The 60,948-nt window shown below is 26.8% G+C and overlaps 3 protein-coding genes across 3 annotated transcripts; 2 read left to right on the top strand and 1 right to left on the bottom strand.

Annotated features, from left to right (window-relative positions):
• The first annotated feature begins 552 nt into the window (after positions 1–552).
• Positions 553–26,407, top strand: LOC129983789 (low-density lipoprotein receptor-related protein 6-like). Its single transcript, XM_056093418.1, has 18 exons — positions 553–727; positions 1,790–2,186; positions 4,224–4,364; positions 5,140–5,399; positions 6,684–6,815; positions 7,962–8,162; positions 8,258–8,453; positions 9,092–9,342; positions 10,159–10,299; positions 11,163–11,452; positions 11,544–11,770; positions 12,387–12,571; positions 13,193–13,396; positions 14,376–14,519; positions 15,007–15,209; positions 15,656–15,855; positions 16,284–16,481; positions 18,490–26,407. Exons 1-18 carry the CDS (start codon positions 673–675, stop codon positions 19,850–19,852), a joined length of 4,788 nt encoding a protein of 1,595 aa, XP_055949393.1. The 5' UTR covers positions 553–672; the 3' UTR covers positions 19,853–26,407.
• Positions 26,408–29,567: 3,160 nt separating this feature from the next.
• LOC129984187 (uncharacterized) lies at positions 29,568–36,372 on the top strand. Its single transcript, XM_056093999.1, has 3 exons — positions 29,568–29,700; positions 29,927–30,051; positions 34,801–36,372. The coding sequence occupies exons 2-3, from the start codon at positions 29,937–29,939 to the stop codon at positions 36,267–36,269; spliced, it is 1,584 nt and encodes a 527-aa protein (XP_055949974.1). The 5' UTR covers positions 29,568–29,700; positions 29,927–29,936; the 3' UTR covers positions 36,270–36,372.
• A 3,203-nt stretch (positions 36,373–39,575) lies between these two features.
• On the bottom strand, positions 39,576–53,723 carry LOC129984722 (protein O-glucosyltransferase 2-like). The gene is made up of 10 exons (XM_056094665.1): positions 53,272–53,723; positions 51,918–52,114; positions 50,961–51,169; positions 49,922–49,999; positions 49,648–49,820; positions 47,804–48,041; positions 45,540–45,839; positions 44,818–44,919; positions 43,439–43,483; positions 39,576–42,338 (listed from the first exon to the last, which is right to left on the bottom strand). The coding sequence occupies exons 1-9, from the start codon at positions 53,481–53,483 to the stop codon at positions 43,451–43,453; spliced, it is 1,542 nt and encodes a 513-aa protein (XP_055950640.1). The 5' UTR covers positions 53,484–53,723; the 3' UTR covers positions 39,576–42,338; positions 43,439–43,450.
• Positions 53,724–60,948: the final 7,225 nt, after the last annotated feature.

The raw sequence follows: 60,948 nt of genomic DNA, 5'->3' as shown, positions 1-60,948 counted from the left end.
TGAGATAAAAGAGAACAAAAATAAGTAAAATATTAGGTTGAATGATTTTTAATTCTTTCCTAGAGCACAATTCTGTAGTGTGAAAGTTTTATGTATTTTTGATTGGTGGAAGCTGTTGTTGAAGTCTTTTGCAATTGATGCACAAAAAGTAAAATTCGAAGAAACGGAGTGGTGGAAGTAAAACATTCAACAGAACCGAAATCTAATTACCAGCACTTCGGTCATTTTGAAAAACCTTTTGCTAATCTGCAGCTTATGAATCCAATAATAATAATAATATTCTAACAGGGTAATGATACATTATGTTCTTTAAAAACCAGTTTAAAATGATGCCACTATCTTCAAAATGCTACATTTTGTTATTGGTAATTTTATTATTTTATATAATTTTAAATATATACTGATGGAACAATTCTAGTGCGATGTTAAGACAATTAGTATTAGTCACATGATATTTATCCATTAAAAAAACATGCTTTTTTTTGCTCTTTTTTTATTTTTTGTAAACATGTGTTAGCTTTTAATCTGGCATCATGACAGGGGTAAATAAGTAGTAAAATGGTGGCTTAAATTCTTTATATCCAAACATTGTTTATAGAATTCCTCATTAATGATGCGTTTGTTTTTAGTGACGACATGTAAAAATAAAATACGGAAATTTGTTGTGAAATAATGGGTCCTCAGTACTGTTTGTTATTGTTGTTACTTTCAATTATATCAATAAATGGTAAGTGTTGATAAAGCGGCATCTAATTTTTCTTAAGGGCATTTTTAAGTTGTATGATTGCTTAGCATTTTTAAATGAAGTGTGTGATAATTTTAAGCTTTATTATATTTAATAAATTGACCATACGTTTGTAGAAAATTGCTTATGGAAGGTAACTTTACCGATCTAAGTGGTATAGATGAGATTTAATATATTTATGGAATATATATAAAGTTGTTTCTAAGTTTTCGCAGACTGCAAATATTAAGACAAGACTAGACAGCAAATATTAACATCTATCTAGGTTGGGGGGGGGCACTGATATATAATTTCAGAATACTTTTTTTTTGCAAGTCGAATTATTGTTATTATTTAATTTTTGAAACGAATTGCATAACTTGGATGTAAAAAATTGAAAAAAAAATTTAGCATACATTTGGTATATTTTCAAAAACATAAAACACGAAGATAATTGTGATATTTTTTCATTTATTTTTGAATTTAAGCAAAGCATTCAACTTTATATCTGCTGACTTCTTACACAGCTGTTCTAGAAAGCTGGCAGATGTTAGAAATTCGTATTTAATATCACAAAAGCAAATATTTTCTGAGTAATTTTATGCATGTACTTATTTATTATAAAATATTTTTATAAAGAATGGCCATAATTCATAAGAATATTTACTTGGCTTCTTAAAAAAAATAGTGACTCAATTTTATTTATTTTTAAATTGTAATATACATTATCTAGTTTTCTTATTGTGATATAGCACTATTCTTTTTGTCAATTATTTGGCTTTTAAACTGTGAAGAATCCCCAGTATCTGAAGATATACAAATGGAAATAAGAAAAATAACCAAATAAAAATGAGCAGTCAAAGAAAGAATACTGTTAGCTTAATTTTATATTTACATATACTCTATTTCTTATGCAAAATAAGATTATATGTAAATGTATTTTTTTAAAAAAATATTCTTCATAGTTTAAAATTTTTTTTTGTTATTGTTTGATTTTTTCCTTTTTTTTTTTTTAAATAAAAGTGAATTACCAGTATTTAATGACCATTCTATATCTAATTTCAGGTTTAACTCAGTTACTATTTTCAAATCGAAAGGATATACGCTTAATTGATGCCGAGCCTCGAAGGAGGAATGCTTCAAGAATTCTTATTAAAGACCTCGAAGATGTGAATTTTGTCGATTTTTATTTTGAGGAGCAGCTTATCTTCTGGGCCGATGTTGGTCTTGAAGAAATTAGGAGTATGCACATTAGTGATCCTAAAACTAATCGAAGCATCATAACAACAGGTTTGATTTCTCCAGATGGCTTAGCTGTAGATTGGATGGGTAAAAAGCTTTACTGGTCAGATTCTGAAACAAATAGAATTGAAGTCAGTAATTTAGATGGCACATATCGGAAAGTTCTATTTTGGAGAGATCTTGATCAACCTAGATCTATTGCTCTTGTTCCAACAGATGGGTAAGTTTTTATGCAATGAATATAAATATTCTACTTTAACATCTTTTTGCATCTTCAAATTCGGTTCTTTCATCTAATTCAATGGTACTTATTTCTTGTTTATTCATACATTTTCTTTAATTTTTAAAACTATAGAGATTTTATTGCATGCCAAAAGAAAAAAAAATGATTTCTGTTAGAAATGATATGTCCCCAAGTATAAAGTTATTTAGTCAAAATTATTTGCAAATTATTGAATTTTTTACCTATAAAATCATGATTACTATATGGTTGATTCCAGAATTATTTTTTTCAAGTGAAATAATAATCTATATGTAAAAAGATAAAAGTTTATACAAATCTGATGATGGAATATAGTACTTATGTCCTTAAAGCTAGAGTAAAGTCACTGTGAACTCTTTAAAGTCTAAAAATTAAAATATTTTTCGGCTCTATCCTCTTAAAATATTATCATAATAATGATATTTTTATAACATCTTAAAATTCAAACAGTTACTTTTCTAATGATGTAAACTTCATTTCCTTACTATTTTACTATATTTTTAATGCATTTTTAAAATCTGATTTAGTATACAATTTGAAGGAATATTTTTACTATTGTAGTAAGATTCTAACTAATTTCATCATTTTATCAATTGATTCAGTTGCAGGTTTTTGTCTATTTATTTTTTCTAAAAAAAAAGTCCTGTTTTTTCATTTCCACTTTTATTTTGTGATATATGCATTTTTTAATCTTCATACCTAGTAATTTAATTTAACTGATTCCATTAAATTCATATGTTTCATTCTTATCATACAGGATGAAATTTTAAATAAAGATATCCCGTATTAAAGTTTCACATCTAATAAAACCATGATATCAGGCAAACAAGCTGCTAAAAAAGAGTTTAGTGGATTCATATACACATATATTCTATTTTAAGCATAGAATTATTATAAACTTTAAAGTCTTTAATTAATTAAAAGATTATATGAATTTTAAACGTTATTTGAGATTTAATGGAGACATATTGAATATTTTTCTATTTTCCCTCCTCTGTACTTTCTGGCTGATCATTTAACATAAGTTATATGCTTAGATCATTGTAGTTACTTTCCAAAAATTTTCTATTAATTCAGTGAAAGCTAAAACAAGTAGAGAGAAATGTATTTATGCATTGTAGAATTTTTATGAAACTTAGCATTAAGTTTTTATCTTATATACTTCTGCAAGTTTGATAACTTCTGTATTTGAAAATAAGAAACTAGTTCTCTGTTGCAATAAATAACAAATTTTCCTTTCTTTCTTTTTTTTATTTAAAGCAGTTGAATTTTTTCTTCACTGTTGCAGAATTGGCTTTCTGTTTTATAAATTCAGCTTAAAGATAGTTAATTAATATTTGTCATTTCTTTTGAATACTGAAAGATAAAATATGTTTATTGCTAAAATCCAAAGACAAATCAAAATTTATATTTTAGGTGTCATTTCATCAGAATTTGAATGTGTTTGATAAAAATAATAGGCACATGAAGGTTTAAATGCAATTCTTTCAACAAAATCTAAATTCCTGTTTAACCTACATATATTATACTATATAATCATTTTTTTAAATCTATAAAGTTGTAGTTTAATGAACTGATTAGAAATATTTTTTTAACATATTGCAAGTATCTGTAGTTATTATTCTCTTTTGAATATATTTTGAGCATTCTAAAATCGCACTTTGAAACATTTGCTCTTTATCAAAATATATTTTGATTTTCCCATCCTCTTCTTATCCTTCCCATTCTGTCAAAAAAAGTCTTGTGTTCTTAATGCCTTATATTTTGTAAATTGAATATTTTTTGCAATCCAATCATTTCATTTTTCTTATAATGCAGATTAGTAGAATATTTGCTTAGTCTGTTTTTAGAATTTTATTTAATTTTATTATTATTAGGTCATATTAATTGGCTTGTTGTTTATTGTAACCTTAATATTTGTAACAAGTAACAAAAACCATATAAATTTGTTGGGAAATGTAATATTTGGTTTTTGAAACTCTCTTAACTTTTCAGTTGGATGTTTTGGACGGATTGGGGAGAGACTCCAAAGATAGAAAAGGCCAGTATGGATGGTAATCAAACCACTAGAACTGCAATTGTGACAAGTGATATTTCATGGCCCAATGGTATTGCAGTAGATTACGATACAAAAAGGTATGCTTAAAGATTTTTTGAGTACCAATTTGATATTGTTTTAGGTACAAATTTGATTGTATCTTAAATGATGAGCATATAAAAAATATACTTTCTTCCCTAACAGGTTTTTTTTTTTTTCAAATAACTATCAAAACACTTAGCAAAAAATTCTTTTATTTCTGATTAGTATTAATTCGCATTTAACTCAACATCAATAATATATTATAATGCGAAGTGAAATCTTTGTCAAATTCGTTTCTGCATTACTGACATTATTTGCTTTTTTGAAATCTGTGTAAGAAAATAAAACTGTATATTTTAATTTAATAAATCTGGCATTTTAATTCACTGCATTAATATCAATATAGTGTGAAGATTTTTATTTGATTTATCTGATCTAAATATGTTACTCTGCATTATGATAACCTATTTCATCATCCAAATGTATATTTGCTAAAATTCGTTTTAAAGTATGATAGCCTGAAAGTGGCCAAGCTGTCTTCAATTTTTATATTCATCTATTCTCTATGTATATAGTGTCTCCTATGAATTATTTAAAACTAATTTTGAATTATTTTTATTGTTTGAAATGTTTTAAATAATTGTATATATCTTATATGTTAAAACACTTCTTTCTCATATGGATTTAATAGTTACATGATCTGAAAAAATCTATAAAGTTTTCATTTTTAAATTTTTACTGAATTAGTTAATTTTTCTTTTTCTGTATTATTTGAATCATTTATTAATAAGCACATTACGTAATTTTTACAATTTTCTGCTTCCAAATTAGGTTATATTGGACAGATGCCAAAAAGAAATGCATCACTAGTGTAGATTTTAATGGGAAAAATCGGCAATTAATCACTAAAGATGAGATTCCTCATCCTTTTGCTTTGACTCTTCATCGAGATATGTTATTTTGGACTGATTGGTCAACAAAAGCAGTCCATGGATGCAATAAATTATCTGGATGTATGAAAAGATCAACGATAGGTGGTTATTTTACTCCTATGGGTATTCAAGTGTATAATAAAGAACGACAGCCAACAGGTAAAAAATCATTAAGGTTTCTTTTTAAATGGAATTTGTATATTAATATTTATTTACTTTTATAGTATATTATAATTATGTTGATTTTTTTATATGTTTATATAAAAATTATTATATAATTGCATCATTGTCATCTATTTATTTACATTATACTTATGTACAATATTTAGAAATAATTGAGAATTATGTAAATAGATCATGATTCTTTTTTCAATTAAAATATGAAAGAAAATGTGATTATTTTAACATCTTTGAGAGAAGCCTAAAAGTTTATATCTTTGTTTAGTGAAGTTGAAACTTTTTTTTTTTTTTTTGCTGTAATTTAATGTTTTATAAGTATCTTCATTACAGAAGTTTCAGCAGCGATAGATAATCGCGGAATTTTTAAGTAACCCACATTTAAATTGATTATATAATTGCTCAGTATTGATGTTGATTTGAAGACAACTGTAAAAATTCTAGCAATTTTACTATTGTTAAATATACAATAGTTTTATCAAATATTGGATTTTATATGACCATTTTTTTTTTTTAGTTATTGTATGTTGAATGAGGTAGATATTTATTTAAAAATGATTGTGCTTTGCATCCTATGTGCTTTGTTCTTTTAAAAGCCTTATTTAAGAATAAGTATGAATATTTATATGGATTGCCATTGTGTATATTTTAATAAACCTTCCATAAACATTATGCCTGTTAGTGTTTGAGACTTATATACATGTGTTTATATATATAGTGTTATATATAGTCATATAGTGTTTGAAACTTATATACTACAGCCACATTAAACTCTTCTATACAACATTTTGTCTATGTAATATGATAATCACACAACATTAAAATTTGAATTATTTGCAGGTTTTGAAATTGCTTAGATTAATTATGATGACATAAACTGGTGCTGCAAGTTAAAGTTGAAATTCAATATTACTGAATCAAGCATTTTACACTATATGGTAAATCTATAAATGCAAAGGCCAAATAAATATTACATATATTTTTTATTTTAAAATCATTCCCTCTCCACCTTTTGATATAACAAAGCATGAGTAGTCAAAAATGCTATTTTATCTCTTCATTTTTCTGTAATAAAGGCCATTGAATGTGCTGTTGCATTAAGATATAACCACATCGGTATACTATAGCAAGGTCAATGAGTTATGTTATTCTTGCTGGCTCACTTCTTTCAGTTATGAATTAAAATATGAAAGATGTTATAATCCAGCATTTTGCTTTTAGTTTCTCAGTGACTGAATTTAATACTACTTTTTTTTTCACATTTAGGACCTACTCCTTGTAATAAGAGCAATGGCAATTGTTCTCATCTCTGCTTATTATCAGCAAATGAACCATTTTATTCATGTGCCTGCCCTACTGGAGTGCGTTTAAAACCTGATTCATTTAATTGTGAAAATGGTTAGTGGTGTTTAAATACTTTTCTTTCAATACCACCTGTTTGCAATTTATTTTGCAAAGTAGGTACTTTATATTCTTCAATTCCTGATATATTATATTATCTGATTAATTATATTGAATGGTATATAAAAGGCAAACTTAAGATATTGTTATTTTAAGGTGTAGCAGAGCATCTTGTATAATGTTAAATTGGACATAAATGGATAGAAATATTATAAAATATTAAATATATATAAAATTTATAAAATATTAAGAAATATTATAAAATATTAAAATGTTAAATACATTAAGATTAAAATAATTGTGAATTAAATTCAGACTATAAAAATATTATTTATTTGTATTAAAATTTTAAAAAAGTAGTACGAAGACATTAAAAATTTTATAGATATATGATAAAAAAAAATTTTTAGATTTAAAGTACCAAAAATAAAAATTATTCAGATTCCTATTATTATTTTCAAAATAAAACTTTAAAAAATAAATTTTAGTATTACATCTTCTTATCTTCAAAATCTGATTAATGAAGGATATATATATACAGTTGAAAAAATTTTAAGAGTTTGAGAATGCGTTATAAATTTTTAGGCAGTCAAAAAATCAATAATGCTATGTTTTTAGTTTAGTTTTGAAAGTGAAATATAACTGTTCTATAAACTGGATATTTGGTGGTGACAGGGTTATAAAATAGAATGTGAATTTTTTTTTCTATTCATCTATATATACCCATATCAGTACATCTGAATCAACATTTTCTGGTTGAAATGTATTACTCATTATGTTAGTATTTAGTTCTAGTATCAGTTAGTTAATACTTTTTTTTATTTTTGTTCGTAATCTATATTTAAAAATTAATTACAAATTACTGATTATGTGATATTGGTAGCATCACATCACTGAAAAATCGAGTGACTAAAAAAATGAATGTTTTGTTAATACATGTAAATATAAATTAATAACAGTATGCTTTTAATACATTTAATGCTTCTTAAAAAGTTTAATTTATAGAAGTTTATTTTTAATAGTGTAATGATGTTTCTTTATTCTTATTTTTAATATGTGCAGATGAATAAGTTCTATTATTATAAATTTGATTTTGTATTAAAAAGATCTTCATAAATAATTTGTAAAATTACTTTTTATTAGGTCCTCAGGAACTTCTGCTTTTAGTCAGAAGAACGGATATACGAAGGATATCACTCGATACACCTGATTTCACAGACGTCGTTTTAGAACTGGAAAATATCAAACATGCTATTGCTGTTGATTATGATCCGGTCATGAAGCAGATATATTGGACTGATGATGAAACCAGAGCAATTAGACGAGCTCAATTAAATGGATCTGGTAAATTTAAAAAAGGCCTTTAATGCTTATTTTTTATTAATGTTATTTTCATATTTTTAAATAAAATTTTCATTAATATTTATTTATTAAATTAGGGCAAGAAAATCTTGTAACTACTGAAATTCATCATCCTGATGGCATAGCAGTTGATTGGGTTGCTCGTAATTTATATTGGACAGACACTGGTACTGATCGTATTGAAGTTGCCAGACTCAATGGGACTTCTCGAAAGATTTTAATTGCTGAAGGACTACTTGAACCTAGAGCGATAGTATTAGATCCTCCTGAAGGGTACATATTGAATTCTATCTAATGTTCTCAAATTTTATTACAATTATTTGCTGCAAACTCATTGTTTCTTTTTATGAAAATTATGATAAAGAGAGAAAAAAATATTCATTTTCTGTATAATTTCTGCTTTTCAAACATTCTGATTTCTCACCCTATTTTATTTGTCCCATTTTACACAGCAGAAAACTGGATACCAATTTTGCTCAATTTGTAACAGTCCTATGTCTGTTTTACACATTCTTGTAGAATGTACACAGTTTTCTTTAGAGTGTCTTACATTTTTCACCTTGATTTGGTCGAGTTGCTTTCCAAAACTCCGCATGTTAACCTTTTTAGTTTTTAAATTAAATATTGGTTTTATAATCATATATAAATATTAGCCATGCTTTTTAGTACTGTTCCTTACCTTACATTATTGTTACCCTTTTCATGATTCACATTTTTACACTTTCACACACTAAATTTTGTAGACATTACATGTTTTTATTTTACTATAAATTGATACAAATATTTTAATTCCACAAGTGTGACGCAGTTTAGCCAAAGATGGCTTTTGTGCCATAAAACAAACTCAAAATCACCTGATATTCTTACTGATATTTCTTAGAGTGTACATATTTGATTTATATCTATTTCAGATATATGTATTGGACAGATTGGGGTGACAGTCCAAAAATAGAGAAAGCAGCTTTAGATGGCTCTCAAAGAATTGTATTGATTAGTACAGGATTGGGTTGGCCAAATGGATTGTCTCTGGATTACCAAGAAAGGAAATTATATTGGGGTGACGCAAAAACAGACAAGATTGAAGTATCCAATCTCGATGGGACTGATCGAAGAGAACTGGTATCTGATCATTTGCCTCATATTTTTGGATTTTCTCTCCTTGGTGAGTAATAATTGGGTTAAAATGTTCATATTTTTGTTTGTCATTTCATAATATTTCAATTTATGTGTTAACTGCTTCCCTGATTATCCTGAGTTATCTCATGTTTGTATATTTTGCAATTAATTATTGTCAAGAGAAAACTTGGATCTCACAGGATTTGTCAATCGATTTGTTTAATCACATTTTTCTTCAACCTAAAGCTCAAAAAGTAAGAAAATATCTTGCTTTGATTGGAAGTTCACAAAGTTTTGTTGGAGAACTTAGTCTTTAGATTGTGGGACTTGATGGCAGGTATCTAGCCCGTCTGTGGTAGCTGAGTAAAAGAGTAATAAAAATGGTGATTGCGTATGATAAAGAATATACAATGCAAATGATTTTTCAGATAGTGACTATGAAGGCATGGACTTATAAGTTATATAATATAATAGATTAATAGTTAACTTTTTTCATCTGCCCGAGGTTATTCGGGTGAGTAAATTGATATTAAAACTATATGCTTTCACAAATGTAAAAGAAAGAAATCAACATAAAACCTGTGAATTATGTTTTGTTTTGATTCCATATATTTAAAAATGAAATAAAAATTAGATGGAGATTTCTAAAAAATTGTTCAGGGAAAAAGTTAAGTATTGTTAATGAGCTATTATATTTAACTTAACTATCATTTATATATTAAACCTGTTGCAGAATTTTATTTAAATATATTTTATTGAAAGCTAAATTTGAAATTTACATATCTTATAGTGTTATGTGCAAAATTATTTGATTCTCAATTTTTCATTATAAACTATTGAATTTGTCAACTTTTCTCTGCAGGCAATTATATTTACTGGACAGATTGGCAGCGACGCTCAATTGAACGTGTTGATAAAGTCACAGGTGTAATAAGAGATGTAATTATTGACCAATTACCTGATCTTATGGGACTGAAAGCAATCAATGTGAACACAATTCATGGTAAAATGAATTTTTGCGAAATTTTATTTAACAATTATTTTTACTTATTAATCACATTAGAAGAAAGATAAATTTTCATTTAACAGTATAAGTAATCCATGTCCTAATATTTATGCAAGAAAATCTTTTTATTTGTAGCTATTTTAAGTAAAGGATTTCAGTTTACAGCTAAATTTTTGCTTTAAGAAAAACTATCAATAATTCAAAATTTGATTAATTCAAGGGAAAGTTGAAGAGTGTAGGTATTGGACTGTTAGAAATAGGTTCTTTGTACTAAGAGATAAAATGAAACAGACTATTAGCATCATTTAACACAAAATAAATCTGATATTATTTTTTAATCTGATATTATTTTTAAAAAAATTTGATTATAGAAGATCTATATGAAATTCATTTAACTGAATGAAAGAATGATATAAATTAACTTTTTCCGTGATATAATTTAAAGAAAAAGATATTTTCAAATGACTTACCTAACATTTCCAGATGCTTACCTAGCATCTTCTGGCATGCATCTTACATGAAACTTCTGTATAAATATGTGTTGAAACATTTTACATGATGAGAATTTATAATATTTAGAAAACCTTATATACTCTCTTTCCAACGAAACTATATTTATATAGCAAAATTTGCATAGCAGTGCAATTTTTCTAAATTTAATCATTTTATATTATACTTTCATTTTCAAAAAAAATTATATTGTAGTTTATAGAAATACTGGTGCTTAATTTTAGTCTTGCTTTAAAAATATTCAAGTGATCAAATACAAAAGAATTGCTTCAAATTGTTTGAAAAACTTAAATTTCAAATATAACATTTAAAGGATATCTGAAATACTAATTATGAAATATTTACTCTAGGTACCAATCCATGTGCAATCAACAACGGAAACTGTTCTCATCTCTGTTTAAATCGACCTGGAAACAATTTTACATGTGCTTGTCCTATTGGCTTAGAATTAACTTCTGATAATGTAACATGCATAGTCCCTGAAGCATTTCTTATATTTTCTCGTAAAGAGAATATACGTCGAATTTCTCTTGAATCGTACCGTGGTGATACTATACCAATTCAAGGTGTTCAAGAAGTTACAGCTCTTGATTATGATATCAGTGATGATCGTATATATTGGACAGATGTTAGTACAAAGGTTAGTTATTTAAATTGAAACTTTATATTTCTGTGTTTAAAATAAAAATTTAGATTTTAAATTGATTTTTTTTTTTTTTTTCCTCCTTCAGACAATAAGTCGAGCATACATTAATGGAAGCTCAGTAGAATCTGTCATCATGTTTGGCCTGAATTACCCTGAAGGAATGGCTGTTGACTGGATAGCTCAAAATCTTTATTGGGCTGACTTAGGACTGAATCGCATTGAAGTGGCTCGTCTTAACGGACAGCACAGGAGAGTTATTTTGTATCATAATATGGATGATCCCAGATCTCTTGCTCTAGATCCTGCTGAAGGGTAAATAATTTATTTTGATCCAACAAAAAATACCAGTATTTTAATTTGATTGGATCTAAGTTGATCAGATATTGTGGCATTATAGTTTCTTATTTTTAGGAATTAAACAATATATATATATATAATATAAAGTTGTTCATAAAAGTGTTAATTATCTCAGAATATTTTTTAAATAATTTTAATCCTGTTATGCATGTTTTTATTTTATAAAATAGCTCAATAACACACTCTATAGTGAATAAATATATTGATACCTTTCTCAAAAGTACTTTCTGTCATTCTTATGCATTTTTCCAATTCTCCTTACAGAGAATCATATGAACACTTTTTTTTTAAATTTATATGTTTCAAAACCTTCAATTTGATCAAAAAAGGATTTTTTTTTTTTTTCTAACACTCAAATGATGTACCTACAATATTTTTGCCTGCTGGACCCTTTTTTGTGCTATATTGTAATTTAAGGTCCCTCTTTAGCAATTGACTTGGATTTTATAAAAATTTCTATCAATACCTCATGCATTTATATTTTTGTATATGTATTGTATTTGGTGAATGTATTCTGTAAAATGAATTTTTAGAGTGAATTGTCCCATATTTATATTGTGATATTTTTTAGGTATTTATATTGGACCGACTGGGGTACAAATGGTCGTATTGAGCGGGCTGCGCTAGATGGATCATACCGCAAAATTTTGATTGGAAAATTGGGAAGACCAAATTCTTTAACTATTGATTACAATGAACAAAGACTTTATTGGATTGACCTTGATACTAAACGAATCGAATCCTCTGATCTTTCAGGTAAGCATACTTGCTCTTGGCGATTGTTGGTTATTTAAATTTTTGTTTATATGGAGTTGAAATTTTTAATATAGTATTTTATGAAAATGATTTTATTTCATTTTATGAACTTCTATTTTGATATTTTTTATTTAATGCAGTGTTTTTTAATTCGAAATTAAACTTTAATTTTAAATTTTAGTAAAGAAATAAGTACATTTCTTCTTGTATGATTATGCTAACAAAATAAAATGTTTTGACATTAACAATTCTTGATTCATGTTATTTTTACCTTTTTCTTGTAATCAAATTAATTTTCCTTTTCTAGCAGGTGTCTTTCTTTTCCTTCTTTTTTTAAATTCTTTACTTTTGTTCTCGAAATGCCATCTGTCAGTGATTCAAATGACATATAAATTACCAAATTAATCTATCGGCAGAACTTGGAAGGTTATGCTCATTGGATTTACAATTACTTTTTTAAAAAAGATCAGTTTTTTTTTTTAATTAACCATATTTAATTCTTCAATCTTTATTATTTTTTATGTAAAATATTTTTAGACAGAATATTTTTTAAATGTTGTTGGAGCTTTTTAAAATTTATATTGATTAAATGTTTTTAAATAATATATAATTTTCAAATAGGAAATCAACGAATGCCACTTTTTGGAAGTTCTTTACATGAGCCCTATAGCCTGACACAATATGCAGACTATATTTACTGGGCTGACTGGACCACACATAAGATTGAAAGAGCTCATAAATTGAGTGGGGAAAACAGAACAATTATTCAAGAAAATTTGGACAGTGTAATGGATATTCAGGTTTATCATACATCTAGACAGTCAGGTAAGAATTCTTTAACTAGAAAGTAAATTATTCTTTTGTGTAGTAGCTTTTATTTGGAAGTCATTTAATATGTAGATTTTCTCCTTTTTATATAATTTTGTATTCATAAAAAGGAAGAAAATACAGAGTGAGCGATAAAAATTCATAATTTTTTACTAGGATTACTCTTTAGAGGTCCATTGAAAATAATATAGATCATTTTATTATATTGATTTCAAATATCTTTTATAGTTACCTTAAGAGCCACTTCAAAAACTGGTGGTTTCAAGTTAAGAGTTGTAAAATCTTATACATTGATTACTTCTTTCAGACATTTCAAGTTTTATGAGCAAACATTTTTAAAAGTCCACTTGATTTAAAAAATTTCATTTGAATTTTGCTGAATCATTATTTGAATTTTATTTTAATTTTATAATTAGAACCATTACTTACTTCCTTTTTCTCTGATATTGAGATGATTTTTTTTAAAAATGGGAAGAAAACGGCCCTCTGAAGAAGAGGTAAAAAAATCCTGTGTTTTTACATCATTAATCTTCATATTAATGTGCCCTTATTTTAAAGGCATTATATTAAAGGCACGTTTTACCTTATTTTCACACAGAAAACTTCTTGTTACCCTGGTGTACATATGTAAGAGAAGTAAAATACATTGCAGAACATTGATTTTAAAAAAAATGAAAAATCATAAGATTGTGTATGTATATATATATATATATATATATATATATATATATATATATATATATATATATATATATATTTCCTTTTTTTAAAAAATTTAATGAAACTGTAATGTTAAATGGTGATCGCTTGTAAAGTCACAATCCACAAATTATGAAGTTCTGCATTATACAATGCATATTTATCTATATTTTAATTGAATTCCAGTAAAATCAGTCTGTAATGAAGTTTTTTTTTTTTATATTAACAGATGAAAGTTATTTTACATTTGTTTATGAAATATTTGATAAAATTTCAGGATGGAACCCTTGTGCTGTAAATAATGGTGGCTGTTCTCATCTTTGTCTTGCCTTGCCTGTTTCTGTTCAGCATAAAGCTTATACTCATCATTGTGAATGCCCAACACATTATACCTTGTCATCTGATAGCAAAGGCTGTTTGTGTATGTATATGTAGTAACTCTTTTTATTATCAAAATATATATATAATAGCATAATATAATTTAACTTCTGCTAATTATTGAACCTGAATGGAGGTCTAAATGGCCTTTTTTTTTTCAAAGTGATTGCAATTTTTAAAAATTGGATTTGTAAAAAATCTGTTAGTTTTTCTATCTATCAAATCTGTCTAAAGTTTTTTTCTTGTAAACAAAAATATATTTTAATTTCTTTTCTTGAGAAACTTTCCTATATTATGTTTGCATTTTTTAAAATTATTTTTAATTTATATCCAAATCTCAGAGGATTATTATTATCAAATAAAATTGTGAATAATCTTAATATCTGGTTGATTGCTTTAGTTTATTTTGCAAGAATGTTGTCTAGTTCATCGTTATATTGTAAATAATTGTTACTAAAAAAAACTTAATTCTTATAGTCATATATATATAATTTGGTAATTTGAAGTAATGGTTTATCTTTCTCCTATAGATCCTAGAAATTTTATGCTTTTTAGTCAGCGAGGCAGCATTAGCAGATTTTTAGTTGACTCACTAGATTCCCCAGAAGTAAATCTTCCTATACATGGGCTGAAGAATATAAAAGCTATTGATTACGACCCAGTGGATAGATTTGTCTATTGGATTGATGGCAAAGCTAAGACTATAAAGAAGAGCCATGTAGATGGTTCAAAGGTAATGTCTCTATTTATTATTATTATTATTAATGAGTAGAAAAAGTAGAATTAAAAAAATTTACTTCAGATATAATATGTTAAGTTACTTATAGTTAAATTTCCCTTTTGTACATAGGCCAATGATTATTTTATTTTGAAAGGAGCATACATACTCGTTGTAAATCTCTGAGACATTATAGTTCATTTTAGTCTAATAAGAATTAATTTAAACATAGATTTTAAATTTTTGCCTCAGATGGCTGGTTATTTTCAAAAAGTATTAAATAACTAAATAATGTTTGCATAATCCAATTCTTCTTCTTTAACTTTAGCATTCACTCACACATTCATGCACACTATGATATATTGATGTATAATCTAATTGATCATTTTGTAATGTATTTTTGTGTGTATTTTTTTTAAGATAGTTTAACTCTGTATGAAATTTTTTTATTTATTTTATAGGTTTCTACTGTTGTTCCTAATCCAAGTGATGGCATTCATCCTTATGATATAGCTGTTGATCCATATTCTCGTGTTGTGTTTTGGTCGTGTTCATTGCATAATACTATTAATGTCACAACTATAAGAGGATCTCCTATAGGCTCCGTGATTGGAGATGAAGATGACAAACCTCGTTTCATTGCTCTTCATCCTACTAAAGGGTAAGAAAAGTTTGTAAATGTTTCATACTTAGATTTTTAAAGATTAAAAAATTAATGTTAGATTGTAACTTTCTTTAAGAAACTGTGTAAAGTATTGTTATAGGAATAAATATTGTAGTAAATAATAATTGATTATTTAATTAATTTCACATTTTGGAGTTATTTTGTTTCTTTTTTTCTTTGAAACTCTTTATTATAGTAACTTTTTTACTTTTTTTTGGGGGGGGGGATCTAGAGGGCATCTGTTTATATAGGAATTAAATATTATGTGCTCTTATTCATTTCCTAAATAAACTTTCCATTATGTCAGTGAATTAATGCTTTATATATGGATTTACAATTATATACAAAACAATATATATATACAAAATTCAATTTGCTCTTTTAATTATGTGTACAACTTTTCTAACACATCTTATTTTTTTTAGATTATTATTTTGGATCAACATGATGCATCCTCCCTTGATAGAACGAGCTAATATGGATGGTCATATGAGAAGAATTTTATTTTCAACAAATTTGGAAAGACCTACCTCTTTAACTGTCGATGTAGTAGATAATTATTTGTATTGGGGAGATTCAGTTCTAAAAAAGATTGAAAGGTCATCACTTTCTGGAACAGATAGGTAAATTACTTAGGATCTATACTTTCACTCAAAAAACAAATACTATAAAAATTATTTTTTGACAAATTTTTATCAATTTGGTCATAAAAATGCATGATGATATATAATTATTGGAATAAAAAAAAGAAGGGGGAGAGTTGAACTTTGGAAAATCATTAATATTTTTATTTAAATGTAAGTCATGAATAATTGAACTTTTATAGTCTTTATGAATGATTCTATGAAAATTGTTTAAGTCAAAATTCTTGACATAAATTCTCTTTTTACAGATTAAAATTAACAAAACTATATAATAATTGTAGAGCAATGAAATATATTCAGAAAATGATTCATATATATTTCTGAAATTATTCCTAATATTATATTATTACATAATGATTTTGCTTTGTATTTTTCCTCAATTACTGTTAAGTTTTTTCTCATTAAAAATATAGTATTGTTTCTCTTACATTTCAATTTGCTCTTTAAATTAGTTTATAAATGTAATAGCATGAAACTTTTTGGAATACTAATTGCCTATGGCGATCTTCTTGTTCACTAGGAATATTCTTTATATTTCATTACATTGAAATCATTTAGATATAATTTTATGTCCATAATTCCACTAAATTCTACTATGACATCATAGTGCTATTAAAAACATAAATTACTAGTTCTTCTATCTTCTTAATTTTGCAATGTTCAAACTTTTATTTATTCATCGTGTAAATTACATAAATATTAAACAGAATCCTTCTTTTTATTTTGATAAATATTTTATGAAGCAATGAAAAGGGTTTGAATTTCAAAGCAACAATTTATTGTTGTAATAATTAAAGAATTTTTTTTAAATTGCTAAAATTTTGGAAATTTTTTTTATGATTATTTAATTGGTATCATTAAAAGAGCATTTTTTAAAAAATTTTATAAGTGTATTCATTTTATTAGTTGCATGCAATTTTCATTTTCTTTTTGAAATTGCATCTTGTCTTCTTTCTTCTCTGATTTTCCTTAAAAAATATATATATTTATCTTGAAATAAATTAAATATACATTACTCGCATTAAAATGAATTAAACAAACTAAATGCTTTTATACAATTGCATATACTTTTGTCATGTATGAACCACTGTTCACTCCTTTTATTTTGAATTTGCATTTGCAAACTGACTGATGCAGGTATAATATTGTAAACAAATCTTGCGAAGAGAGTTTCCATCGACACTTTGACTAGGTGTTTGCCCCATAAATTTGACTCTTCAACTGTAATGAATTCTTGAACTCTGCAATACATTAAAAGGAACTCTCTTCTTTTTAGCAGTATATTTAATTCTTGGGAGGGAGTATCTTGTAATTGAGGATGAGAAGCTTCCGGTATGGTGGTTAGTACGCGCCACACTTGAGGATATATGAAAGGGTGGGGGTGGCTGCTTCCCATCGATGATGGGCATACTTCCTTAGGGAAAAGTTGTACCATGGTCAGTGATGGCCCTTTGGACTCAACCACAGTTCCCGCCAGTATTGCTGTTGCAACACCCCAGTATTAGCAGTACATTTATAGACTAAATTTTTATATTTTCCTAATCCTATTATACATATTTAGTAAAATGTTGAAACACTAACATTTAATCACCATTATTCTTCAACTGAATTTGAGCAATTTATTAAATTTTGAGTATTATTATTTTAAGCCACTCAACAACAGCATCAAATACATTTTGTACTTTGGTTGTTAGATAATGTTTTAGGCACCCCTTCAAATGGTCCAAAATAATATTCAAGATTTTTAGCTGTTAAAGAATACCTTTAAAAAAAATTAGTGCTGAAAGAATATTATATGATTTAGAATAATAATTTAAGCTTATAATTCTACAGAGATGCTGCTTAAATCATGATAGAAAAGCATTTAAACTATTTGATCAATCATACTAAATATTAAAATTTTATTCTTGATTTTTTTTCTGCAGTTAAGCTGTATGTATTAATAGTTGTATTCATTTTTCCTAACTGAATTATATCTTATTTTCAGGAAAGTACTGTTAACTGATACTCTTCTCCATCCTGTTTCACTGACTATTCTTGGGAAACATATGTACTGGATAGACCTTGATCAACAAATTATTGAAATGGCTGATAAAGACACTGGAGCTCTGCGACAAAGAGTGCAGCGACGAATACCAGTACTTATTAATCTCCTGGCTGTCAATTATGTTGATCCTGACCATTATCTTAACCATCCCTGTGCTGTTAAAAATGGAGGCTGTTCTCATTTGTGCCTGGTTCAAGAAAATAATAAGAAACGATGTTCCTGTCCTTTGCATTTAGTTTTATCAAGTGACTCAACTAACTGCATCGACATACCTGTGTGTCCACCTGACAAATTTCGCTGCTTATCAGGAGTCACTTGCTTGCCTGAGAAATGGCGCTGTGATGGACGTGCTGATTGTGATGATATGTCAGATGAGATGAATTGTGATGTCTGCAAACCTCAACAATTCAGATGCCACAATGGAGATTGTATAGATAGCTCATTAAAATGTGATGGGATATCACAGTGCAAGGATGAATCTGATGAGTTGTGTTGCCAAAAAGATAAGTTCCTATGTACCAGTTCACACAAATGTATCAACACATTTCTGCTTTGCGATTCGAAAGATGATTGCCTTGATGGCTCGGATGAAAGTCCACCTGCATGTCCAGCAGCACCACATGAAATGCCTGTGCACATTTTTTCAAAAGAAAATATAGTCCTCATTGGCTCAGTTGTGGCTGCTCTTGCAGTTGTTGTCTTCTTATTTTATATTGCCAAAAAGACCAGTTTGTTCAAGAGAAAAGATGCCACGAAAGATGAAGACATTAGGGATGAGATGCTTCCTACCAAACCATACAATGGAACAGTAAGTTCCATCAATGGAAGCAATCACAGAGGCGTAGCTGTGTCCTCTTTCCAAAGCTCTAGCTGTGCTATGAGTGGAATCAGCATGTCAATGCCACCTAGTGCAAGTAGTGTATATGACCGTAATCATTTAACAGGTGCTTCATCAAGTTCTTCCAGTAGGACTTATCCTTTAAATCCACCACCCAGCCCTGTCACTGTACGATCACAGTGCATCCAAGGTCATTGTTCATTTGGTCCTTCAGGTTCATACAAGCATTATCGATCACGAAATAAGCCTCCACCTCCCACCCCCTGCAGCACTGATGTTTGTGATGATAGTGAAGCATGTAGTAGCTATTATTATGGTTCAGGGTTAGAATTAGGGTATGATTCTGATCCTTTCATACCTCCTCCTCCGACACCTAGGAGTCCATATCTGTCAGATGAAAATTATGAACTTCTTGGGTGTCCACAGCCACCCCCGCCATCACCAGTGCCTCTGACCAATCTTTAACTATGAAAGAAAAAAGTGGGGCTTCCTGCTGTCCTATTCTGGGTGCCAATAAAAAGTCTTTCCCACATTATTTAATATTCATAAATCAGTTAAGTACAAAGTAGGTCTTTTAAAATCACATAAATCTATTTACATTTGCTGTATTTTGAAATCTCCTAATCATTGTAGCTACGCTTTACAAATCTTCCAAATGGTTATAACCTTTTTTGCTGTGCAAAAATATTCTGTTGCCCTAAATGTGCTTATAATTAACCCAGTGATGCATAAATAAGTGATTATTTAAAAAACGTCGGTGAAATAGATGCAATCTTTAATTATATTTACTTATTGATTTTAAATAGGGCAAATTTTATGATCACAAAATTTCATGTATGTGAATCCACATTTTAAAATCAATAACCTTTTTATACCCCCTGATAGAATTCGTAATTTCTGATATTTGTTTTGTATAAACTTTGGACTGTCTTAATATCAAAAATAGAGTTGTTTGTAATATGACCAGACCAGTTAGAAGATTTTTTTAAAAAATTAACATTAATTTTTATTAAAAATAGCAGCTATTATATTAAATCATTAATTGCTTTTTTTATTTATATTTTAACATCAAAAGAGCCATAGTGGCCTGGCCTTGTGATAAGGCCATAGCTTCAGAGTAGAAAATTCCAGATTAATTATCTTACACCATAAAAGAACTGGTGTATTTGTCTAAGCTTAAGAAATGAGTTTTTGATATTTACAGAAATTTAGATAAAAGGATATGGCTCATAGATTGTCCTTGTCATATGACTGTGGTTCAAAATTATAACATCCGTCCCTAAATAAACCTCAGGTTGCTTCAAATGGGTTGTAAACATGATTTAAATAAATTCAGTCTTACAATGAGAGTAAAATTTCTATGATTTGATACTTGTTAGAAAAATGTTTATGTAATAAAATGATGACAGGTATTTTGTAAAATTTTAGTTTGGGGTATTTTGAAAGTTTAGAAATTGACTGAAATAAATTTAAAAAAAAAAAAGCATTTTGGAAAAGAGGCATAGACTGGATATAGCTGTTTTAGGAAATTGCATACTTATTTACCATGGCACTATGTCTGAGCTATTTGAGTTAATAACAAAATTTTTAATATCCAGAAGAGTATTATAAAAAATAAATCAGTACAATAAATAATTCCCCATAATGAATTAAAAAGTCTCTAATTTCTACAAAATATTTTATCAAAATTTGACAGATAAAAATTGTCATTTGCAGCTATTTTGAGAAGCTATATGCAGCTATTTTGAGAATTATTTGCCAACCATTTTAACTGCTATTTTATGCAAATCTGGTTCTTTTTATTAATTTGTATGCAACATGTGGGAAAGACTGGCTTCCTTACACTTTATGACATGTATGTCAACATAATGAGAGCTTGAAATATACTAGTTTTATGTACTTTGTAAAAAAAGAATTTACTAAAAATCGCTTATCGCTTGAAAGAAGAAAGGAGGTTGTGATAAGTTGACCTATTTTTTTGTATGTATATAAATGTTGTCTTTGTAAATAGAAATTTTTGTAAAATGAGCAGATACTACATTTTTGGCCAAATTTTTATGTAAATAATCACAAAATCACCATCATAACGTCTTTTGCAAGACTTTAAAAAATCCATTATGTTCTTTTTAAACTATTTTATTTGGTAGTGTTATATCATGTCTCTTGTTTGAATCTGAGTAAAATTCATTAAAATATGCATTTAAAAAGTAATTAATTTATTCATATAATTGGTTGTTTTTCAATTTAATAAAAAAAATTCAATAAATTTCATAAAAAAAATTTTAATATTGTTTAAGAAATGAAAGGAAAAAGAGAAGCTTCATCAAAGTATTCATTTTTTCATGGATTAGTTATTCATTTACCTTGTATTAAAAAATAATGGAAAATGAAATGAAAAAAAATTGATAAGTGGTTTTGAATTTTAAGTGTTTTTGCATTTAGAAAAACAACAGTGAATTGTTTTCAATAATAAGTGTGTAGCCTAATCTTTGAATTTTCACAAGTGAAACAAACATTTGCTATTGTAAACTGTAAATCTTTTGACACTTGTTAGAATATTCATCATTTTTGGACAAACACATTTTTTGTGTGTGTTTGTTTTGCCTTTGCCTGAATCCATTTACTACTTAAGTTTGGTTTGCTTATATTATTTTTGTTATACATTTTATCATCTGATGTGTTCTATCTAATAAAAATATGTTTAAATATTCTAAAAGTGCTAAGTTTATAGAATATTGTTTACTTCAATACATTATAAAAAATTGATTTCAAGAGAAAAATTTACTTACACTTTGTATCGGGTATATTAAATGAGTAATATGCAGGGAAAAATTTTTTTGAAACAATTTAAAAGCACCAAATTTTAATTTGTGAAAATCTTTTTTCAATGTACTTAATTTTGCTTCAGTTTTAATTGATTTTAAACTGCTATTTGTATGTGTGTTTTTTTATATAAAATCAATATGAATCCATTAGTTTCATATGCATCATGTTAATGATCGAGTATATATCATTTTATCATATGCAGAGTAATTAATTTAACCTACAACTTTGAACTGAAATAACTTTTCGTCGATGTATCACTGTAAAAATGTGTACAATGAGAAAAGGTACTATCATATTTGTTCCACAAATCATAGTTTTATTGTTCAAAATTAATATTTATATATTTAAAATACAATATTTGTGCAGAATTGTTATTTGCCTTTTCTTTAAAAAAAAAATAATAAATAGTGGCTAAGCTTTATAAAGCAATAGTTTAAAAACTTGATGAAAAAGTTTTTAAGTTTTTACTATATTTAATTTCAAGAGAAATTTTTGTTACTGGGCTATTGTAAAAAGTTCACACTTTTAAAACAAATCCATTAAATCCTTAACATTTGTAGTTATATTTCCAGTGATTCATAAGTTATTTCAATTCAAATTTGTTTTATATGTATTAAGATTCATCTTTATACCAATATTTTTGAATTTTTAATGCATTTTCACCACATTTAAATTAACATGAAATAATTCTTGTGGGAAAAAAAATGGAAATTATATGCATTTAGCCTAAATTAGGTTGTTGATAAATTGTGTAAAATTTTTTAGAATCACTTTTTTCTTTTTCCATTTCATTAAAAGAAAGTTAATATGTTGCTGTAATTATACATCTACGTAATCCTTTTTCATTAATTGGATTTTAAAATAAAATTACTTGGCATTAATTAATATCACTGTGATTCAATCATACTATACTTTAAACTTGGCAGTGAATTAATGTGAATAAAATTCAGTGTTTTTCAAAAACTGTCAACGCTTCGTTACAACCAGTGTGTTCAATGCCAGATAATCATTGAAACATCATTTTGTCTTTTGAATACATCAGTTTATTTCTCTGAAATTTGAATAATGATTGGGCATCAGGTGCCTGATTTCAAAACAGGCAAAACTTTCTCAGCAAAACCCAGTTAATCCTGAAATAGGAAAGCAGAGTTTGAAACTATATGGCCCCATTAAATCCATATTACTATCGTTTTTCTAAAACAATGTTGCATGTTTATCCACAATTATGAATTTTTGCATTCTTAATTCTTGAATTCCCTGATATTAAGCATTAGTCAGACTTAAAATTACAATCAGGTCTCAAAGTTTAGTGCCCACCCACCCAGTAATTATTCACCATTTATGAATTTTTTTTTTAAATAAATAAATCCATTAAATAAAAAATTTAAACACTTTCTGAAAGAAGAATATAAATGTGCTATTGCAGAACATCTACCATAATCAATTACTACTGAGAAAATTCACCAATTTTGATTTGGTATCTTGTCTTTTGCTCTGGGTCCTGAAATAATTCTTTTTTTGATAAAATGGATTGACATATGTCAAATGTTATTTCATGTGATGGAAGATTTTCTCATTTATAAAGTCAAAAACTTTCAGCATAGCAATAATTTTTTAAAAGATGAAAAATAAATTGTTCAATGATATTGTGAAATTATATAGTGGATGGTTACTATTAATAATACTTTTTGCCTTCGAAATTATACTTCTGTTTGCAAAATAAAATTGCTTGAATATATATATTAGAAGTACCCTAAATTATAGTATCATTAAAAGATTGGTTTTCATAATTTTTTTTCCCAAGATGATTTCTTTAGGCTTTATGAAATTATGAAGTGTATATGTATCATTACATGGTTATTTTTATTTATTTAAAATTTTGTCAGATTTTCATACCACACTAATTTTTAGGATTTTTGAAAAGATTCTGTAATCACTCCTATCAATAAACTTTTGGGAATGATAGTTGCATGATCTCAGTTGCTCTGCTTAGCCATATAACTACTCCTATAATTGTATGTTTATGATAAATCTTCAAACTACTTTTCTCCTTGTTTTAAGTTTATCAGTAGATTTTAATAATATAATAGTTGGTATTAAATTATCCTATTTATTGTGTAATTTTATGTCAGCATTTTGAATTTTTTTTCATCTGTAGCTTTTTTTATTATTAGGATTTATTCTTAGGATTTCATGATTTTAACTATGATTTTGAAATTCCATTATTAATATGAATTAGAAAGCAAGATAAGAAAAGGAATTATAAGCAATAATGAAATAAATAAAATTAAATATATTGATTTTCTAAAATTTAATGTAATATTTTAATCAATTTTGGGGATTATTTTGCTTATGTTTATTAAATGATGTAATAATAATATCCACAATTTAAGGATGTTTATGCAGTTAATTGCTCTTTTTCCAAATTTGTAGCCCCCCCCCTACTTATTTCAGATCTAGTTTTCTGATATTCAGTCAGAATCCTGAATTCTTAGAATTATTTGTGTTCTGTTTTGTTGTAGATATTCTGTGTTTTGCTCACGTTTATAAAATTTACGAAGCATTGACTGGGAGTGGAGTTGAAGGATGTTTACTTATTTTTATTTTATAAAATTTATTTAGTTATTTTTTAAAGAAGTATCCGAATGAAATATATTTATATTTATGATATTTATTCAAATTTTTTTAAATCAAAATTTGATTGTCATTTTTTCTTACCCCCCCCCCTTCCTTAATTATTGAAAAACAGTTTAACTGTAAGTTTCAATAGGGAGAGGAACTTTTTTCATTCATTTTTGAATTTAAACTATTATTACCTTTTTTTTTAAACAATAGTTAAATATATTATTCAATTTACATTTTTACTACTTATTGCATTTACTTTATGATCAGTTCATTACTATGCAGAATCTGCCAATGAAAATTATCTGTAATGAAATATGTGTTCAAAAAAATTTTTGTGTGTTCATTTTTTGTGCAATCATCAAAAAACTCCAATTGATATCACGGCAAAAGAAAATTTTAAAGCATTAACTTAGTTTTTCAGTGTCCTATGCTTTTCTATACTTACATTTTTATGTGTTCAACCATTTTGTGATATAATTTCAGCTATTTTTTTTTATTTAATGAATGCATTTATGTATGCAATATTTCTCTCTTTTTTACAGTCATATGGCAGCAATGTTTTTAGATATTTTTTGTTGTTCATTTTATTTAGTTATCGTTTTTGTTAACATGTTTGCAGGTAGTTGAAGTAATATTTCATAGTGCATTAAATTTGTTACAAAAAACATATCATTCTATTTGACATACATTACAAACTTATTTAATCTGTTAATGTTATAACAACATTTATACTCAGGATACCTATGAGGCCTTAACTAAATGGATGAAAAATTCCTTTTGTGTAGTTTTTATCATTTTCCTTGTAAATAAATGGGGGGAAATTTTAATGGCTTAGTTGTATATTGTGTATAGAAAGAATTTGTATACCTTGCCATATGTAATTGTTGCATTATTGTTAATATTTCTGTTGTTTGTATATGTCCATTCATTAATTTTTTAAACAAATTTGATTCAATGTGCTATTTTAATGACTAATTAATATTTATTTAATAATATTTTACAAAATCTTGGATTAATAACCATATCTGGTAGAGTAAAAAAGTTTCATTGGTGCTTAGATGAATTATTACTTTTATTTGCTAATACTGACTATTTTTCAATAAATTTGCAATTTGATTTCAAAGGAATTTTTTTTTTCTACCAAGTTTTTCTATAAGCATTTGAGCTTTTATATGAGAATTAAAATGCTTAAATCGTGATGAGTTAATATATATTATTTAATAAATTGTATTTTTGTAAATTGAACATCATTAAAAATGAGTTTTAAATGGTTTTGTAAATATATATATATATTACAAACCTTTTTTTAAAGGAAAGTTGTATAATTTAACTCTTATTACATTTTACTCATTATTTCATGCTCCATAAATATTATTGCTGAAAGTTTTTTTAAATCTGTAAGTTAATTATTGATTTGTAATTCGTAGGTTTAATTTTTGTGTAGCTTTGCTTCATTCCATTTGTAAAGTACAATTATACTCATCATGCTGTTATTTTCTCTGCCCGATTGTAATCCAGATTTATATTGTTGCAGCTAAATTATTTTCTTAGTTATGTATATTTGTAATAAAAAAATTAGCAAAAAGGGTTGCCCTTTTTTTTTCCCCATAGCTTTACTTTTACATGATCCTATAAGTTTGAAGTCTCATGTGCAGTGATTCAGTATTATTAAAATTCTGGAACTTTCCAAATTTAAATTAATGCCATTTTCCAGTGAAAAGTGAAGACTAATAAGTTCAAACATGCATAACATTTGTCATGCTATATATGCATGTCTATAAATCATAGATGCTTTATCGCAACGAAACATCTCATTTACCCATTTTGCTTTTAAACTATATATCAAAGCATTACATCCTTAATTAGTGTATTCTTCTGATCCGATTGTATGCAGGGTTTTTTTCTTTCTTGGATGTAGAATTACTTAAAAAGCCAATATATGAAAAGATACAATGATAAAGACATTAGCGGATAGATAGCAAAAAGGAGGCTTGTAATCTACATTTACATCTTCACATGAATGAAGGCAAAATGTTTATTTGCAAAGATTAGCTATTTCAAAGTATTAATAAAAACAAATAAATATGCTTTATCTATATTTATTTTTCTCTGATAAAATGATTTTGAATGCAGTTATATACTTTTCTGATTCTTTTGAAGCATACCTTCAGCAAAGAATAGATTTGTTAGTATAATTATATCTTGTTTGCAGAAGATGATTAAAATAAGAGAGTTATGAAAATAAAATTTAGGGCATTTTTATCATGAAAATGATTTTATATTTCCTTCCTTAGTTTTAAATTTGATAAGAAAATGTGTAATTTCGAGAACAAATATCATTGAAAGCATTATTGATAATTTGCTTGTTTTGAAAAACATGTTAATACTTATTTCACTTGCTCGGTGTATACATAACACTTAAATGTCTAATTTCTAATTACTTTTAGGCAACAATAAAACTTACGTTATCAAAAAAAAATTCCAAAAAACACACCACCACACCACTTAACAAATGTGTTTTTAAGATCAATCTTTCTCTGGGAATTACTAGTCATCAAAAAAGAGATAATTAAGAGATTTGTTTCCGATATGAAAAATTGACTTTTATAGAAACATTCCATGGTATGTCTGGCCAATAAAAAACGTAGAAAAAAAATATTAAACACTTCGCTCATTTTTTGGATTGAATGAAATTTTTATTTAAGTTTCGAAAAATAACTAAGATTCATAATGACTTTCTTGCAGATTTTCCTTCACACTATCAAAAAGTATTTCAGAAAAAAAAGATCTTGTGTCATTTTGGATAACACGTTTGAAAATTTTCATCACAATGTGAGAAGCTGTGTTTTGTCATTGAAATCTCATTTCTGTTCAAACAAATTTTCATCTTTACAGACTGCTGAATTTCATAAGCACCTTTTTAAGCAAGTTTATTCGAGTTTTATTCATACCATAAATGATTAGTTTTAAAACTAACTAGATTTTCTTGATGTGAAATTACAAATTAAATTTTGATTCATATAAGTTTTATTATTTGAATCAAGCATAATAGTCCTTTTAATTGTCTTAATTTTTTTTTTTTTTTTTTCAAATTTGAATTAAGAATAACTGTTATTAATTGACCGAAGTTAATAATTCGTTGCCTTATAAAATAAAAAAACTATAAAAATAAATTCGCTATAAATATAATTCGAAATAAAAAATTTGCTATATCAAGGGAAAAGACACCTTTAATTTCAATAAGAATTTCTAAGTCTGTATACTAATGATAAAAATACATCTGAATCTTTTTATGTCTATTTATTGCTTTTACGAATTATATATATTGAAATTAATTTTTCAACTTGCATAACGGTTAATATAACCAGCAAGAGTGCTTTTCCCAAAACTTTCTAGCATGCTAATAAAGATGTTATCTCAGAAAACGCCTTCCGTGGTATTGGTGAATATTTTTTTTTTATATGAGCAATTGACATGAATCTAACATGCGATATTAGAGGAGTCTTTTGTTGGTTACTTACATCCGAAAATCGAATTTGCGTTTTAGACTCGTTTCTTTCAACCCATTGAAGCAAAAATTTGACACAGAATTACATTTGTAATCGCGTACTGAGTTTGATATATCATTGCATTTTTGTCTCATAGTATTTACATGTTTCTGAAAGAACAGACCGAAAGCGATATGTAGGATTTCGCTTAGAATTATATAGGTATTTGTTTGCACTGTGGATGTTAAATGTGTGCCGAATTTTATCAATCTAGCTGTTTTCGTTTTTGTAGTTGTATTCGAACAACCGGACAAACAAATTTCATTTATATGGATTTTGCTCAAAGTTTTATCGAAATCTACAAATTTGGTATAAAGATCGTGTACCAAATTTTATCTGTTTAGTTCAAAGCGGTCTTATTTTTGTAAATAAACCGCTAAATAAGACTAATCAACACTTTCCAAAAATGTGCTTTTCGAACACAGGGTGGTCTGATCTGAAATGCAAAGATTTGTCAAAATCTCGAGTTCGAATTTTCGGATGATTATGATACTTCCTCTATACTAAGTATACTCTCTACAAGTAAGTTTCAGAAGTGTTACTGGACAACGTAATGAATATTTTTGCACAAAACAGTAAGATGTGAGATTAGAAGTTAGAATTTGATGCTTAAAAATTCTTCATTAACTGAACGATGAAAATCAAACTCATACATCGTAGAGAAATTTCTCCTTCTCTGTGTTATGCTTTAGAGGCACGTTAGTAAAGAATACACGATTCAGCATTTTAACAAATTTGAATTACACCTTAAAACGCAAAATATCTTTGAATCTTTCTAAATAAATAAATTTGAAAAACTTCATTTGAAAATAAATAAAGACCAATCAGAATAATCATTCTTAATATAAAAATAACTAAATAAATAAAAATGGTAGTGGTCTTCCGTTCGTTATCATTTTTAAATTGATTTTTTTTCTTTGCATTATGTATGATTTTCATTGTTTCTATTTAATATTTTGCTGAATATTCTTTAGAATATTTTTATTATCTCAAAATAGTTTATGGCTATTTCGAAGTAAATTTTCATAAGTTTCTTTTACTCCAAGCTAAATGATGATGATGGTATCCTATTTTTCTGTTATTAGCCGCTTTGCCATTTTTGATCAAGAAAAAAATATCGATTCTTACAAGAAAGAAAAAATATCGATTCTTACTTTAATGAATTGATATCATTTCCTCCAATGAATTTTTAGTTCATCAAGCCAAAATATTTTGGCGCGCATTTCTTTCAACAAATTATCACGTAATTTTTTAAAAGTTCTTTTATTTATATTTCTTGAGGAGTATTATTTAATTGATGAATTTTTAGAATCGGTAAGTCCATTGTTATTTTTGCATTTTCTTTAGAAATAAATTTTTGTGAAACCTTCATCAAATTCTAAAAATGTAATCTATATTAGTGTAGTTATCTTAATTTGTAATCTGGCTTGACTTTGAACATGATTCTGCCCTTGATTTCGAATTTCATTTGAATCTGTTTTGCTTATTTTTCATTATAACTTTTTTTTTTTTATTTTTCGGTTTCCTCTTCTTATTATAGGTCTTTTAGAATGTTTAATTTGAATTCTAATTTGTTATCTGGATCTACTTCATGGGATACTAATTATGCGCGGACATATTTACAAATTTCAAAAGATCAGCTTGAGAAGATAAATAAAATTCCTGGTAATTCATTTTTGAATGATTTATTATTATCTTTATTTATGTAATTTTCCATATATTTGTTCAGTTTTAACTTGTTTAAAAATATATCATTGTTTTTCCCCATTAACTATATACTGATAACTATTTGATTGATAAATTGAATATTTCTCCCTCAAAATAAATGAATATTTGGCCAGAGTAAAGATTAAGTAAGTTGATGAAGGAGAGGCATGTTGATATGCTATATTCATGTTATGAATTGAATATTATAATATAGTTTGATGGTGGTTTATTATTATTAATATTATTTTTTTACTTCCACATTATGCTTGAATGTAAAAATATGAAATAATTTTTTTTCTAGGCCAAAATAATTAAATAAAAATTGACAACCTTATCAATATGATCCATCTCTTCCAATCACTATTTTGCTATATTAACTATGTAAAAATAATATTATATAATGAAAGCCAATTCAAGTAGCTGCATTACTGATTAATGATATATTGCATGCTTCTATGTATCTTAATATTTTAAAAACATTTTTATCAAATAATACAACTTTCATTTTAAATGAAGTGTTTTACTGCATAAATTATTAGTATTTAACCCTAAATTTATTCAAATACATTAATATTTGTTAAATAAATTAAAATCAGTTTGGCTTAAAATTATGATGCAATTTTTAACCATTATTTCACCCAACCTTTAAAAAAAATCTCAAAACTTCTCCATCTCAGATGGTTATGAGATGCCTGATTACTTTATTTAATGAGAAATCACCATAAAAAGTATTGAACTTTGGTGATTCTAGTTTATAACTGTTTGTGTACTGTATTACTATAAGCAAGCTGGGAATTTAGTTGTTCTTTTAATTTTAGTTATAATAAATTAATATCAATACAATCTTCCTGATCTTAAAGCTCTGGTTTATGAACATATATAAAAATTAATTGATTACGTTTTTAATAATTTTTCTGCCTTATATTTTGATAATTTTGTAAATTGATCATTTGATACTATCCCAAAATAAAAAAAACTTTACTTACATATTTCTATCAAACATATCTTTTTCAACAAATCATTTAATATGAAATTTTTTTATGTTAATTTATTAAAATAATTCCTATTAAGTGTCTTGCAGCCGGAAAAATAGATGAGATACTAAAAGTCGTGGTTCCAATTATGAGTTTTAATGACTAACAAAACAGATATTTTTTAAATGTCTAATACACACGAGTATTGCTTTATGGTGGATTATGTCATTTGAGTTTGTGTAATAGTCAAACAGAAACAATATTATTTTTCATCTAAAAAATTTTAAATTTCTTTCTTTTTTCCTTTTTTTTTATAATTTTTATCATGAACGTCTACTGATAATTTTATCAACAGATATTTGGAGAACTATCTTACATCTATTTAAAACAAGTCATGCTTTATAAAGAAATACTAATTGCTACCAAAGCTCTGTGAGGTAATTAAAATCAATAGGAGTTGACTAATTAGAAGATGATAAGATCATAAGAAAAATTCAATTTATCCAAAGTTTGAAATAAAAACAACTTCATTTCCCAAAAAAAAGTTGCTTGATAGCTGTTTTGATTAAATACATATTGTTTAAGTTCTTGAACAAATTAATGCTTAAAAATGTATTTTTTCACTAATTAATATAAACAATAGAAAATTCTACAGATTCGGCAAAAATTCAAATAGCTGAAAACTTCAAATTAAGAATGTCCAAATTAGTCAATACCCACTGTAATAATAATAATTTAACTCTCTTCTGTTTAAGTTGGTTTGGTATCCAATAGTCACTACATAAGTTACACTATATAACTTTTCCAACCTGTCACTAGTTTTTGGGTAGAAGCGAATACTGACTTTTCCTTTTACTTAGTTTAACTTTACTAAAAATTCAGAATTTAAAGGTTTTGTGATATTAAAAGCAGTTTGTTCACTGAATCCATACACTCTTAAGATCAGTCTGCTTCTAACTTTTTCTACTAGACATTATATTCCAAAGAGGCATTGTCAAATTATGCAATTTCTAATAAATCCATTCTGCAAATATTTCCAGAATAGCATAGGGAAAGAAATGATTTTGTAAGAAAAGCTCTGACATACATAAGAGAAAAAAATATTTATAAAAATCAAAGCTTAAATGCATTTTCTAGTATTTAATAAATCATAAAAATTTAAAAAAGCAATACAGAAAAATAGAAACTATATGAAATTCTTCAAAAATGTTTCTGTTTCTTTAAAGGATTTTTTTTATTCACATTCTTTTTTTAATACCTTAGTGCATATGAAATCTAGGAAATACAAATAGAGATACAAATTTAATATATATATATATATATATATATATATATATATATATATATATATATATATATATATATTCTATACACATTTAATAGAGAAAAATGAATAGAAAGTTCTTTCCCTATATTATGGCAATCCTTAAAATTCCTGAAACAATTTGTCTTTTGAATAATGTGATTATTTGCATGTGGCAATTAAGTTTTAGAGTTGACAAATTTTTTAAAAAATCAAATGAATGAAGATATTTCAATAATCAAATCTACTTTACTGAGCAGCTACCCATTAAGTTTCTCACTGAATAATAGTCTGCCCCCCCCCCCAAAAAAAATCTCACAGGAAAAATAAAATTTTATTGTAAAATTTAAGAGGGAAAAAATTATTCAAATATATGCCACAAAGAAAAAGTTAAAATGTGCAGATTTTAAGTGTTGTTCAAATGATGACAATTAATATTAAAAACTGCATTATTAAAATATAGTCTTTTCTTAGAACTTGAAAAAAAAATTCACACTGAATTTCATTTGCTGCACAGAAATAGCATTTTTAATTGTATATTATAATTATAAAAAATTAATTTTATTGAAAACTTGTTCATATCTTTTGAAGCTTTTTATACATGTAGTTTGTTAAATTTCATTCTTATACATTTGGCAGGTTTTAATCTTCATATAATTCTAAATATTATATGTTCTTTTAATTCCAACAATAGCTAATAAAAATACAGTAATAGACAAATATTCCTTGCTTTGAAAAGTATATAAGGAATATGAAAATAAAACAATGGTTAACTTCAAAATTTAATTAAATTAAACTGTTAATTAACACTGTCCTTTCAATTCTTTTTTAAATTCTAAAGTTATAAAGAACATCATTTAATATTTCTATTTAAATCATAAAAAAGAAAAAATATGAAAGGCTTATGTTAACCGAAAACTAGTCATTAAAAACAAAACTAGTTATATAACTCTATAATTCATTTGAATCTCAGAAACTGATTATCTTTAAAAATTCCGTCAAAGATTGGCAATATTTCGCAAAAGTCAAAAGCTATTGTAATTTGACCTTGAGATTTTGATGAATTTCCACATTTCAGATATATCTCAATTTGGAAAACGCATTTTTGGAATTGTGTCAATCAGTCTCTTTGTTTGTGACCATAGTAATATAGTGAAATTTGATATTTTTGTATTAACACTAAATTTGTCTATTTTTATTAAATTTTTAATAAATTCCGTGTAGAAGAAATTAATTATTGTGTCTGTTTAAGTACAAATGACAATGATTATTAAACAAATATAAAATGGTAGATAAAATTTGATTCTTGTATTATTTGTAGACCTATATCAGATTTTGGAGCTAAATCTGTTTATGTATCGAGATAATGTAAAGGCTATAATTCATCAATGCAACTACCGATAAAATTTGGTGCGAAATATTTTTTTCATAAAACTGTAGATCTGTTTCAAATTTTTATTTTAATCAGGTGAAAAATGTATATTCTGTATTTTTAAATATACTAAAAATAATAAAATGTTTATGAGTAAGATTATTATTGTATGTGAAGATCGGAACAGATAGGTTAAAATCTTTTGTATTGGCATCTTTCCACCTTGGGCCAATCTCACATTTCAAAGATAATAAAAATCGAAGTTCATAGTTTCTCCCAATGCCTGTAATTTTAATGCGGGTGAGAAATATTATTAAGTGAATTACAAAGTTTTCATGGAAAGTCCTCCACTTGAATACGAGACAGAAAACGAAAATACCCTGTTCCCTCAGAAAAATAATATCATTTCTGTAGTTAAGCTGATGAGTGATTGTTAATACCATGCCTTCCCTTCACTTGTGAAAATAGCTAGCCTTAATAGCATATCTTATCCTGTCACTTTATTTTGATTATAGGAAGAGCTTACCTGGATTTTTGATTTTTGAGACAGACATTAAACTGAAAAAACAAATAATACTAATTAAAAAAAAAAAACCACTGCAATTTTATTTTTTTAAATGTCATTGATGTGTAAGATAATATATTATGCTGACTTATTTTTTAAATTTAACTGATGTGGCCAAAATGGTGGCTTAAAAAGTCAAGGATTACCCCTGTACCTGAGCCTGGTTTCAAGAATATTTAGTTAAAAGTGAATGGTGTAATAAAAAGCTTCAAAAACCTTTTTACTTTTGCAGAACATATTTGTTCTATATTTAAATAGCATGAATTTGTGAAGTGTTGCAAAATCAATGATATCTGAATTCAAAATTATTTTATTATAATAATTTGTAATATTAATGTAAAAAGATTTCAGATAAAGCATTGAATTTCATATTCTTATTTTAATTACTTGATATTTTGTAATTATTGTTTCCTAGTATTTATGTCCATAATAAATGAATTATCTAACAATTAGTGCTTTTTGCATATAAATTCTTTCCGTCTCCTCTGTTTAGGATGGTCAAAAACTGTTCCTGAAAATGAAAAGACTTCAGAAAATGTTGAAAAACAGTTGACTCAACAAACTTCAGCAGAAAACATTCCGACTTCTTTTACAAATATTTCCATAAAAGATGATAGTAATTTAAAAATTCAAAATCGTAATTCAGATCTGCAATCAAAGGTACAATCTAAATCTGAGAAAGAAATTTTTTTGAAAAATTTTTCTTTATCACCATTGAAAAAGAATAATACATCTGCATATTCATTGAAACGTTCAAGTTCGTTACCTGATATGCACCAGGAATTACAGTCTTTTAATGAACCAGAGGGATTTTCCAGAAAAAGAACACACTCTATAGGAAAAGACATTTCAAGTTCTAAACTTCAACTTCGGTTTAAAAAAAATCTTTTGAAAGAAACCTATACAGTTCCTTTAATTTCTGATGATGGTGTAAATCCTGATAAACGTTTTGGAATTGACAGCCATAAATCTTTTTCTTGTCCTTTAAAACAATCAAATGAAACATCAAAACAAAAACGGTTCAAGTCATTGGATGATAATATTTTAAATCACATATATCTAAAAGAAATTATGACATGTGAGATCAAATCAGATACTGGCCCACGTTCTTCAAATGGCGCAGTTCAAGCTGTATTAGAGCAGGAAAGGAATTCATTTGAAAAAAGGCTTTTGCTGCTAGAGAAAAGATTTTCTCCATCCAAAGAAATGAGCACATCGTCATTTAATGCTAGATTTATAAACGTAGAAAATTCAAATTTCGAAAAATTATTTCGGAATGCTGAAGAAATTGGTGAAATCGTGACGATTAAAGACAGGCCTGATTTATTTGAAAACTTAACAGACAAGGTACAAAATTCTTCAGTGTCCAAGAGTCAATCTGTTGAACTGAAAGCTGACTCACAACCATTTAATGAAAAAAGTGATGCATCTGATAAAGATAGAGCTACTAATATTTCAAAAACTGCCATTTCTAATTTTGACAGCTTTCTTTCACCTGAAATTCCTTGTGGACAACCTGTTCCAACTGAAGTCCCTTCTCAATCTGAGCTGTTTCCATCACAAGAATCAGCTAAATTGCATTCTGCAGCTAAACTGCAACCAGTCCCATGTGGACAACCTCTACCAATGGAAGTTCCTACTGCAACTGAACCAGTTCCATCACAAAAAGTAGCTAAGTTAAACACACCAAGTAAATCACAAAATTCAAAATTTTTAGATAACAAAATGGTGGCAGAAAAAACAAGTGGTACATTCAGTGTATTCTCAGCCAGTTCAAATGAGAAAGCCTCAGACTTAGTTTCTAGTAAAGAATTGGTAACAAAGAGGAAACGTAGGAACAGAAGTGAAAAATCATCAAAAAAATTGGATGCAAAAAGAATTAAAAGAATAGACATTCAGTTTTCATCTGTACAAATGAATACTATGTTAGAGATTATGAAGCTGTTTCACACAGAAGTTTAAACTTTTATATTTACAAATGGAAATTTAATTCAATATGTATTTAAAATTATGTAAAAGGAACTCTCTGACCAGTCCTTTCTTATGAATAAATATCAAATGATTATATGCTGTTTTACTTGCAAAATCACGATTTTTTATTAGTTGTAAGGAATAACAAAAAGTTCTATAATTAAATGAATATTTTTTATATATAAAAATACATTTGTAACTCATGAGTTTAAGAAATTTTCCATAGCAATAATAGCTCTCATATCTAGTTGTTTAATATAATATATTGAATATCTAGGTCTAAATAAATGAAAATTGATCACAAGTGACTTTAATAGTTTTCTAATATTAATTTGCATATATAATCTTGAATAATTGGATACAAGCAATCATGACAAGGTAAGTAGAATCAAGAACTATTTTTCTGATTTCTGTTATTCTTTCATTAGAGTGATATTAACGTACAAAAACTTAATTCCATTGACAGCTAGGACATCTGTACTGCCTTTGTGATATAAATCATAACAGCATTTATAAACAACTAAACTGATTGCATTTTAACCTAGCAATACATATCTATTGAGAAGCATAAATATTCTTTGTTTATTACATGCTTCTATAAGTATTTCTTTGTCATATATCATCATTTAATTTTGTTAAGTGTTTTGGTAAAATATTGATATTATATTAAGCAATACTTGGTTTGGCACATTGGAAAATGTTTGTTAACACAAAATATGTGACAAAACATCTGGACACTTTCAGATTTATTTTTCTGGATTTCTCTAGAATGGCTGTGTGAATTACCTTTGTCTTTGTAAAAAATGTACTTGAACTCATTTTTTACTACAGAGATTGTCATTTAGAAAGCCAACATATTTTTTATACATTGTGGTTAATCTATACTTATAATAAAGCTCAATGTGTGTGTGTGTGTGTTGGCGCTCTACAGGCCAGGTCATTTGACATAAAGCTACCAAATTTGGTACATGTATACCTTAGAGGTCGGGAATGTGCACCTGGGGTCCCTTTTTTTGAAATTTTAATTAGAATTTTAATTATTAATTAAAAACTAACTTTCCCGCCAAAAAAATCTTCCATTTTCCCCACCGCCAACTTTTCCGCCAAAATAATCTTCCATTTTCCCCAACGCCAAATGATTTAGGCTTTAGTTCTTTTTTTCTCCCAACAGTAATGAGGCTAGGGTTAAGATTTTTCGGCGGATTATTTCAAACGATTCTGTTTATTTTCTTAATGTTTCATGCATTTAAAATTAAACATTGTTAATTAATCCATGTTTCACATTCATTCTGAAGTACTTTTGAATTAAAATAACACAGAATAAAGGAAATTCAAAATGTCTAATCTGCATGGCGTTACCCCAACTGGCGTAGAAAAATTCACGCATTTGCGTCACCGTAAAAGGCGAAGAAAATTCACGCATGCGCACTGTGTTCTGATTGTTGGCATGGCAACCATTATCAACGGACGATTTAAATTACTTTTAGGTTAGTTGTATGCTTTTGTACGTAAATTGTATTTATGTTAGTTATATATTTTTTGTATATGCTTATAGTTTTAAGTACATCGTTTTTAAGTAGTTTTTTTTAAACCTGTTTACAATGATTTAAATTATTTTTAGGTTAGTTGCATGCTTTTGTAATTAAATTGTATTTATGTTAGTTATATATATATTTTTATATATGCTTATAGTTTTAAGTACGTCGTTTTTTAAGTAGTTTTTTTAACCTGTTTTCAATGATTTAAATTTTTTTTAGGTTAGTTGCATGCTTTTATAATTAAATTGTATTTATGTTAGTTATATATATTTTTTATATATGCTTATAGTTTTAAGTACATTGTTTTTTAAGTAGTTTTTTTAGACCTGTTTTCGACCGATTATTTTAAACGATTCATTTTATTTTCTTAGTGTTTGATGCATTTAAAATGAAACATTGTTAATGAATCGATCCATTCATGATGAATCTGAGAAAATTTTGTTGACAAATTCTATAGATATTACATAAATTAAGAAAGATATTCTTTAGTGCCCATAAAGTTTAAACGCTCAGTGACTCTATTATCAGTAATCATATTATTTAAAAAAATGCTTTGTTTCAGTAAAAAAATATTATTATATTAATTGCAGATTAATCCTTTACACTTTAATTTAAAGCATAAATTCTACGAGGGGTAACAGAAAATGAGAGAGATACATATCACGTTATGACTGAAGGCCTTTATAATATTATGAGTGAATTATATGACTATAAAAATTTGAAGTTTTAAAATATTTTGCTGAAGAATCTATTAAAGTTGGAATTGCATAAAATATTTAATTATTAAAATTTTAACGAACATTAAGATTGGCGAACCGGCTGGTCGCCACAGGCGGCTAGTATTGATATAAATATAAAAGTAACATGTATGTTTGGAAATATATAAAAATTTTCTCAGAGTTTTTATTTTAATAAAATGCAGTTTTTATCCAAATTATACAAAACCTGAAAAATATGTGAGAAAATATTAAAGCATAATATTACATTACATCATGTCTTTTAACTTCACTTAGATACTGCTAAAACTCAGCTCAGTGCAATACTTATCTCTTTCCAATTCCTAATAATATTCACCTGGAATATTTATATAAATTGCCTTATATTTCTCATTTTGAAAAGAAACAATGTGCTATATTTTTACATTGGTTAAAATTTATTTACTAAAAATACTCCTTTTACTCTGAATACTTGTAGAATGTTTTTTAAATTTTAATATTATTTTGACATATTCTTTATATTTCATAAAGTTTATTTGAAAAATTTACAATAAAAAAAACCCAGATCTTTCTGAATGCTAGTATTTTTACAAAAATGCATGCATATATGACTCATGGCATATAAAACCATTGTTGAAATTTTCATATCATTATCCATATGATAGGGAGAGTCAAAATGATTCTGCTGAATTTTTAATCAGTGCTCTTGAAACTGATTGTTCAGGGTAAAATGTAAATTCCAGTGTATTTTTTCATCCAACCTTCCCTGGAAAAGTACAAATCTGAGTGTTTGGATATTTCTATCCATATTGTGTATCTTGTAAAGGAGTATAAATATTCATAAGCTTATATATTTAAGGGGTTTGAAATTTACACACACACACATATTGTAACTCCCCAATAATATTTGATAACAATTAAAATCAGATAAATGGGAGTATTTTCATTGAACTAGAAATAATAAAGCAAAGAATTATTTTTAAAAACTTTTATTTCAATACAAAGTTTACAAAAATATAACAATCAATAAAATACACCTTTGAATGTCATTAAAAAACAGTGCAAGTGAATACTTAATAAAATCTTTGGTTTGGAACTTCCATTTAAAATATTTAATAATAATAATCAACCATGCATTCTTATTCCTTGTCAACATAAAAATAAAAAAAAAAAAAGAATTCATGGTTTTTATCAAGTTATTTAACACTTGATATTTTAATTTCTCAATTATAAATAATTTTGTAGAAAGCAGAGTACAACAGATCAGAGTTAACTACTCATACAAATAACAATATGCAATTCACAATGGTGAAACCAAAATTCAAAATAATATTGCTGCCTAACTGCTTAACAGTTAATTCTTTTGCACTCTAAAGACAAGATTCTAGGCAGTCTACCACTGTGACATTTCTTACTTTGGATAGAAATAAAAAAAAAAAAAGTTGTACATTAAATATTCAGGGGAAAAAAACCACTTATATAGTTACATTTCTCAGATTTTGGAACTCACATTAACAAGAATAATTATATATGTATTTATATTTCTAAGTGCAAATGATTATAAAAGGGTAATTTGTTTTTTTCTTCTTTGCAATTTCAAAATATTTAATCTTTACTTAGAAGTCATGCTCTGATGATTTTGGATTAAAATATTATAAGGTAATAATAGACTTTTTGAAGCATTTTTTTAAAGTTAATAAAAGTAATTCATTCTTTACTCTCTTTTTTCACCTATGAACTCAATGAGATTAAAAGGATAAAATAAAATGTGTTGTGTGTATAGCATATTAATTTCAAATACTTAGAGGCTCTTTTACATTTTTATTCAATAAGAATTGCATAAATTAGTTTAGAGAAAATTATCCCTCTGCCCTCTAATGGGTAAACTGTCTTAATCTCAAAGTATTTAATTATAATTACGTGACAAAATTTACTATTTATTCATCAACCACTAGAAGATTTTGAATTACGAGCTACTGTAATCAACAAAACTATACTATTAAAACTGATACATAAGTTTTTTTTTTTTTTTTTTAGAAATAATTGCTTAAAATATTAATTTATTAAAATTGGAAGCTAAGACAGATTAAAGAAATATTCACAGCACTCTTGTCACAGTAACAGGAAAAACATCACAGATGCAAGATATCAAAAGTTTTGTCTTATTTTGAAATGCAAGTTATATTTCGTATAGCTTTTACGTCAGAGCAAATTTGAAAACTTCAACATTTGCATAAATATATAAAATAAAAACTTATAAAGCAACATTATACAATTTTGTGTTTATGTAGGTATTTCTCCACAAAATATTTTTTTAAATTGAGATTTAGTAATTTTTTTAAATTATTTAATTTTATAATTTTCTCTTAACTTTTCAATTTACTTACATGAAATTATTTCATTAGTTATCCTACTTTTTTTATTACATTTTTAAAAAATGAATCAATGACTTGTTGCTTTAAAGATTCAAATGAATCATTATATCAACATGCCATAAAGCAAATAATAATACAAATCAACTTTTGTTTACTATTTCAAGGTTGCCATAATACTAGAAAAAGACAGGAAGTTTTGAAATTTTCTTTAAAACCAGGAAAAGAAGGAATTTTAAATGTCTTTTTCTTTTTTATCTAAAAAAAAGATTTTTTAAATATTGCAAAAATAAAAAAATCGTTGATATAACTCTAAATTAAACAACACCACTGTGACTGCTAAACAGCAGAAGCTCAAGCAAACAATGCAATATGTAAAAAGTGAATGATTAATTTGTTTCAACTTTATTTCATAGTACAAATTTTCACAGCATGCTCAGAATATAAAAAGATCCAATTTGAAATTTTCTTTTATTTTTTTTAATATGTAAATGTTCATTTAACCTACAATTTTTTCAGATAATATTGAATTCTTGCTTACTTCCGTTTGCTTATTCCATTGATAAAAACTAGGGAATATTGTTATTCTATTATACCCAACACATGAATGCTTTTTTCACATTTCCTTTTATACTGTATATATGTGCAAGAAAAACAGTTTTTTTTTTCCCCCAAATTTGAGTGGCAACCCTGTATTTAATAATATAGCTTCAAAACATGAAATATAAAGTTGACCATTTCATTTTCATTTTTCTTACAAAGAACAACACACAGAAAACTGATACCTAAAGAAACTTCCTTCATCATGAATAAATATCATGACCAAAGATACAGAAAAGAAAAAAAAATGGCTCCAGTATTTGTTTTTATTAACTAGTATTTAGGAATCTGCAAGTACCATATTTTTTGTTCAAGTAATCTTATTCTAAAAGATCCAATAAGAGTCAAATCCTATATAGAAATTTAATATATTTATAATAAAATACATAACAAAATATACTAAGTAGAAAGCCTGTAAAGTTTTAAGTATAAAAATGCATTATATTTTAAAATTTTACATTTTGATATGTACATGATTATAATAAAAGTTCTTATGTGTATAAAAAATAAATGAAAAATATTTGTTCATATATATGGAAGCATATATAAAATGTGTAGTTTGTAAAACAATCTATATGGTATACATTACCTTTTAATAAATTTACAAACTTAAGAATATGGATATGCCATTTCAAGATAAATTGTTGTTTGATTTTTTTTTTACAAGCACAAAAGTCACTAACAAATGCTTTGCATATACTTAAGTCATAAAAAGTTAAACTAATATAATTTATAAATTCTGTAAAATTTCATTTTCTTAAATTTCTGTACATAAATTCTGAATTGCAGGTTTGTATCACAATCTTGATTTTGTTCCTTTTTTTCCAAGACATTCTACAAAATAAGATAAATATATTTAAAAGATAATACATTTATCCCAAAGAACTATGAAATTCATATTTCAGTTATTAAAAAAATGATCATCACATCAGGTAAAACTACATTTCACTATTAGTAAGATATAATGTAATTAGTTAGTATTAAAACATGAAAGCACTGAAAACTTGAGTTAGTATAAAATGAATGAATCATGAAAATAAAGAATATTATGGAATCGAATGAACTACATATAAAATAACTAATTAATCAACTTTTCAGTTCTGTAAAACAAAGAAGATATTTAAACTTCAAGATTAAAAGATATAGAATGAAAATAAAAATGTGCATCACCAAACAAAATAATTAACATTTTCAGAAAAAGAAAAAAAGTTTTTTTTTTTTTTTTTTGGTAACATCAAATTTTTTATCAATAAATAGAGAAATAATGCAGCAAGGCTTTTTAATCTGTGGAATATAGTTTCAATAAGAAATGCACAAAACAATTATGAGACTATAAAATCTTTATTACTTCTGCTTTGTTTAGATTCTTTAATTATAGTTAAAAATTCAGAAAATTGCCTTAATTTCAGACATTTTGATAAAAGTGTTCTAAATCACTATTAAAAATTTAAATTTCATTTATCAATAATTAACATTTTATTATTAGTTTTCTACTTATATGGTCAAAAATTTATTTTCTGCAGGAAAAAGTGAAAAGCATTTTAAAAGCCTTGCTTGATAGCTATATTATATATATATATATATATATATGCACAAGTTATTTAATAAAATCACTGATCATTTCACACTTCATCAGACAAAATTTTGTCTTTTATTTACTTATCATTCTTATAATGCACTAAAACTTAAATTGTAATTATCACAATAACACTGATTAAATAAATAAGTGTAAGTTTCAAACCCTAAAAGTATCAAAAAAGAATTGATGCTTCATGTTGAATTCTTTTTTATTTGTCACAAAATCATTTTTCAAAGAGTCATATTTTATTATATTTATTTGATCTAATGATGGTTTAGAATAAGAATTGTATTTTTTTTTATCTTCAAAAAATTAAGTAATAAAGTGAGAAACAACGAAAAAAAAATCATTTTACTTTTTGAATTCTTCAAAGCTCTTCTCTGCTGAATTTGGCTTGCAGCTAAAACATGACGAAATAAAAAGTGTTTGTAAGAATTGTTAACAACATAATTAATATCGAAGCAAACAATGATTAAAGTTTAATTTAGTTGAAACAGGAGAAGATACATTTCATTTTTATAATATTGTAATTAAAGTTAATATACATTAATCATTAAATTCACTAGTGACTATTTGATTTTATATAAAAGTGTTCAAGACTGCACTAAGTTCTATCAAATTCCAACATAAAACAAACATAGCCTGGAGTAGCATATACTGCAGTCATGTATAAGATACACGATCAGAAAACAAATTACATATAACCATTATAAATATATCTCGTGTATTTCAGCTTTGTGCTAGCACACAACATAAGCAAATACATCATCTCTGTCTACTATAGGAGTCTTCATTCAAGCAAAAGAAATTCAAAATGTACTGCTTCTTCAATCTTGCAAAATATTTAATGCAGAGAAGAATCTCTTAGTCTTAACAAGCCAATTAATGAATATTGACAAATTCTGCATCCATCTTAAAATATTAAGATTGAGCTAAACAGTCCTAAGGTTGAGATTAGTAAACTCCTATTGCATAGATTTCTGGTGCCCTGCAACCAAGGATCTATCATTTCTTTCCACATATCCAATACAGTCAACAGAGCAGATGCATAGACAAATAAAAATCAACACAACAGCCCTATTACATTATTTGCATTTTGATTCTGTATTGACTTTACTGTAAAATAAATACTTTTACAGCAATTTGCTCAACTAAAATTAAAATATCATTCAATATGAATGGTGTTCATTATCATGTAACAAACCTTCCATTTTTGCTAGCTTTGGAATCTACGAATCTGAATGCTTCATTAAGATCTTTTGAATTTGGAATTAAAATTAAGAAATAAAAATAGTATATTTTTTAAATAATATAATAAGTAATACAAAAATAGTATTTATAACATATCAGTATTCAGCTAATTAAAAAAAAATAGAATAAAACATTTTTCAATACATTTTGTGTTGATCAAATAAAAGCGAATTAGTTTTCTATCTTATGTATATCAGTGCACCACACATTGTCACAAAATATATAATTTATAAACAATACAAACAATTTTGAACAAAGATCAACTTCATGATTGCACAAATTTGAAAGAAAGGTATGAATATTTAGGAGAACTTTAATTCTTGCAACTAAAAGAAATATATGAAGCAATCGAAGTGTTGCTAAAACTATGCAATAAGTGTTTAAAAAATATTTTATCCATGATATTAACAACTAACCCAAATAATGTTTACATATAATTATTTTCATTTAAAAGGCGAGATAAAATAAAAAATGGATAAGTACCTTGTTTTCATCTGGACACAAACAACTTTTTTGAACAGGCTGCTTTATATGTTCCATATTATCATGGATAATACTCTCACTTTTTAGTCTTTTAGAGTACTCCTAAAAGAAAATAATAATAAAATATTATCTTTTGAAAGTGATTAAAAATGACTTCTATAATAACTAATTTTCTAACTTTGATATATCAAAAACAATTCAATAGTCTAGACTATATCTAAAAAAAATATCAATTTAACGAAAGTATAAAAATATTTCATGAGAAATAGCTAGTTTTTAAAGAACATCTGATGAATATTTTTAAAAATTAGACTAAATAGTTCAATTAACTTTCTATTTTGAAGAAACAAAGATTATTTTGTGATGGTTCTCACAATTTTTTATTCTGGTCAAAAAACAAAGAATAGCACTTAAACGTGAACTCTCCTCACCAAACTTCTATACCACACTATTGGCAGCACATTTGATCTTGATAAACTTAATATGTATGGACTTTAACATATAAAGAGTTTTAAAAGAGGAAAGGTATATTTTTAATACCGGCAATTATGCACAAATTTACTAAAATGTAAATTTTTACTATGATTTTTGCAAATTACAGGTTTTTAAAGACATTGATCACACTAATAACATTAACAATTTACTAATGTCAAGTCTGCAATTTTATAACATTCTTAACTAATAAATTTTTTAATGTATATAAAAAACAAATAAGTTCTTACATTAAATAAAACAGCATAATAGCATAAGATATCTTTGGGCATTAGATTAGATAATGCAAAGTTTTGTGCATTTTCAGCTATAGTTTGGGCTTCATTGTCATGGTCAATAGCCCACTGAAGTTTGTCCACCAAATTAGACAAGTTGCGATTAAAAGGCACATAGTGAACCATCGGTTGTAGGTCATTATAAAAATGTTCATAAAAATCAGAATCTTGCTTCAAAACTAAGCTTCCACCAGCAAGTAAGTAAGGCAGCCGATATGCAGCAACTGTCCCATCAATGTTGATTTGATACCTATACTTAAATGATAAAACAAAGATTAAATAACAATAAAATATAACATCAAGAAAGAAATACAAACTAGATAAATCAAATAGTTAAAGAGATACTTTAAAGACTTTGTTATATATTATAAAATACTTTTTTGAAAAAGACGACATGGAGAAAATAAAATACAGGATGCAGCAACAAAAAAAAAAAAAAAAATCGGACAAAGTTATGCATCATAGAGTAGAAGTTAAATTTCTATTTTAATCTTCGAGTTTGTTTCTTTTTGTCTACCATTTTAATTATAAAATATTTTTAATATATATCTTTACATATTGCTTGTTTTTACATTGTCAAGTAGAAGATCTTCTATTTTAGAGTTATTTAGCAAGAAAAACAATAGTGTAAAATTGTTTATTTGCTTAATGTGCCTTGGCAAACAGTGTCTGATGCAATCTGTCTTTTCAAAGAACTTGGCAATGATGTTCAACGTCCAGAAAGTGGATGCAAATGCATGGTGACCATTTCCAATAAGGTCATCAAAAAGTGAGTTCAATGGGATTTCCAAGGTTTCCATGAGAAAGATTGCTTGTGAAATGGGAATAAGTGACCAATTAATTTGGGGAACGTTAAAAACAGAAAATGGACTGAAGCCCTACAAGTTCCTAAATGTTCAGCTTCTTACTAAAGAAAACAAACTTGTGGACTCCCACAGATACCGAAAATTTGTGAGTCAGGCTGCAAGTCAGCACTGAAAGAGATTCCTTTTCATCGATGAGAAACTCTTAACCATCCAACAAGTTCATACCTCCCAGAACAGTAGGATTTGATCTGTAGATGCTCCACGCATCTCAGCAATTGTTGAATATTGCCAAACTCCAAAGTCAGTCATGGTCTGGGATGGAATTTTTGTAAGTGGCAAAACACTTCAGGTTTTTGTGGATGAGTTAAACCAAAAATTTTAGCAGTGGGACATTATAGAAGGTGTTGTACTCCTAGGGCCAAAAAGCACTCCAACAATGTAAACCGGATGTTTCAACAAGACTCTGCACCAGATCACAAGGCCTAAAAGACAAAAGAATGGTGCAATGTACATTTTCTGGACATGATATCATCTGGAGAATGCCCTACTCGCTAGATATCAATCCCATGAATTACAGTGTATGGTCCATTTTGGTGTCTAGGGCCTGCACTAAACCCCACAAAAGTTTGGACTCTCTAAAGCAATTTCTTCAATGGTAATAGGATAGAACAAATGCAGACTTGTGGCCCATTGCTGAAAGTTTAAATAAACACTTGTGCCTCTGCATCGCTGCATAAGGTGGATATTTTGAAGCCAATTAAATTTATTATTAATAAAAGTCTACTCTTTTTATTATTTGTTATATTTTGTTTATTTATTTATTTTTAATAAAAATTATTTGTCTGGATATTTTTGCCACACTCTGTATTTATATAATCTTGCAATGATTGCATGCAAAAATTTACACTGTAAAACTGGTTTCTTTCTTAAGCTAAGCAACAATTGACAGATGAGTTATTGTTGTTGAAAGTAGTCTAAGAAATATCACTTGGAAATAATTAAGAAAATTTAATGAGTAACCTAATACTAAATAGGCAAGGGTTTGATTTACTGTCACCATATTCATAGTGTAAAAATACTTTAAAATATACATGTTTGAAGGCATCTGCTCATATTTTGTACAAAATCATCTTTAGCTTGTTTCTGATGATAATATAACAATAACTTAATATTTTACTTGTGATTTATTAAACCACAAACATCACTACATGATGATATTCAAGCTAGCACACAGCTGTTATATGCATCATCATTATAATAAAAATATTTGATTAAAAAAGTACTCTGAAACAGTACTAAAAGCATATAAACTGCAACTGCAAAAAGAAAAGAAAGAAAAAGAAAAGATAAAGAAGGAAAGTAAATGTAGTATTGAAAAGTAGATGTAGTATTGAAAAGTAGATGTAAACTTACCTTGAAAAAGTCAAAAAAAGATATATATTCTGATTTTGGTCCATATTCAGCTTCCTCTTTTCTGAAGAAGAAAAAATTAGTAAGGGAAGCATTGATTAAATCAGGATATTCTCTGGCCAGTTTTATCAAATCAAGCCTTTCTTGTCTACTATCACGTCCTCTCCAAAATGCCTTTGGAATTTTCTGTTCCCAAGATGGACCAGAATTACCCATTACAGATAATATGTCAACCATAACTCTGAAAAATGCAAAGAGGAAAAAATTATTTTCTATTACAAGATATTTAGAAAAATATTTTGAATAAAAATACACATTAAATCAAACAAATGAATATAGCTTATAAAATTAAGGTTAAGGACAAAAGATTGCAATATATATGTGTGTGTGTGTGTATGTAATGATATTTTAAAATCTAATTTAATCTACATTAATTGCCTAATTCGGGCCATGTCGAGGTCATTCTAAAGTGTTCTCATGTTTCCTGATACCATTCCATGTATGAAGCTGTGTAAAAATTACTGTGCAATCAATTCTACGTATGAAGTGAAAATGATCCGTCCATAGCCCTTATCAAAGGACAACACATGTTTTCAATCGCCACTTGACCGGAAATCCTTTATTATATAAGATTAGTGATCATTTGTTTCACCCCTTTTCCTCACTTCTGCTTTTGTGCTACACTGTGGCGGACGTGCATTGTCCGCATCTCTGCTTGTAAATAATTATGCTTTCCCAGAATGAATATTAAAGAGAATTAAAAAATCCAAAATGTCTATTCACTGCTTCAAACCTGCATTCTGCTTCAACCAAAATAAGCTTACATATATATATATATATATATATATATATTAAAATATTCTGGAATTTCACAGAAGAAATTTTTGAAAAACGTCATTCACTGTAAGATACACCCCCTCCCTCCCAAACTTGATCAGCTTTTGCAGAATTTAAAAAAAACCTTGAAGTAAAAATAATAATAATCTCTACCTTTTATTAAAAATAGTTGAATTACTCATTGCCTAATTCTTGTGTTTCTGACTTTAAGATTGTGAAACAATTTTTAAAACAAAAATTTTAGATTATGAGTAAATGAAATTAAAATGTCCCATTTAACCTTTTCCAGTATGGCAGTTACAAAAAAAAAGAAAAAAAGGCAGCAAATTGAAAAAAAAATTTGAATGAAAAAAAAATCTTTCCATTTTGAAACCCAATCACCTTGTATATAAATTACTCAAGATAAATATAGTTTTTAACAGTTACTGTAAAATTATTATATCAAGGATTTTTAAATTTTATAATTACATCTTATTTTTATTTACATTTATTATATATTTATATTACATTTTATCATACCATATTTTAAAATATTCAATAGTAACACCGAGTTAAAAATAATTCAAACCAATATGGTGGTTAATCAATTATATATTTCAAACAATGTTCTAAAAATGAATTACTGATAGAAAGCATATGAAAATACATTAATTCATTTTACCCAAATATGCCACAGAGAAATAAAAACAAATTTCATCAACTATTCCATATTTAAATGTCATCAATTTATGATTGAAGCAAATACAAGGAAGTATATTTTCAACAGACTTAAAATGGGTGATATGTAACATGATTTTAAATTTTTCTATAAAGCTAAAATATTAATCAGTTCAAAATAAGTTTCATCATTACAAAGGATTAGAATGTTGCTATTCCATAACATTATGAATGAGAATTTCAATTAAGTTCCAAATAAGTTCAATACAGCATTTTCAATAAACTTCAAATTTCATCTATTTCTATTGCTGATAATACTATGAGTAAGTGACAAGGCCATGATAATATTATACCTGCCCATCATTTCTAAGGTGGCTTCAGTAACATCGTAAGTTGGCATAACAATATCTTTAGTGGACTTTGACCCACACCAAGAAAATATTGGGATTGGCTTTTCAGCAGCAGATCGTTGTTCTAAAGGCCAATCACCTAAGTTAGCAATTAACTCTAAATCTGGCAAATACATCTAAAAATAAACAGGAAAATAATAAAATAACAACTTTAAGGAAGAGCATTAGAAATGAATTTAGACAAACAGAAAATGAATAGAAAAAAATGTGTGCTTACTTTCCGAGTCAAAGAAAGTAATATTTCATCCATAAACATGCTGAAACCTACATATTGTCCAAAGCATTTTCGATAAACCTGAAATAAAGATACAAATTGAATTTTTTTATTTGATGTATAAAACACATGACTTCTTTAATATATACATAGCAATGCAGAAAATCAAACTTTATGAAAAAACAAGAAAAGCATAGAACATATATGTGTGTATATAATAAACATACGGTAAACACTACATAATTCATCATGAGTTGTTCAATTGCAATTTATGGTTTTTCCAAAAAAATTTTAAATAAGCATACATACAATTCTAAATTAAATAATAATTCATTAAGTTGTGAAAACTGATCTTTTTTATCAAACATTTTATTCGCTTTATGTTCTCTTTATATAAGTTGATACTGTTTACTCAAATTTCAGTTAAAGTAGTTTTTTTTTTTTTTTTAAATTCTTTTTACAGAAACAGTGAGGTCATAATAATCATATAATAGCCTCTGTTTTGAAATTGGAGAGTCATGATAAATTACACTACAGATTTGACATGCGCATGATGCCACCAATACAGTGTCAAAGTCTGCAAAGAAATTATGGATTCAGATATTCTCTGCACTATCTGATCAAAGTTCAGAATTTGAAATAAAGCTAGTTCTCTCAAAAGTAGATCTACAGATTTATAAAATAGGATGCATATATAATAAAACTAATTCATACTACAATGAACTTTACAGATAGTTTAAAAATAATTATCATGTTGTTGTTTCTAAAAGATCATTAAGTTGCATAAAGTCAGTTATGATAGTTCAGGTAGTCATATATTTATAATTTTATCAATGGGGTGAAATTTCATGTTAAGGAATTAAATATACCTTAATTCAAGAGAATAATGAACAAATTAAAATAAATAAAAATTGGAAAAAAATATTACTTGTATTAAAAACATTTTTCTTAAGTTTGAGTTAAATATTCATTGATCACAGACAAACACATTGATCAGACATAAAAAAACAAGGAAATACCGATAAAAAAAAGTATTACACACCTGATTTGAAATTACAGAGTAGTGACAAATGCTGTAAGATCCTGGATGATTAAATCTTTGTAAGGCATCTTCTATTGAACTACGCATATCAATTTCAGGAAATAATTTCAGATCATCATTGATTTGAGTATAACTTGATGGACAGTTGAGATTGGACAACCACTCATTTATAGGTTTAGGGCAATAACACTGCTCTTGAAATATAAGCCCTATAAGAAATAATTTTATTAAAACAAAAACAGTTGTAACAATATTAAATAAATCTAACTGTTGTAAAAAAGGAAATTTTTTAATAATGTTATTATATTGTAAAATTTTGACAAGCAGAATTATTTTATATTTTATTGTGTTTGAACTAAGTTTTGACACTAAGAGAAATTGTACAGAAAGTTATAAATACAAAAAAAAAAAAAAAAAAAAAAATTCATAAAGTATTTTTTTTTTTTTTTTTGCAAAACTCTTTAACTATTAAAATTAAAAGCAGTCCAGAATTTCTTCCGGACACTTTGCTTCAAAATTTTCATTAAAATTATCATTAATTAGATTCCTTTTACATAGAAACTCCTTACATAGAAATTCCTTTTTTTAGAAACATAGGGAAATGCCCCCCTCCCATGTAAAACGAATTACAAGAAGCAGAAAAGTTCAAGAAAATCAGCTTTGTTGCAGAGGGGGGGGGGGATGGAAAAAAAGGAATTGTATCTGACCTAGTCAGTTGACCATGAAGCAATTTTTCTAAAAATGTTTAATTGAATAAACAAATCTGCACTAGGACAAACTTACAGAACACCTGAACTATTATAAAATTAAAGTATTGCAAAAATTAAAAGTACAAAATGCTTCACTTAAAGCATAAATAAGGAGAAGAAATTATACAAACAAAAGCCATACATGAATATAATGCAATTTTTAAATTACATTACATTATTAACATTCTTTATTAAGTAACATTTTTACCTTCTATAACATAAGGAGCATCAGCAACAAATTGATTTTCATAAACAATATCAATTTGAACACCAACACATGTTTCATATAATCGGTAACGAGCAATGAATAAACCTTCTTTTATTTGAAGAAGTTGATACCAGATACGACATTTTTCTTTCAAACCAGATACTTGAATATTCAAACTTTCTGGTGATGATGAAAAACTATAAAATTAAAAAAAGGCAAAATTGCAACAAATTCAAATAATCCATATGAATTAAGGAAAACCACAAATAAAATAAAATAAACATAAATAATATAGTCAACAACAACAGCAAAAATAGATGATTTTGAATTTAGCTAAGAAAAGAAAAATTTAACATTATATTTGTATACAAAATACATCTAAAGTAAAGTTGCTGCAACTCTTCAAGATGTTTTAAATGGAAATGATTAGCACCAGTATTCTTTAAACTTTTCTAAAGAGGAGTATGTTCTGTCATCTCTTTTCCACAATTTCAAAACAAGTTTTTTTATATAATTTTTTTTATATAATTTTCTTATAAATAATTTTTTCTTATAAATAAGAAAGTATAAATTAATTATTTAATAAAAATTTTCATATTGTTTTAACAAATTTTATTAACTGCCTTATAAAAATTTTGTAATAATTTTTTCTGAACAAATACACACGAATTTGAAAGAAAACACTGCAAAATTTATATAAATGTAGTATTTTTTTACACAACTATTACAATTTAAGTCATTCTGCTGTGCACAATTTTTATGGTTGTCAAAACCTTGTTATGACATGCATTTGTAAAATTTTTCACTAAAAACAATTAAATTAAGAGTCAGAAAGCAATCTGGAACTAAAACAATTATGTACAGGTTTCTATATAGAGGTTTTGAAATAATTCTGTTAGTTTATCAGCACTTAAGCTTGTACCAACCTATTTTATTTTCTATACTTGAAAATACCTTGAATAGAGATATTAGAAATTTTTTTTTCAAATAGTATGGAATCACTAATAAAAAAGTTTAAGATGCTCTGATTTACAATACATGTAAAAAAACAATAACAAACGATATCCCACCATAAAATAATTTTATCATGATAGTTTTTTTTAACATTATCTTATTATTTTGAAAATTTATTAAATATTCTACAAATGTTTTATGGTATAGCATGTATATAAAGTTAAATATATAGAACTTGTAAAGATCATATCTCCCAATTATAAAAGTTTTTGTATTAGATAAAATTAAGTAATTAAAAAGAGAAATCTATATTTTTTTATTGATAAAAAAAGACAGTAAAAAGAAGATATCAAATAAAATGTAAAAGAGCAATTTAGTAAAAAAAAAAAAAAAAAAATACCTTCTATGTTCTGTATCAAGTAGTTCGATAAAGAAGTATCGAACCGGCACTGTGAAATTTGCTGAAAGACCAGGTCCATAAACTTTAGAATTTTTCAATGAAATAGTTGGAATTGCGTTTTTCTCTACATCTTTACAATATACATGAGTTAAAAATATAACAGCGAAACAAATTAATTCTCTCTGTAAAATAGAACATTGTTTATAAGGCATATCGCGCGATTCCTCAGAGGAGGAAAGAAAGAATCATCTCAAGTTATGAAAAGTAGGTTAGTACGTGCAGGCATTAAGCAGGGCACATACATCTATTCATCATAAACAATGCTGAGATTTATTACAGTAAAAACCTAAGAATTCATTTCTATAAATAAAAGCAACCGGTTTATCTTCTACCATAACCTTTGACATCACTTAAAACATTTTCAAAACACAAAAAATTGACAGACAGCAAGTTTTTAAACTAAATAGCGGCAGTTGCAGTTGCTTTCAATGAAAAGTTTCTATATTAACAAAAGTTTTGTGTTGGATGTTCGTTAATTCAAGTTTGCATCTATCAGATAGAAAAGTAGCTAGAATTCTTCTAAGTCTAAAAAAATAATTAAATTTACTGATAAGAACGATAAAAGTAGCACTGCATAATAAAAAAATTTAAAGTTACGATCGATAATGTCTTTAGATACTTTTTTGAAGCCTAATATTCCGCACTATTAAAAGTAACAGTAAAGTGCAGATATTAAATAGAACATCTCGTTGAAGCAACAATTATCTTTAATTAACTGTTACTTAAATACAATTAACTATTTACATAGCAATAACTTTCATTCTTTCTGAATATTTTCATAACGGATGGAATTTTTGCTATAATTGTTTTAGCACTCAATCTGGAGATATTTAAAATGATGAATTTGTATCGGAGCCGGATGTCATTTTTTCACTAATTGGTTAAAAAAAACGAACATATAGTAATAATATACAATAAAAGGAAACATAATTCTGTGCATTTGCTTCAATGAATTTGGTTTTCTTTAAAGAGAAACCAAACAGAATTGCTTAAAGCAAATTGAGAATTAAGCGTTATTTTATAAACTTTATTTTTTTTATTTATTAACTTTCATTTAAACAAATTCAGAATTTCTTAAATGAAAGGGGGCTGTGATAACAAAATAGAAAACTTGTAGATGAATGGAAAATTGAAACTTTCGAATTTTTTTGGATAGATTCTGAAGCAGATAATCCACGGCCATTTTATAGGAATTTCACGCTAATCTTCTCATTGAAGATCTTATTAGAGTGATTCGCAAGTCTCCTCGCACCCAAAATTCTACATCCACATATATATTCAGTTAGTAGATGCATTCAATTCAAAGATGCAATAAAAATGGAATTAGAGTGAAATGGAATGAACCGAGTATTAAATTTTCAGTCTTTGCTTTTCCTATTATGAACGGTTTGTAGCATTCACGATAGTCTTCGGAGAGTCTATATTCTACTGTTGGGATATGGCTTGAAGTCATTCAGAAATATCTGACTTTAGAAAAACATATTTTCAAATTCAATATTCGATTTCACAAATGATATGTAGCATATGGAGCAAATAATATCTGATTTTTCCGATATCTCCACGATGTTCTGGATATTCTGAATGCCGAATAATATTGTAAAGATATCGTAACAATACTATTGAACATTGTGTGCTAATAGGGAAGGGTAGTTGCTCCGGGGTCAAAATTTTGAAATAGTAACCCTACCAAATTCAGTATCTATATATCAGAAAGTAGCAAGTATACCTTTGATGCTTCAAAATATATCCTCAAAATTTATCTTCAGTGTTTCAGCTATATTTCACCAAGAAAAATTTATTTATTACTTTTCTACTATATCTCCTATTTACCCACAACTCAGACCATTCTTTAGTCATCTGGTTACTTAATGAGTTATTTTGATGGTTTTTATAAATATTTCAATCGTAGAATTAAAAGAATTGCGTGAGATTTTTGCCTATTGCGAATATGACTTTTTTGTATGTTGGATATTAACAGTATTGGCACAAAATCTTTTATGATATTTGTTATTCAATAATCTGAATACTGGCCCATGTCGTAAAGATATCTCAACGATGTTGTTGGGTATTTTCTGCCAATGTGGAATGCTTACGATCTTGCATAGATGGGTTTTCCCGATTTTAGAATTTTTTTTTGTGTGTGTGTGTGTCTGTTCTGTATCGTTTTTGAATTATCAAACCCTATTTTGAAATTTAGATTTTTATAATAAAACACTACATGTCTAGCTTAAATTTGCTGTTTAGAACATCTTTTAAAGCTAATTATTTTAAAATAAATGCAAAAAAAAAAAAAAATCAGCAGTAAAAAATTTCGCATAACTGTAGTTTTTTATTTTCGATCATTGAGGAAATAGTTTGAGAAATTTCTGAGGATGATGAACGCACCCACGCAAGTTCTATATTTTCCCAATTGTTCGAAATCGCAATTGAAATTAGTTACACCGCGATCTACTCGACTGCCTCAGAACGCGGCAGATTATTGAAATCAATCTTGACATTGTCACAGATTTTGTTAGATGGCGTGGAAATCATAAATTTGTGTAATGAGTGGATATTCGCTATTTTGAATATTTATATTTAGACATCTAGTGAAACAAAGCAACATTTTAATGAAAACTTATAATCCTAAAAATAAAAACTTTTGAAACCAAAATTGTTCACAGAGACTCAATGTTAAGAATTTTTTTTTTTTATGCACAAGATATTGAACTATATCTCCGTGATGCTGTCTGATATTTTAAAAACCAATGTAGTATGGGGAGAAAAGAAGAATACTAATTCCCTCGCACTAGATTCGGGGGGTGGGCATCATGGAGGTCCAAATATGCATATGTTAAATACTGGACAATAAAGTGAAGATATCGTAATAATGTTTTTGAATATTTTGGGGTAATAAGGTCCACTTAACGTCTTCTCTTCAAAAAATACATTCTATTAGTACAAAATAACCGACAATATTGTTACATAATGAACCAGAAATTCTTAATGTCCGGCATGTCTTCCAGATATTATCTTATATTAAGAATATCTAATCACATTGAGGAGATATCGCAAAATATATTGTGTTACTAGAGTTTAAGAGACTATAGCAGCAGATTTTTACGACAAATTTCGTTTCTAATTCAAAAGTTTTACAACTAAACAGTTAGAATTTCACTGCCATTGCGTAGTTCAACTTTTCTGTCATTTTGTAGATAATCTTACTTCCGTTTCCTGTTGAATTATTATATGAGTGATGGCTGCATTGATTGTTAGGAAAAGAAGACAAGAATAACATTCAATCTTACGAGAATTCGACAGAACGATATATCGGGTCTTTCTTGATCATTTCTTAAGTTCACTTTAAAGAAAAAATAAATTTCTTCACCTTAAACAAAGAAGGATATTAATGCTCTAAGTAATAAAATTTGAAAAGTACCATGGGAACAAACAAAAAAAAAAATGTATATATGCCAATTCTTAAATGATGTGAGATGATGGAGAAACAGATTATACCCTGTACGTGCGTCATTTAACTTTTACTAGATGACTGAAGAATTCCAAAATACCATATCCCAGCAAAATACCATATCCCAGCAACACTTGATATCTCTAAGTCATTATCGGGTCTAAAAAGATATTTGAGATTTTGTGTAAATGGAATTTGAAGATTAAAACAATAACTTTAATAAAGTATTTCCGATTAATATCGTAAGAATCAGTATTAAGAAAATAAAGTGCAACAAATTTGCAAATGATTATTTTGCGCTGTCTTTAACGAAATTCGATAGTCACCATCAAAGATACACATATTATGTAATCTTATCACCACGTGAAATGCATACTTAATAAATGCTTGACGTGAATAAATTTCAAGTTTACTCAATTCTATTTGATATCTGGATCATTCCTTTGTTGAATAAATATTGATCATCTCTTTTCTAATCATGAGATCCGCAAACAAATTTATAACTTGTTGAAGAATGTTTAACGAAGAACAAATATATGCGTTTGTATGTGATAAACTAGAAGTGTTGAAAGAATTTAAAATGCACAAGAGGAAGTCTTGAAAATTAGAAAGAATATTATAAAATGAAACTGCCAAAATTAGTAATTCAAATTCCCAAATTCCTCAGAATTTCAGCTTTCTTATAATAAAAAATTGTATTTTATTTCTGATTAGAATTTATTCATTGATATTTATTTTTTTGCAATATATCTTTAAAAAATTAAGCCGTAATCTTAATTTTTTTCTCCAAATAGTTATTTTTTCTTGAGGAAAAGAGATATGTTTGCGTTGCCTACAAAGTATGAGAATCAGATCACAATATTTTAGCGATGGTCTAAGTATTTAAAGTTGATTCAAACAGCCACCATAGTTATCTTTTTTTTTTTTTTTTTTTTTTTTTTTTTTTTTTAAAAAAAAATCTTTCAACAGAGAAATTCGATATTTTTCAGTTCGCATTTCTTACATTTCAGAAGTATCTTTTTAACAAAAACCTTCTTACGCCTTCTAAAAAAATTGCCAAAAGACATGTTTCAAATGATATAACTAGATATTCTATGCAGTTCATTAGAAAAATATGCAAAATAGAAGAATGTTTGGCTCTTACATGCAGCCAACTTTTCTAAGCGCATATTTTCTAAAGTATCCGCCAATATTTATTTAGTCTAGAAACTACCAACAAAAACATATATTCTATGAAGATGGATACAAATATCAATTACAAACAAAAATTTTATAACTTGCAACTACTATCTCGCTAATTTAGATATTTAAAACTAAGAATAACAAATTTCAATCTAAATATTTCCTTTAGATCACGAAGTTGATGCTTTTCTTAAATGGAAAGTAATTCTATCATATATAATTTTAAGATAAATAAAAGTCCTTGTTACTACATATATATGCATTTTCGTCATCTATTCTTAAATAATTGGCCACATTAAACCAAATTTTGAACACTTATTATATAAAATAAGAAAAAGAATACTATCATTTTTTTTCAAAAATTAATTAAATATTCAGTTGATGAGAAATTAACCAACATTTTGCTTCTTTACGTTTTTTGGTAATGCCTTCATTGGTTTAAAAGCATCGATTTAACGATGCTTAAAAGCAAACTAAATCATTAAAATCAAATAAAGTTAACTTCCCTTATACTTTAGCATTTGTGAGCAAAATTTGCAGTAATAATATAACAAATATTAATAATTTATGGAGAAAAATTAGCTACCGACGGCTTTTAAAAATCGTTTGATTCAATGTTATTCTTATTTTAATTAAACGACATTTCAGACGATACATTTTTTTTGTTTATTATAAAAATTTTTACAAAATTAGTTTCTACATTAAAAATATTTTACACGAGAGGATTTAAATCAAGTGCATCACCAATTATATCAGCTTGTATTACACAGGATGGTAGCTAAAGAAGAGTTCTGAATTTTAAATTATTGAACTTCTTGTATTTTTATTTCTCATTTACATTCAGTGTTCAATTTATAGGGCGATTAAATTTCTCTCTCTGTCTTTCTGTGACTAAACTGAAGACATTCCATTCTCTCCTTTTCCCTGTGTTTTAGAAGTCAATAAGTTTTCCAAAACTCCTAAACGACTTTCAACTGCAATGTAAATTTATTATAGTTATTTCCAAATTTTGAAGTCAAAATGTCTTCATTTCGAAATCTTTTACTGTTTGTTTTGATTTATTTTCGCATTAATACAAGGGGATTCATAACTTATCTCTATCTTTTGATATTTTAGTGCACTCAAAATTCTATAAAAATGATACCGAATTTTCTATACTTCATTTTTATAATTCAATAATTGTTAAGTTAGTAATTTAATTTTACTTTAATTTTAACTTAATTTTGATGTTCTTAACGCAATTTTTTAAAAAGTGTATTGAAATCTATATTTTAAAGTAAGTTGTGTGTTAACTTTTAAAATATCTAGTAAGATCTAGCCATAACTAATTTAGAGTAGTTGCAAACAAACAAAAAAACAAAAAACCGCGTCTAGGATAAGAGTATAATAGAAAAGTAAGATAAATCAAGTGCACTATTTCCTGGAGGAAAATCTTAAAACGGAAGACATTATCGTTTTTACTTTTTGGGGCTAAAGAGGTACGCAATGATTTATTTACATAATGAGCTTTTAATCAAAATAGTAATAAATTAAAACATTAAAACACTATCAGTTGAAACATTATACATCCCCAACACAAAAATAATTTATCATTATTATATCTTTCATATTATATTTGTGCTAATGCATAGTGGGGTTTCAGCCGCCTAGGGTATTTAAGTATTAGACACAAAATAATTAAATATAAGATACAAAAAGCAGAGACACAAATTCATTTTATGCCTTTGAGATTCCACGGCAATGCAAGGTCTTTATAATATTTTTTGCATAACTTGTACTGCTGTCTGTTAATTCCTTTAATTTTTTTATCAATACCATCGCAAAGTAACTATTTTCTGAGTGCAAACTTTTATGTTGAATCTATTTGTTTGCAAATATATTTGAGCATTGGCCATTCCATTTAGTATATGTTGTCAGAGACCCAAGAAACAAAGAGAGTAAAATGACTGAATTGTAACTAACGAAGTTCCTACATCTTTTCTTGTATGATCAAAATATATTTTTAATGAAGCCATGTCATATTTATGGAACTAACTCTTACGCTCCACCGCGTTTCTTGAAACTTTTTTAAATGTTAGTCTGAAGTTGCTATAAGAACCTTTCAACGATGCGTTGAGTGTGATGTGCAAAAAAGTGATAACAACGTTTTAATGTATCGAAATAAAGTCACTGAACTCGCCTCAAATGAGGTAGTATATAAACAAACAAGATTTAATGAATCATTTGATCCAAGTACGAATTTAACTTTGGGATTTATTTCTTTTATCCTTTGTGGCATTATCGTATACTTGGCCTCCTTGTGATTAACAAATGATGGAAATTGACTACCCATTTTAGATCTTATAAGATCGCGAGGATTGTACAAGGTGATTATAAAAAGCTATCCCGATATATGAGACGATAACACCAATTACAGGAATGGAATTAAATTTTGGTTCAAGGTATTTTGAGGTATTCGCTCAAAAATTATATGAAAAACAACAGTCGAACTTTGGCGATATGAGGTGAGTGAGGATAGAACCTGGGACCTTGTGGTTAGCAGTCCAGTAACTAAACCATTATATCAAAACACTTACGGTTATAGTGACAAAATTTTAAAATTTTCAAATGGCAGCATCAATTTTTTTTATTGGAATGTATAGTAAAAAACAATAAATAGCGTTGGAACGGTATCTGCAGCACGAAAATTACCAGCTCTAAACAAATTAAGAAGAAAAAAGAATACAACTGTGGTGTGCGGAACAGAGATGTGAAGTTCACAGATTCTTTTCGGCATGGCACATGCTTTGGTTCTAGGCACCATCTACCGCATTCAAAGTGTCATCGTGGTTGAAGTAAGCAAAGTAGAAAATTTGTGAAACACAATAAAATGTTTCTTTTTTCTGTTGTTTCTCTGTTTTATAGGTTATTTTCACTTTTTTTCTTAGTCTATCTAGAGCTGGTGATTTTCATACTACAGGTACCGTTCCAACGCGTTTACTGTTTTT

The sequence above is a fragment of the Argiope bruennichi genome, chromosome 9 (genome assembly GCF_947563725.1).
Source record: "Argiope bruennichi chromosome 9, qqArgBrue1.1, whole genome shotgun sequence".
Lineage (NCBI taxonomy): Eukaryota > Metazoa > Arthropoda > Arachnida > Araneae > Araneidae > Argiope > Argiope bruennichi.
This window is presented reverse-complemented; position numbering and strand designations above follow the sequence as displayed.

Bases quoted from the DNA above. Each gene is read 5' to 3' on its own strand.
- LOC129983789 (XM_056093418.1), top strand. From the start codon at position 673: ATGGGTCCTCAGTACTGTTTGTTATTGTTGTTACTTTCAATTATATCA. The intron at 8,454-9,091 runs GTACATATTGAA...TATCTATTTCAG, and splicing joins GTATTAGATCCTCCTGAAGG to ATATATGTATTGGACAGATT. The intron at 11,453-11,543 runs GTTAGTTATTTA...TTCCTCCTTCAG, and splicing joins GGACAGATGTTAGTACAAAG to ACAATAAGTCGAGCATACAT.
- LOC129984187 (XM_056093999.1), top strand. From the start codon at position 29,937: ATGTTTAATTTGAATTCTAATTTGTTATCTGGATCTACTTCATGGGAT. The intron at 30,052-34,800 runs GTAATTCATTTT...TCCTCTGTTTAG, and splicing joins GAAGATAAATAAAATTCCTG to GATGGTCAAAAACTGTTCCT.
- LOC129984722 (XM_056094665.1), bottom strand. From the start codon at position 53,483: ATGCCTTATAAACAATGTTCTATTTTACAGAGAGAATTAATTTGTTTC. The intron at 52,115-53,271 runs GTATTTTTTTTT...TTAATTTTATAG, and splicing joins CTTGATACAGAACATAGAAG to TTTTTCATCATCACCAGAAA. The intron at 48,042-49,647 runs GTATAATATTAT...TGCATTTTTCAG, and splicing joins ACCTTAGAAATGATGGGCAG to AGTTATGGTTGACATATTAT.